This window comes from Amia ocellicauda, chromosome 10 (assembly GCF_036373705.1).
Source record: "Amia ocellicauda isolate fAmiCal2 chromosome 10, fAmiCal2.hap1, whole genome shotgun sequence".
Classification (NCBI taxonomy): Eukaryota; Metazoa; Chordata; class Actinopteri; order Amiiformes; family Amiidae; genus Amia; species Amia ocellicauda.
In genome coordinates this window covers 16,846,573-16,918,087 of record NC_089859.1, presented here as the reverse complement: position 1 = coordinate 16,918,087, position 71,515 = coordinate 16,846,573, and the positions used below count along the sequence as shown (strand labels likewise).

At 44.8% G+C, this 71,515-nt stretch overlaps 3 protein-coding genes across 4 annotated transcripts; 2 read left to right on the top strand and 1 right to left on the bottom strand.

Annotated features, from left to right (window-relative positions):
- The first annotated feature begins 7,373 nt into the window (after positions 1-7,373).
- Positions 7,374-17,864, top strand: cysltr1 (cysteinyl leukotriene receptor 1). Of its 2 annotated transcripts, XM_066715299.1 has the most exons (3): positions 7,375-7,532; positions 12,564-12,825; positions 15,558-17,864. In XM_066715299.1, exon 3 carries the CDS (start codon positions 15,574-15,576, stop codon positions 16,618-16,620), a length of 1,047 nt encoding a protein of 348 aa, XP_066571396.1. In that variant the 5' UTR covers positions 7,375-7,532; positions 12,564-12,825; positions 15,558-15,573; the 3' UTR covers positions 16,621-17,864. The 2 variants fall into 2 exon arrangements, with proteins under 2 accessions (XP_066571395.1, XP_066571396.1); XM_066715298.1 differs by lacking the exon at positions 12,564-12,825 and having other exon boundaries at positions 7,374-7,532; positions 15,558-17,863.
- Positions 17,865-39,368: 21,504 nt separating this feature from the next.
- Positions 39,369-68,207, top strand: LOC136760057 (fibronectin type-III domain-containing protein 3A). The gene is made up of 26 exons (XM_066715297.1): positions 39,369-39,610; positions 46,266-46,392; positions 51,051-51,126; positions 51,366-51,442; positions 51,946-52,174; positions 52,420-52,662; positions 54,083-54,141; positions 54,811-54,965; positions 55,337-55,396; positions 55,662-55,800; positions 56,305-56,358; positions 57,103-57,224; positions 57,736-57,910; positions 58,354-58,440; positions 58,550-58,688; positions 58,908-58,976; positions 59,296-59,414; positions 59,813-59,918; positions 60,041-60,216; positions 60,506-60,619; positions 60,848-60,997; positions 61,196-61,479; positions 62,041-62,256; positions 62,502-62,668; positions 63,033-63,154; positions 63,589-68,207. Exons 2-26 carry the CDS (start codon positions 46,282-46,284, stop codon positions 63,934-63,936), a joined length of 3,597 nt encoding a protein of 1,198 aa, XP_066571394.1. The 5' UTR covers positions 39,369-39,610; positions 46,266-46,281; the 3' UTR covers positions 63,937-68,207.
- Positions 68,208-68,965: 758 nt separating this feature from the next.
- On the bottom strand, positions 68,966-70,760 carry LOC136759675 (growth hormone secretagogue receptor type 1-like). Its single transcript, XM_066714638.1, has 2 exons — positions 70,028-70,760; positions 68,966-69,282 (listed from the first exon to the last, which is right to left on the bottom strand). Exons 1-2 carry the CDS (start codon positions 70,758-70,760, stop codon positions 68,966-68,968), a joined length of 1,050 nt encoding a protein of 349 aa, XP_066570735.1.
- Between the last annotated feature and the right edge of the window lie 755 nt (positions 70,761-71,515).

The following is a 71,515-nucleotide window of genomic DNA, read 5'->3' as shown; positions in this document are numbered from 1 at the left end:
TGGTTTGAGTATGAAAACTATGTGAATTGAAGAAACTTTTAAATTGACAAAATGGCAGCACAGAAGTTGTGTTGCAAATGGAAAATAAGTCTTTATTCAGGCCGGCCTGAAAGAATAACGGAGCAAACTCGAGACAGCTTTCTTACAGTTCTCTTCTGGGTTTTGCATTTTATACAGTTGTAAACATAAGGTGAAAAATGTCCAATCAGCAGAGGGCAGTGTCCCGGATGTGCACGTGGATTGGCTTAGCCCTCGCTTCTCTACTTCCTCTTCAATGCCCTCCTCATGCAGACTCCTTGACTTGAGGGGGACAGACTGGGAGGCAGAGACAGTGGAGGTAGATCGGGAAGTGAGGGACTTTGTAGCACAAATTATTACACATTTCAGGCATATCAGCAAAGCATAGATTACTATTATCATTAAAATTGACAAATTCCCTTGAAACAGCACATATCCCCAATGTCCCATTATCCCTTTTAACAACCAAAACACCCTCCAATCCTCCCCATGGTTCTGACGCTTTGTGGCTTCACTGCGGATGTGAGCTGCAGGATGTGCTCTGGTATATAGGTGCAGCAATCTTTGCCTATGAAAGCACATATCCCTCCTTGCACTGCCAGCAGGTAGTCCAGAGCCATTCGGTTCTTGGAGGGTTACAGTTCGGATGGCAATCAATTCAGTGGTGATATTGGATAAGGCCTCGGCGGTATGATTTCCTGTGGCTTCTAGAATGGGTGCGACTGTTCTGATTAGGCAGCACTGTGGAGTAGTGGTTAGGGTTCTGGACTCATAACTGGATGATTGTGGGTCCAAATCCTGGGTGGGGCAGTGCTGTTGTACCCTTGAGCAAGGTACTTCACTGAGATTGCTCCAGTAAAATGCCCAGCTGTATAAATGGGTACAAATGTAAGTCACCCTGGATAAGAGCATCTGCTAAATGACAAATAATGTAATAATGTAAATGTAATGATTTCTTGAGTGTTTCGAGCAACTCTAAAGTTAGGAATCCGAATCATAAAGAATTGAGTGGTCATGTATATTTCCCTTGTGTGTACGTTTCCCAGTTTTAATAATGTCTAATGCTGGCAGGAATGAGATATTCAGTATAGCATTTTCCTGTGATTTCCCAATATGCATGTGTGCCACAAATCCAGTTTCCCTAATTTCACAATCTCCTTGCATTATACCTCTTATGTTTGAAAGTGACCGTGACGTTACACAAGTTGTTTCCTGTGAAAGAGTAATCTCTACCTCACTGTGTGACGCAAATACTAACTGTAGGAAGGGCATTTTAAACCCTTTCTCCTTTTGCTTCATGCACGGCGAGTCCACCAACCTGTCAACCCAGGATTCTGGTCCCCACCCTGGGCATGTTGATATGCTAACCACCCCTTAAAGGCATCGGTAACGTCCTTAGTGTCACACATTATTACGACCGGGATCAAAGGGATCCCATGTTGGGCGTTAATGGGTGAGTATGCACAAACCCAACATGAAGTGAGTTTTAGAAAGTTTGCGTATGTGTGTGTGAGTTCATGATATTTGTTTCCGTGGGCCTGGGCTGTGTGTCGTCTGTTATGCTGCAGTCTTGTTTATGTGTGGCCCAGACTTCAGAGACTATGGTGCAGACGCGGCCTAAGAGGCTGTCTTGCCATTCATGTTTGCTGCTGGGTTCCAAAAGCCCAATGCTGGCACAGTGGACGAGATGGCTAGAAAAAGCTTTTTGATTACCATGAGCATTAGTCCAGATTCCCTTTTTATTACCAGCGTCCACTATTGCTCATGCTTCACAGAGAATATCTATGCCAAGAATAGTACCCTCTGGGTTAGGGCAAACCCAGAAGGTTACTGGGATTAAAATTTCAATTTTTGCAGTTAGTGTGTTCCCCCCAATTTTAAGGGCTCAAAAGTATTTGGACAATTGGCTGCTCAGCTGTCTCGGCTGTTCCATGACCAGGTGTGTGTTATTCCCTCATTAGTTCAATTACAGGTAAGCAGATAAATGGTCTAGATTTGATTTCAAGTGTGGCATTTGCATTTGGAATCTGTTTCAGTTAACCCTAAATATAAAGACATAAGAGATGCCAGTGAAGCAAGCCATCATTAGGCTGAGAAATCAAAACAAAGGCCTGCAGTACAGGCCTGACAGAACATCACCAGGGAAAAAAACAGAATCTGTTGATTTTATTCATGATTATGATTGTCCAATTACTTTTGAGCCCCTAAAATTGGGGGAACCACATATAAAAATGGATGTAATTCCTACACCGTTTACCCAGTTTGGATGTAATTACCCTCAAATTAAAGACGCTTAACTCTTAATTCTTGATAGTTTTCTTTCAAATCCATTGTGGTGGCATATAGAGACAAAATGATGACAATTGTGTCACTCCAAATATTTATGGACCTCACCTTGTATATACACTCGGCAAAAAAAGAAATGTCCCTTTTTCAGGACCATGAAAATTTTGATAAAATAATTTTGTAAAAATCCAAATAACTTTACAGATCTTTATTGAGAAGGGTTTAAACAATGTTTTTCCATGCTTGTTCAATGAACCATTAACAATTAATGAACATTCACCTGTGGAATGGTCATTAAGACACTAACAGCTTATAGACAGTAGGCAATTAAGGTCACCGTTATAAAAACTTAGGACACTAATGAGACCTTTCTACTGACTCTGAAAAACACCAAAAGAAAGATGCACAGGATCCCTGCTCATCTGCGTGAACGTGCCTTATGCTGCAAGGAGGCATGAGGACTGCAGATGTGGTCAGGGCAATAAACTGCAATGTCAGTACTGTGAGACGCCTAAGACAGCACTACAGGGAGACGGGAAGGACAGCTGATCATCCTCGCAGTGGTAGACCACGTTTAACAACCAGAAGATGAGAAATTGGCATATCTCATCAACCATCGGCTAGCTTTTAAACCTCTTTGATCTGCAACCTTTATGCACGCTTGCTGGATCTCGCTATCAGTGAGCATCTACCCTGCTTATTTTAATTAACATAGTGACCACACTGTACTACAGAAGCCTAATCTCCTGGGCTGGTTAGTATTCTTGCTGTTATGCACTTTATAAACCACGCTCTCTCATGCTACTGCTTATTTATGCATTGTGAGCACTTCTATCAGTATCAGCCTTGTATTTTGTCTGCACTTGTTAGCTCATTTTACTAGGGTGTGTGCTAATTGTATTTTGTACTGATTGTATATTGGATTTTTATAATGTTTGCGTAAGATGTAAGTCTCTCTGGATAAGGGTGTCTGTATAATAAATAATAATAGCCTAATAATAATAGGGGCCTGTTGACACACCTTTCACTGAATCTCGCATTCCTTTAGCATTTAAACTGGTTACTGAGCCAAAAATTAAAAGGTACTCGGTTTATTTAACCCAACAGGGTGGTGCACACTCTTTTTTAATAAATTAATATTTACACAATTTTTCACCGATTTAATCTTTTAGCAATATGAGAACCACAACAGTGATTTAATGACAGAGTGCATGTGCCACACCCGAGATGCCCTCAATGTAATGCAATAGCTGCTCAGAACTGTTTCCTGCACTGGGACTTGTGCGTTTGAGTGGTTCATTGCTTGCACACCAGCTCAACACCCTGGCAACAGACCGGCCTCATGTAGGGCCAGCACTGCAAAAAACCTAAGATCTATTGTTCAAATGTGACCCTGCATCCTGATAGAATAACAAGTTCAGCCTGTTCTGTGCATGGAACAGGTAAATGGTACATAGTATATCACTAGACAGATATGATACCATAATTGCCTACATCCGTCTTTTATTCAAACAATCAGGGTTGTGTTAGAAAACGGGTAGTACTCGCAGTCAACGAACTCTGTCACTGGTGCATGACACCTGTGTGTAATTATGAGTATGTTTTGGATGTGTACAGTATACTATAAATTAGAGGATGGCTTTCCCAGGTCCTGTTCAGGCAATAATGTTCAGGAATAAAAACATGCAAAATATCAGCCAGGTAATTTACAACACGATGGGTACCTAGAATTTGGGGGACTCATGCCTAAACTTTTGTGCATTATGTGCAATAACATAAGTCTGTGTCACTGTAAGTACTGAGAGACAATGACCGCAATGAGATCCCTCGCTCCAGCAGTGACCTCATCTGCTGCTCTTCTGGGGAAGACTGCCCTGGAGCCAAAGAGACCAAAACAAATGACTGGGTCAATGGGCAGAGATCAGAAGCGAGGTGAACGAGAGGAGGTGAAGACGGATGTTTGAGCAATAATCTTGGGGAGGCCGTCAGCCAGGGGTTGGTCGGAAAAGATGATGCATGAGGCTGAAGATGAAATATATATAGGAAGCATAAATGCATCCAACCATTTTCAAAATCGTTTATCCATGTGGGTCACGGGGGATGCCGGAGCCAATCCCGGCAAGCATAGGGCACAAGGCAGGAATACACCCAGGATGGGACGCCAGTCCATTGCTGGGCACACACACAGGACAATTTAGCGTGGCCAATCAACCTAACCAGCATGTCTGTGGATGGTGGGAGGAAACTGAAGTACCTGGAGGAAACTCGCACAGACACGGGGAGAACACGCAAACTCCACACAGACGGACACCCTGAGCCAAGACTCAAACGCAGGACCCCTGGAGCTGTGAGGCAGCAGCACTAACCACCGCACCACTGTGCCACCCACCATAAATACACATACACCAAATTTGGTACCAAGCAGATGGAATGAGGGTTCACTATTAAAGAAGACATCTTCAAACCACTGTGGCTCCACAGGCTGTATCAATTAGCGCAGACACTCACGTTCACATTTAATAGTGAAGGAATCCTCACCACAGGATGACTTTTTCTTCTTCTCCTGAAAGTGCTTTACATTTTGTTAATCGATTCCCCTCACCCTCCCAGGAGGTGGGTGTACTCTTCCTGTTTAGACATACAGGACGGCTGTATTTTCCCCAACACTTTAATTTAGTTTGAATGTATTGTAACTTTCCTTTTATTTTATTTTTGTACCAGTCACCAATAAAAAGACCAATTCCTGTATTTGCTCCCAAAGACTCTTATGACATCATGTGTGTTATGTGTCCTATTAGTGTTGCCACTGTAATAGTACAGTTGCTGTGCTGTAGCTGTGACTGTGACACAGCCATCTGTTTGTCATTATTGTCAGTCTCATTGTTTAATCTTAGTTTAGTCTGTGCCTGCAGAGGCCCTGGGTTCAACACCCACCCCAACCCATACCAGCAGGCTGACTCACATCGTTCTATAAACCCTGCCTTCTGTCTTGCATTTTTCTTTTACACCCTAAGCAAAAGCCTCTTTGTGCCCTATCACAGAGCTCTGCAGTCAAAGCCTTATTTGCTATAATACAAAATATCCAAATGCGGTAGATTTATAATAGCTGTATTTATTTAGCTCTTTTCATTTCACCTGGTGGTGGAGTTAAATAAACCTCTGATAATCCCTTGCAGAGTTTGTTATGCTGTATGAAATTATTAATGGTCATCACTCTGTGGCTGGTTTTTCCCTGCAACAGGCACTGTTGACTGATGAGTGCTCTTCACACTGTGCAACGTCTGTTGCACGCAGTTTGACAGTGTTTAAAATGAGTGAATGTCCAGCTTCACAGCAGACTCACACACTGACACACAGAGTGCCTTTCATTCCAGTGCAGGGCTACATGTTAGTGTCGGGACTGCAGACACTAAAGGTTAAATTAAAACCTACCAGGACTAATGCATCTACTGCAGTGTGTGCGTATTGTAGTCTCTGACACTTGTGTGAAGTTCATAGCCACAGTAGGAAAAGTCACAAGGGTGTGGAACTAAAGAATCATGTTTTAAGACATCAGGCTGTTGTTTTTAAAACACTCATTGGCAAAGCATTAAGGTGTCAGTAAATACGCATTATAACATAAAATTAACTGAAAATGCTGAACTACATAATTCAGGAAGGACTTATGACTTACAGGAATTTACCAAAATGTACCAACGTCTGTTATGATGATTATGATAATGGTTATTATTATTATTATTATTATTATTATTATTATTATTATTATTATATGGGCTACTTAACAATTTTGACTTAAATAAAAGTTTGAAAGCCGATGTGTAATATGCTCAACGCATACCGGGTTGGAAAGGAGAACCAGCCTCTGCATTCCCAGGACAGAGCAGGCCGGGTGGACAACCGCCTTGCCGGACCAGTTCAGCAGCCAAATCAAACCAGGAAGCCAATTGACTCGATTTGCATCCACTTTTCCACAAGTGCACACGCAAATGAGCTCCCTTTGTGGCGGACAGCCCCGTCTCGGTGATTCTCCCCAGCTCCTTCCTCATTCCTACTGTTAATCATAGACCAGCAGCGCCCTGACATCCAGAAGACGAGCAGTTACAACCAAGGCGCTATTTTTCAGTGGCAAGCAATCTGTGTGCAGAAAATGCCATTTTACTGTAATAAAATAAAATCTATCCATTCCCGCCAGCTTTTTATTGTTTGTTTTCTGTTGTTGTTTGTTTCTAAAGCAATCTCGCGGGAGCAGGATGTTTAAATATTTGTAAAGATTAAAGATTATTTCTACCCCCTCGCATCTATGTGGCTGATGTCTGAGGTGAGCTGTGCGCTGATCAGCAGATTACAAAGCGCACAGTGCTGCTCTCACGGCGCAATGTGTTTGCATGTTTGCATGATTTCAACTCAAATGCTCAGTGCTCTGCTGCAGGCGACACTAGGCTTACAATGACTTTAAAAATAGTTAATTTCCAAAGTTCTGTAGATTTCATCTCAGAAGTGCTGCCTAGATTATCTACCGTCAAAAGCCGCCTCTCTGCGTCAAAATTGGCACGACCTGGTTACTGGCAACGTCTGCAATCTGTGGTGGCTTTTGAATACTGGAAGTAACATTTTTTCATCAGATTTAGATTTATTTTATGGTTATAGTAGCATTGCATTTCAAATCATTTCTGAAGTATGAATCCACTTTAATCTTGACAATCTCGTCTATGAACAGAAACTAGAATATCTATGCAGGCTTCCTCTGTTATTCTGAGCAGATCTCTGAACCTACTGTAGCTCTTCTTGTTCTGCTGTGAGATGTAGGCTGTAGCAAACCCCAAGTGCAGTTAAAAAAAAAAAAAAGCAATTCTGCTACAGCTGCTCATGCTCAGCTCACAACTAGTAGAACTGTGCCACAAAACTAACACAAAATGATTACCATTATTGTTAGTAGAAAGTCCATCTATGGTAAACTATTATCAGCCATTTTATGCCAGAGTGCAATATTCGTTATAACAATATCAGCTTCAACTTCCAGTGCAGCTGCTCGCTCGATTCATATTCAGGAGGTGGGCGTGTCTGCTGCGTCCCTCGCCAGTGGATCGCCGGGGTTCGAGGATCCTGCACAAGCAGCACCGCAGCGCCTTTGATTCACGGCTGATCATTTCCCTGGGCGACTCCTGTGTGAGAGCACTTGATCCTCGCTGTCCTTTCCCAGACTGACCAAACCCTATACTGAGTTGGAGGTGAGTGTCTTAACTTTTGTCCCCCTCCTTTGACGCGGAGCTTTTTAAAACGCCGGTCTCTCTTTGAAATGCATACAAATGCACTGCTGGATACCAGAGAGGGACCCAAGTGGTTTTGGAACAATCATTAATTTTTGCGCTCTTGGTGACAGCACCCTCTTAGGAGCACAGTAACTGTTTATACACCACACACACATCTGTAACGCCACGGCTGCAAGACATTCAAAACGATGTTTATTTTTGTAAGAATTATAAGTTTGGCAATTTTTTTTAAGAAAGTAGTCTGATGTAACTTTTTTGTCTTATTTTGCAAAACTTGGTGACCACTGCTTTAATCATTTTCATATGCAGTGCCTCGAAGCCCAATAACGCACGGAGACAATAATTGTGAATCGCTCTGCAGGAATTTATTACCGTAGGGATGATATTACACTTACCACTGGAGTCGGGGTCCATGCCAGTGGCACTGTATTAATTAGTCATGGATTAATTAACTAAGAACAGGTAAACACTATGTTTTAGTCTTAGTTGTAGGTTGCGAAATTATCCAAATACATGGCATTGTGAAAACCACCACGTGTACTCGCTGTGTGGCGCAATAATAAACCTTAACACTCTCGAAGGATGAATTCGGTCGCGCTCTTCTAGCGCAGAGTTCCGCAGTTCTGCACAGATCCGCACACAACTGCGGGAAACTGCACTGCACCAATGCGACCTACATTCTGTCCGCATATTCCTACCCGTGCCCATGAGAAATCAGCAACTCTCAGAGAAAGAAATGTACTACGATCGTGAAGCATGTTTTACTTTGCAGGAGAAACACTTACTATTCTGTATCGCCTCCATGCGTGTTTTAATGTATTGTTGCTAGTCGTCAAGGTGGTGGCGGTAATAGCATGCAAGCATAATAGAAACATAACTGAGATATGCGTAAAACCATTCTCTGTCTCAGTACGAACCGCGCACCTAGGTATGACTGCCTTGAAGTGTGTAACCAATTTTCGTATTTACTGGATTGGATTGGGACGGTTCTGCTCTGCCACATGTTTCCAGTTTCGAGTACGATATTATTGTATATATTATTTTGATGTTTTCGAATACTATCACTTATACACTGCAAAAATACAAGTCTTATCAAGTATATTTATCTTGTTTCCAGGCTAAAAAATCTAACCATCCTTAAAATAAGATACATTTCCTTAACAAGCAAGATAACACTTGTTTCTAAGAAAATATGCCTTGAATATGTTGTATTTTGTCTTGTTCCACTGGCAGATTTTTTCACTTATTTCAAGCAGATTTCAAGCAAAAATTGCTAAAAATAAGTGAAAAAATCTGCCAGTGGAACAAGACAAAATACAACATATTCAAGGCATATTTTCTTAGAAACAAGTGTTATCTTGCTTGTTAAGGAAATTTATCTTATTTTAAGGATGGTTAGATTTTTTAGCCTGGAAACAAGATAAATATACTTGATAAGACTTGTATTTTTGCAGTGTACAGCCAGAAGACAGAAGCAGTCTTGGTACGGTATGAGGAGGTCATCGGGTCCCTTGCAGAATAAAGGAATTTGTGACCTTTGTTACTTAGACAAAAAATCTTTAGGTGAATGATTTACATTTCTTAATAACTAAACAATTACAAATCACGAGACAGGCGATCAGGTGACGACAACACAATTAATAAACACATCCTAACACATTCATATATGTAGACGTCCTGCTCTTTGTGGTGTCGCTTATATATTTTCGAGGGTTACATTTCATTTTGGGTTGTGCTTCTAATTTATAGTCTGTGTTGGGTAGAAGTTGACTAGAAGTGTTTTTCTTTTGTTATTTATTACTTTGCACTGCCATACGAAGTCAGTCTTTTCTTCACAAACCTCAACCACAGATATTCCCAGTCTGGAGGGAGCAGTGGAGCATGATGGGGCATAGCATCTTCTTATCCTGCTCACCCAGTTCCCCTACGCCAGTGGACACAAGACCATCACTATAGGCTCTTCTTTGGGCAGACGTCTCTCTCATTTTCAGTATTCAGTGATCTTGTGTCTAATTTTAGGTCATGCTTGTCCTGTCTTTGCTAATCCTTTATTGCACTACAGGTTGCGTTGCATTGGGGGGGGGGGGGAGCTCTTGCTTACTTTCCAGGCTGGGCAGTTTCTTTGGAAAGCCATCCAGATGGTGTATCATTCCAGTCATACTGTAGTCACGTATTTAAGGTCATTCTCCCAAGCTGATGTCCCAGACCACATGCCTCAAAAGACAAGGAACAGGAAACTTGGTTAAACACTGTGATTTTTTTTTAAGGCCTGATGCCAGTAATTGAATTCTAGGGATAGTGATATATTAAGAACTGGACTGGGACTATGTCTCAAACATCTGAGCTTTTTATAGATTTTATAGAGCGTTACTTATTCTATATTCTTTAACAAAATGTCTGCTATGTTTTGATCGCCTGTCTTAAGAGGCTACACTCTGACGTCAAAGCGGTGCTACAATGATCACACTAGGGCCAGAGCCAGTCTCTGAGTCTGTTGCAAGCAGCTTGTGATCATTCACAGTATGTCTGTCAACACTCTTAATAATCAGAATGATTATTGATCTTAATCATTTTGTGCCCATTTTTCTCTTTGATAGTCTACTCCTGTTTTATCTTGTGGGTCATTATTAATAAGAAAAGCCATGAGCTCTCACTCAAAATGACACAGAGGTGCTGTATTCTGAACGATGAATGCAGCCTGTAATAGAAACACAAGGAAGTGTTTAGAAATTGGAGACCTAAATAAATAAATATCAGTACAAGTGGGTGTCCCATATGATTCATGCACATAAAAAAAAGTCTCTGCTGTAACCACTAAAGCCAGAAATGGTCTCTTCTAACTTAAACTCACAAAGCACCTCCATTGCAAACTGTAACACATCAGACAGTGATGTTTATACACAGCTGGTTTTTCAAGTTACCACAAGCTTATTTTGGTCTCCTGTTTGCTCTGTGGAGCTAGGACAAGATTTAGATTCTCTTTTGTTTTCCAACTAAGGTCTATAGAAAATGTATGTTTCATCACACACTTTTCCAGTCATGGGTGATGGGCTGATGAAAGCGGTTATCGGCAGACCTGTCTCCAGAATCACTGCTGTTTGACCTCATAGTGATGGAACCAGAGAAGCACTCGATTACAGCTGTTTCTGTGCCGTAAACACACAGGGAGGTTGACATTGTTGGAAGGTTTATAACATTTCTACATAAATCTTCAAGAGAATCAGTGTGAAAACGCCCTGCAAAGTCACTGTATCTCTCTTATACCACATATTGCTACAACTAATAAATGCCTTATCAGGGAATTGAAAACTGAAATCCTCTTATCTTTATGATGTGTAAATGATATATTTTGTATTTAATTGCTTAGGTTTGCAAAAAAACTACTTTTTGTTTTGTTTATTGTTCATTGCATTTTGATAGGGTCTGTTGTTTTCTGCTTAGCATGCTTGCTAAATTGCCAGCACTAAGATGATGATGAGATATAATTGTCCGTAAAGCCAATACATTTGATATGGTTTCCTTTTAAGGTAAAATGTTTCTCAGTTTGTATTTTGTTTCTATTTTGGATTTTGAAAGTGCTTCCATTATCAGTTTGCATTTAATCAAGTTAGATGAAGACAGTACTGCAAATAATGTCTTCCAGGGCTTAATTTTATTATGATTTTTTGTAGCACACACCCTTATCTATGGTGACTTACAGTATATCACATAGGCCCTAATTGTTTTACATACAATTTCTCATTATTTTGTGGGGGATTTAAGTGCTCAAGGATACAACAGCAGTGTCCCCCACCTGAGATTGAACCCAAGACCCTCCACTCAGGAGTCCAGAGTCCTGACGCTGCCCTTTTTCCAGCCTAACTTTGCTTATGCAGTTATCTTTTCACTGGAGCAATTGGCGCTTTTACACTGCAATTTCTGATCCAGATCAAATTAATCTGTAGAATTTTCCTTCTCAGAAATGGCATTGTAAACACTCAGTGATCAGATCAAATCTCAGGGAGATGGTTTTACTTGTTAGAATCATTTGCAATGAGATAAAATGACAGTTTTTGATAAGCTCTGTGTTCTAAAAGAATATGTTTATATATGAATATAATTAAGTTTGGACTTAAGTTGATCCTGATCAAATGGCAGTGTAGATGCCACCTGATCAAATGTACTGATGGATTTGATCCATATCAGAAATGGCAATGTAAACATGCCTAATGTGTCTCAGATACCTTGATCCAGGGCTGCTTCCTCAGGAAAATGAAGAAATGAGCTGAATCAAATAAAATCACCCAAATTACAAATGTACTGTATTGTTTACTTTCTCTTCTAATACAAATTCAAGTTCTGTTTTAATTTGCAATTAGCAGATGTGTCAAAGTTTTACATAGCAAACCATTTACTGGAGTGCTTCGCCTGGAGTCAAAGTGAGATGACAATGCCCCCTTTTTTAAGCTTTCTTGTTGCTGAGTGACCATCCCCTAGCTGGGCTCTGGGAGCATGCACTGATAGGTTTGGTATGTTGTCTAACTGAACAGAATGACATGGCTAGTGTATTGAAGAGGACATTGGATATTCTGTGTTTAGAGAATGGACTGTATATCTTCCCCATACCTGGGACAGTGCAGATGGGACAGCTCAGAGCATGAATCACTGTGGAATGGTCATGTGCTGCTGCTGTGCAGTCCTGTTTGTTTGTATATGAGCTTGCACACCTTAACTTGCCAGGATCCGTTTTGTGCATTCATTGGTTTGTCTGTTATGCCAGTTGACTTTGCTTTTCTTCCCCATATTTCTGTCTCCTTCATCAGCTGCTCTCTTATCATCTACATACATCTGTTATTTCTGTCTGGGCTGGATGTCAGGGCAGGATGTTGCCGTATCTTGCAGCCCATATTTTGTGATTTACTTTTGGTTCCTTAAAATATAGTTTGTCATGTGAGTCCTTGCTTTCGACGACCTCTTTCACGACAGAATATATGTTTTTTGCCGGTACAGCTTTAACTCAAAAAGCAACAGTCCTGGACCAACTGCTCTGGCCCTAGCACAAATCAGGGAGTAGTGCCTTTTGGGAAGAGAGCAGTTTCCACTTCCAGAGAAGATTTAACAGCAGACTGGGCCACCATGGGGATCAGCCTGCAGTTCCCCAAAGCTGGGCTGACTGGCAATACACACTACAACCAATGACGGACTGCTGCTCCTTCTCACGAAAGCAGGCTCTGGCTTGAAGTGACTTCACAGAGTGATGTCACAGATCCAGGTGAGGATCCAGCCTTGTGGGCTGACCGGTTCAATTGATCCTGCAGTCCACTTTCACACAGCACCCTCCTTTCTGGGTCACATCACATTCAGCTTCTTCTACTTCCTTCAAATCTTCTGAATACAAACATTCTGATTGTTGATGGATTTAAATGTAATTGAAACACATCACAATAACCAGATCTATATATTTGCCTGTTCACTTTCAATTTTAATTGATAGTATTAGATCTGCCTCTCTCAGTGGTGTGAGCTGTTAGGCCGTTGGGCCTGAGGTTTACAAGGAGGCTCCATGGGCTTTAGCAAACTTCGGAGCCTTCCTGTCTGATACACAGCAGCTGTGGAAGCTTGTCGTGGCAGCCTGCAGTCTTGGTGGAACTGAGAAAGGGGCTGCTGACAGACAGACGGTTAACACTTCTGTGTGTGAAAATTGCCTTAGAGCAATGCAATGTCAAGGGTGAATTCAACATGATGAAACTACAGAGTCCAACTATCATTGTTTATATGCATGCTTGTTTTTTGTATTTATTTATTTATTTAGTTATTTTTAAAGCAGTTAGGGAAAGCACACTTTGTCCTTACCCCTCCAGGCTGCATTAAGCTGAACTCATGTTAGTGTCATTGTTCCAAGAAGAGGGTGCCGTAGCTGAAAAGCCCCTGGCAGCTGTGTGTGATTGAGAGTTGGGGAGTGTGAGAGTAAGAACTGAGCTTCGCATGGCCTGAAAATGTAACTGCTGCGGTGTTAGCAGGTGCCCGGATCCTCTCGGGCAGAGCGTGGGTAATTCCCTGCTGCACAGTAGATTGGCACAATGGGTTTGTTAATCGCATTTTTGCTTATCATAGGTAGCAGAGTTGGTGTTTGCGTATGATTTTGCATAGAATTTTAATTTTGAAATGAAGGAGGGTTCACCTTTATGGTGAGCTAAACATAGCTGTCATTTAACACCCAGTCTCGTGTCGATGCGAGTGTATGCCCATCTCAAATTGTTTTTTTTTTTAAACACAAATAGGATCTCATCACTTGGTCCTGTGAGCACGTACAAGGTCTTCACAGTCCTTTCATTCTACCTCATGTCTGCAGAGCTGACATCACATGACAGAACATCCTGTTTGTGGCACGTCAAAAGCAGACCATGACCGAGTATTGAAGCCGCCCCAGCCATCGGCTCCATGGAAGAGCAAACGCACAGATGTATTATTGAAATCAGTTGCTCAGTACCTTATGTTTCTGTAATCACATATGCGGGGGTGGGGGGGGCTCTGCAGCTCATGCTGTGGCTACTGGCCAAGGTCCTGCCATTCTGGGTCTGGGTAGGTACTTGAGGGACAAGGTGAGAGTGGAGGGTGGAGTGCTACCTATTCCTGTCCAGCAGTCCCTGGTCCAGTGTGAGTTTCTGTTCCCAACAGCACAGGCTCAGCTGATTTAAAAAACTTGCACTGCTTTACACAACAGCACTTCTCGAGGTCTCAGTTCCATATAAAAAATCTCTGTCTCTCTGTGTGATTCGTACTCTGTGTGTGTGAGTCTCGGTTGCCCCTCACACGGACACCAGGACTCCGTGAGCTTTTCCACCCTGTTAAATAAATGTTGCATAATTTATTCATGCAGCAGGGCAGGTTTTGGCGCCTACAATATGATTCATGTTGGCGATGCTGTTTTTACAACATTATGTTGTAAACCCATGTGAACGTGTGACTGCCATTGTGCAAACTCTTCACTCATCACCAGCTACTGCTGCAAAAGGGCCTGTGTTTTTCAAATGTTAGTGCAGATATGAGCTCTCCATCGAGAGTGTGTCCTGCCCAGCAGCAGGACAGATTCCCAGATCTCTTGAGGCAGGAGGCAACAAGCAGTGGCTGACCGATCTGAACGTGGAGGCTTTAAAAAAGCAAAACCACACGAAAGGAAGTTTGGCTGTGCAGCAGATAGCAGATACATTACTCAAGTTTCCTTCTGCTTAATAATTCCTGTGAATTGTGATCTTTCAGAATATCTACCCGAGAAGAGAGCAGAATTTCAAAGTCAAACGTATCTGATGATACGAACATTGTGAGGGCTATATGAAAGGGCCCAGAGATTTGTTCAGGATTCCAGGCAAACATGGCCAGTGTATGTTCAGATGAAGAAGCTTTTCCATGCTTGCAAGTGTTGCTTTCTTGTTTGCATTCTTCTGCAGAATCCACATTTTGTTTAGCTTCCAGCTGGATTGACTGCAGAGGTTAATAAGTGAATGAATTGAATCGCCTGAGGTGTGATCTCTGTGGGGGGTCTGCTAGTCCTGTGTATGCTGCAGTGCAACTGTTCTGACAAGATGACTTTTGAAGATTAGGGCAGAAAACCATTTGTTTATAAAAGGATCTGCAATTAATATACCCAGGAATACACTATAATCTAGGCCATCGCTAACCATAATGTGTGGTGTTGCTGTTATCCTTCTGTGTCCCTTTCATTTTGACTGCACTGTTTTGCCATTTTGTATAATGTTGTAAATATCATATTGTTGTTGTTTGTGTTGTTGTTGCTGTTGTTGTTTGTATTTTATTCTTGTAAACCTTTTAAGTCAGATGGACCTTTCTGGGCCTTCCATGGGGGAGACTTTCTGGAGTCAAGACACTTGTTTCCAATAACCTCTCTCTCTCTCTCTCTTTTTCTCTCTCCTCTTCTTCTCTATCCCTCTCTCTCCTCTCCACTTCACCTTTCTCTTCCTCTCTCTCTCCTTTCTCTCCATCCCAGGGTGGGAGGCTCCAAGATGGTTAACGAAACCAATAACGGCAACAGCACAGAGTGCGAGAACATCGATGAGTTCCGCAACCAGGTGTACTCCACGGCATACTCCCTGATCACTGTCTTCGGCTTAGTAGGGAATGGCTTTGCTCTGTTCGTGCTGATCAGGACCTTCCGGCAGCGTTCGGCCTTCCACATCTACATGCTGAACTTGGCTGCGTCGGACCTGCTGTGTGTCAGCACCCTGCCCCTGCGTGTCATCTACTACGTCAACAAAGGCCAGTGGAACTATGGGGACTTCCTGTGTCGGGTGAGCTCCTACGCACTCTACGTCAACCTCTACTGCAGCATCTTCTTCATGATGGCCATGAGCTGCACACGCTTCATCGCCATCGTCTTCCCTGTGCAGAACCTCAAGTTAGTCAACGAGAAGAAAGCCAAGATCGTCTGCATCTGCATCTGGGTCTTTATCTGCACCACCAGCTCCCCTTTCCTCATGTCAGGCACCTCCATCGACAGCAAGACCAACAAGACCAAGTGCTTCGAGCCCCCAGAGAAGCGGACGGGTGGCCTGCACAAGCTCATCACCCTCAACTACTTTTCCCTGGTGGTGGGCTTCGCTATCCCTTTCCTGGTCATCGTGGTATGCTACATCGGCATCATCCGCACCCTGTTGACGGGCTCCAACAGCATGCAAAAGCAGAAAAACACGCGCACCAAGGCCATCCGCATGATCGTCATCGTCATGCTGGCCTTCCTGCTCAGCTTCATGCCCTACCACATCCAGCGCACCGTGCACCTGCACTTCCTGAACAGGAAAGGCCAGCCCTGCAGCGACGTCATCTACATGCAGAAGTCTGTTGTCATCACACTCTGTCTGGCGGCGGCCAACTCCTGCTTCGACCCCATGCTCTACTTCTTCTCAGGGGAAAACTTCCGCCGCCGCCTCTCCACCTTCCGCAAGACGTCTGTTAGTGTGGGGCCCATGCAGCGCTGCCACAAGGTGACCACAGCCCTGGGCAAAGACCAGCTGGAGGAAGACGTCAGCCTGCAGGGAGCCAACAGTAACTAGTCGGGGCGGCCTCCCATCCTCCTCCAACCCCCTCTTCTGAAGGACACTTAGGAGGCCCCTGGGAGAGACAGGCCCCTGCTACCCCTGCATGGGGGTACAGGATGGGAGCTGTGGCTGTGGACTGTTTTCTGTGTCTGTGTCTTGGAACCCTTTAAGAGCTAAGGGTTTAGGTGTGGCAAACAGACGCCTTTGTGTTTTGGTCTTGTCCTTATTTAAAGTGTTGCCGTTCATCTTCTGCGGGGGTGGAGGAGTCAGGTGGAGAAGCTCACAGGCAGACCTTGAGTTACTTGAGGTGAGGTATAGGGAAGCAATGTGAAATCCTGATAAAGCATAGAGGGTTGCAGATACGGTAAACCATGATACAAACTATGTTGTATACACCTTAGGGGTTAGAAGTTATACATCAGGGTAGATTGGGCTAGAGGTTATAGGTCAAGGTAGGAAGTATTTGAGGTTATAGGTCAGGATATGTTGTAACGACTTATGTTGTAAGTCGCCCTGGATAAGGGCGTCTGCCAAGAAATAAAAATAATAATAATAATAATAATAATAATAATAATAATAATAATAGTAGGAGTTAGAAGACGTGAGGTTTAGTGAAAGGAGTTACTGTCACTCAGGGACTGTCACTCTCCATTATGCTGGAGAGAAGGAAACAACAGGCAAAGGTGCTGACTGCAGAGAAGGGGACGTTATATCTTCTGGTGATGCAGTGTGTTTGTCACCAGGCATTGGAGTCGGTGCTGTAGTCAGGTCGAGTAGAGATGACTGCAAGGGGTGACCAGAAGCATGAAGACTGTGCAGACGAGGCAGTATTTTCCCCCGGTGGGGGGGGGGGGCTCTTCGCTGGCCCCCTCAGGAAGGTCCAGTTGGGCACCGAGGGAGCCAACCTCACATATTGGCTTTCACTGATTCTGTTACAGTACGCAGTGTACATACATATATCTACATATATACAGTGAGGGAAAAAAGTATTTGATACCCTGCTGATTTTTAAATGATCCCCTGCTCTCTTAAAGGGAGTGCTCCTAATCTCAGCTCGTTACCTGTATAAAAGACACCTGTCCACAGAAGCAATCAATCAATCAGATTCCAAACTCTCCACCATGGCCAAGACCAAAGAGCTGTCCAAGGATGTCAGGGACAAGATTGTAGACCTACACAAGGCTGGAATGGGCTACAAGACCATCGCCAAGCAGCTTGGTGAGAAGGTGACAACAGTTGGTGCGATTATTCGCAAATGGAAGAAACACAAAATAACTGTCAGTCTCCCTCGGTCTGGTGCTCCATGCAAGATCTCACCTCGTGGAGTTTCAATGATCATGAGAACGGTGAGGAATCAGCCCAGAACTACACGGGAGGATCTTGTTAATGATCTCAAGGCAGCTGGGACCATAGTCACCAAGAAAACAATTGGTAACACACTACGCCGTGAAGGACTGAAATCCTGCAGCTCCCGCAAGGTCCCCCTGCTCAAGAAAGCACATGTACAGGCCTGTCTGAAGTTTGCCAATGAACATCTGAATGATTCAGAGGAGAACTGGGTGAAAGTGTTGTGGTCAGATGAGACCAAAATCGAGCTCTTTGGCATCAACTCAACTCGCCGTGTTTGGAGGAGGAGGAATAACCCCAAGAACACCATCCCCACCGTCAAACATGGAGGTGGAAACATTATGCTTTGGGGGTGTTTTTCTGCTAAGGGGACAGGACAACTGCACCGCATCAAAGGGACGATGGACGGGGCCATGTACCATCAAATCTTGGGTGAGAACCTCCTTCCCTCAGCCAGGGCATTGAAAATGGGCCGTGGATGGGTATTCCAGCATGATAATGACCCAAAACACACAGCCAAGGCAACAAAGGAGTGGCTCAAGAAGAAGCACATTAAGGTCCTGGAGTGGCCTAGCCAGTCTCCAGACCTTAATCCCATAGAAAATCTGTGGAGGGAGCTGAAGGTTCGAGTTGCCAAACGTCAGCCTCGAAACCTTAATGACTTGGAGAGGATCTGCAAAGAGGAGTGGGACAAAATCCCTCCTGAGATGTGTGCAAACCTGGTGGCCAACTACAAGAAACGTCTGACCTCTGTGATTGCCAGCAAGGGTTTTGCCACCAAGTACTAAGTCGAAGGGGTCAAATACTTATTTCCCTCATTAACATGCAAATCAATTTATAACCTTTTTGAAATGCGTTTTTCTGGATTTGTTTGTTGTTATTCTGTCTCTCACTGTTAAAATACACCTACCATTAAAATTATAGACTGATCATTTCTTTGTCAGTGGGCAAACGTACAAAATCAGCAGGGGATCAAATACTTTTTTCCCTCACTGTATATATATATATATATATATATATATATATATATATATATATATATATATCCATGCCTGCTATATGGGCTTTTTTGTAAACTTGACAAGATCAGAAGGAACAGCCTGCTGAAGCACCACTCTGTCATCAGTGACACCTTTTGACGGACCAGTTGACAGGGCACCAAGCGGTCCCTGGGGGCCCCTAGATGGGTTGCACACTGGACCTTGTTGCTATCAGTATGAAACACAAAACGCACCCTCAATACTACACACTGGTACTCCAAAGACAGCCACTGAGGCCTGTTCTTTGAGCTGCCTACACTGTACATATTCATTTATTTCTTTATGCAATTTGTTTTGTTGTTGGTTTTTTCTTCACCCCTTGACTTAACCCAGATCCTCTCTAGATGATCTGTCCAGAGATTAGCACTGAGTGGAAAAGCGGCTTTGTTTTGATGTATCCTGATGGTAAATTAATTTAAACTATTTTTTCCCAGTTGTATGATTCGTTTTTGTGTGTATGTGTGTGTTTTTGTTTGTTGTTGTAATAAATATAGTATCTTTTTTTAAAGGAGTAGCATGAGAGATGCAAGAAGTTGTTATTGTAACTAGAAGATATTGAAGTCATATTATCATAGGGCAGCTGTGTGGGGTAGGGGTTATTGCTCTGGACTCTGGGGCAGACTGTTGTGGGTTCAAAACCCTGTTGTATAAATGGGTAATATTATGTAAAAATTGTAACAATTGTAAGTTGCACTGTATAAAGCCATCTGCTAAGAAATGTGCTTATCATCGTACTGTGTTTTATTCAGGAGAGGTATTGTGTAATAATATATAGATATTACTCATTTCAAAAGTCACTCACATTTTACATGCACTTGGTTGAAAAACTAGAAGATTTTATAAACCCATCTGTATCAAACATTTATTTTTACTGTACACTAGACATTCATGATGATCCTATTTTTCACGTCAAAATTGTCCCCTTTTTGAATATTGAATATACATATATATAATATGTATGTATACATTTTAGTCAATAATCCATGTAGAAATGTATCTCACCTTATATTTTGAACTATAATATAAATATATAGTTTACAGGCTTAAATATCCCATACAAAACGGGGACAATTTTATTAATATATAACTATGAAGATCATTAATATCTGGCATAAGTGGGTAAACATAAGCTCCTGTGTGACTTGAATATGTTGAGTACGTATGTGCATGTGTGTGCATGAATGCTTGCAGACAGTCGAGTGTGAGCATGTGCGTGAGTGTGTATGTGTATGTTCACTATATTACCAAAACGACTTGGACATGCTCCGAGAGAGAGAGAGACACTTATTTTGATTTTCCTTCTTTGACATTCGCTTTGTCACGGACACAACCCCGGAGATCCAACCCACAACCCAGACCTGGCGACTTGGACTGGCGCTGGAGGGTCGGATTTCATGGTTCTTTTCTGTAAATGTTTCAACAATTAATTAGTGACACCTGACAGTATTAAGTTAAGCAAACTTTCAATTGTCTTGTATGCTCATGTTTTTATTTTGTTTTGTCTTTATTGTTTAAGCACCCACAGAACTTGTATAGCAGTAGAGAGAAATTTCATGTGAAATTTCAATCTCTGCATTTTCTGTGCATCTGTCTTTGGATTTTTTGTTTGTTTGTTTGTTGTTTTCCTTACTTTTCATATTTAGGAAAACAACAGGAAGCTCTTGGCATCTGATAGAATAGCCAGGGGAGCTGTACAGTTGTTACTATCAGCATGTGTTTTTTTGTTTGGAAAGCAAAAAAGATTTTTTTTTTATTTGACTCCCACTGAAGCTCACATAATGTGGTGATTGAGATCTAGGAGGGCTGTGTGTAAGTGTACTGTGTTGCCTTATATGGTTAGCTGGAGGTCCTCACTGCCTTGGCTCACATCCCTCAGATTATATGGGTCAACTCTCCCTCTCTGGGGTGACCTTAAGGAAGCAAGAATATAAACTGCAGCATCCCCATTACCACTGCTTTTATTGATTTGTTTATTCTTGCCTATTCTTCCTGTTTTGGTGGTGGTGGCAGTTTGGCATGCTTTAATTTTCTATTTTTATCTGCACTTCCTCAAACCCTAAACCCTGCGTGTATCGGAGTGGCGCAGACTGCACTTGCAGAAATGCTGAGGGCTGTGTGCTTACAATTCAATTCTGCATTAGGAGAAACCAGTGCCAAATCAATCAGAAGTTTGATAATGTGTATGTATACGTGTTTGTGTATGTGTGTGTGTGTATATATATTCAGCTCTGGAGAAAATTAAGAGAGCACTCCAAGTTCAGAAATCAATGTTAAGTGGTCTATTTTTTTTTTTTCCAGAGCTGTGTATATATATATATATATATATATATATATATATTGCCTAGGCTTTGGCATAACTGAAATTAAGATTACAAAGCCACATCTAGCAAATCACAAAGCTTCCTATACAGAGGTCAAAAGGTCTGGAATCTCCAATGTTTGTTGATAAAAAGACAAATTAACTTGGATATCTACGCTACACTCACACACACCTACTTCTCCCTTTCTCTCTCCTTATCTCTTTCTTTCTGTCTCTTATTCTGTTGTGTTCCCTGTCTCTTTCTCTTGGTCTCTTTTTCTCTTTCCCTCTCTCTTATTCTCTCGTTTTGTCTCTCCTCTCCCTCTCTCTTGTTCGGTCTCTCTCGCTCCCCCCCCCCCCTCTGTCTAAATATTCCTACCTTCTCTCTCACTGTCCATATCTTGCAATCTCTTCTATCTCCCTCCAAAATCAGCCAGGCCAAGGTTCTGTTGTATTCAATCTTCATTTAATATAGCACTCTTCACAAAGGAATCACCACAGAGAGTACATTCTGGTCTGTAAGTGTTCAGGACAATGTTGTGACTTTGTTGACACCACCCCTTTTCTGCAAGAATATTTTTCCTTGTAAGAAATTTGTATGTGTAATAACATTGATATCCACATTCCAGGAAATAGCTCCAGCATTTACAGACTGCTCACATACACAGTTCCTCATGATACTGGGCCGAACTGCCGCCATTACTAGGATACTAGGATGTCAGTGGTGGGCATACTGGGACTGCCATAGTACAGTACAGAGTTTAATGTTTTGTATTTTACATTGAACCATAAATTCGCTCAATTGAAGCAGGCCAGCACTGTCCCCAGGGTGTGAGAAGCCGGGGGGGTTCTCCAGGACTGTGGCTTTCCTGGAACGGGCTCAAATACGCCACTGCTCTTCGCCCACACATATTCTAGAAAGTACTTGCTAAAGGTTTTCAAAGATATACATTCTGTGCAAAAGTATTTCGGTCCTGTAAACATTTCCAAGTCTGTTGGGTGTTTCTTGCAGCATGAGTGAATGATTCCCTGTTTTACTCTTAAGTTCACAGCAGTAAACCCAAATATTTACACAACCAGGCTTCTGTGTGTGCTCATTTCGGGCCGTGATTGATCGATTTATTTTAACATCAAATGTTTTTTGTTTTGTCTACATGATACTAATTTATTGTGGTTTTGTGCGTTTTACTTATTTAATTAATTACAGATCTGGGAACTCTCAAGTAAGATAGAGAGGTCTGTGGCCACAGTATCAGCCATCCTCAGTTCATGACATGCATTTCATTTCAAGGCCCCAGGGCTCTGTAGAAGAAAGAAAACAATTAATATATTAGTCATGGGAAGCTATGTCCATTACTGCATTTTATCGTAATTTATCATTCAATTATAACTAATTAACTAGCTTAATTACTCTAGATTCACTTGTTAACCCTCACTGATAACAACAGTGAAAAGGCCTGAGATACTGGCACTCTCTGAGTCTTCACTGTTTGTTGTCAAAGGTTTTCTTTCTGTAAATTTAGTGCACCCCTTTTCTAGATTTTCACTTTTTTTTGGCTTATTGGAATGGATATGGATTTTTGCAATATATGGAATTAATTGTATTCATTAATGTATTTATTTACTCAACCTGACACATATTCCAAGTGATTATTTTTTTCTAGAAAATATATTAAAAATAAAAACTGAAATAGCTTGGTTGGATAAGTGCCCACTTCCCTAATTCTAAATTAGCTCAGGTGTAATCACCTTCAAAATCTACCTGTGTTAAATTGTAGTGATTTATATGATTTCAGGATCAATTCAGCAGTTCCTATAGATTCCCTCTGCTGCGTTGTACATTTCAAAGCAAAGACTCAACAATGAGCACCAAGGAGCTTTTAAAAGAACTCTGGGACAAATTTCTTGAAAGGCATAGATCAGGGGATGGGAATACAAATACTACAGTTCATATAAGGAAATCAGTCAACTGAAATAAATTAATGAGGCCCTTATCTATGGATTTCACATAACTGGGAGTACAGATATACATCTGCTGGTCACAGATACCCTAAAAAAAAAGAAAAAGAGGGGCGTGGATCAGAAAACCACTCAGTATCTGGTGTGACCACCATTTCCCTCATGCAGCACGACACATTTCCTTCGCATAGAGTTGATAAGGCTGTTGATTATGGAATATTGTCCCTCTCCTCTTCAATGGCTGTGCGAAGATGCTGGATATTGGCAGGAACTGGAACATGCGGTCATACATGTGGTCTGCTGTTGTGAGGCCGGATGTACAGCTGAATTCTTTAAAACAACGTTGGAGGTGGCTTATGGTAGAGAAATAAATAAATTCTCTGGCATCAGCTTTGGTGGACATTCCTGCAGTCAGTATGTCAATTGCACACTCCGTCAAAACTTGAGACACATGTAGCATTAAGTTACAAAACTGCACATTTTATTGTGGCCTTCAGCACAAGTTGCACCTGTGTAATGATTATCCTGTTTCATCGGCTTCTTGATCCACACCTGTTGGGTGGATATATTATCTTGGCAAAAGAGAAATGCTCACTAACAAACACATCTGTGCACAAAAGTTTAGAGAAATAAGCTTTCTGTGCATATGGAAAATGTCTGGGATCTTTTATTTCAGATCATGAAACAATTTACATGAGTTGAGTTGTTAAATACATATACCTATAACTAATCTATCAATCTCTCTATCTCTCGCTCTCTCTCTCTATATATATATATATATATATATATATATATATATATATATATATATATATATATAAAATATTGAAAGGGCTGCCTGCTTTATTTATTTCGCAGTGAAATCACTCTTAATCTGATGACAAATCAAGCATTTATGGATAGTTGCTTTACATCAAAAGGACAGTCTGCAGATGAAGGTTGCTGGCACATAATAAGCACAACGTAAATTGACTTAGGTCTGGTTTAGTTATTAAAGGTCTCATATATGCACATGTATTTTTTATTTTTTTCATTAATTAGCCTTCATCCAATCCAATTTAGAATTGACGTTGGTCAAGGGAGGTAAAACAGGAAGTTGGGGAAAACGTCAGTTTGAGATAAAGTGATCCCTTGAGAAACTCAACTCCATTCCTATAGCACCCCCGTTTGACAGGGTTTACAGGCCTCTCAAAAGTAGTTCGGGAGCCCATCTGGTTTAGGTTCCACTTATTTCGTAGTTGAATCCTTGCCTGAACTACCTGCAGTTTTAATAACTGCTATTTAGCAATTATGAGTGTATAATTAAGCAATTAACACAGCCATTGTTTATCATTGAAATTAGTGAGACAAATTAAAAATATAAATGAAGATAAACTGCACCACAAAACATGAATTGGAAAATATATTTTCTTAGGTGGCAGAGAAACCAAATTTCACTGATGATTTTTGGTGTTGTTTGTTTGTTTATTTCAGTATTATGGTATCATACAGCAGAGCTGGGGGGCCTGGTCCTGAGGGACCATGGTCAGTCCTGCAGTGTCTGTGGGTCTCTTCCTACACCCCCACACTGCTGCACTGCTCACAGGACTTAATTGTGTTAGTTTAGCCTATCAGAGGTGCAGTTGAGAGTCAAGGTAGGATAAAAACCAGAATACATTGCGGGCCCTCCTGCTCCCGGGCTCCCTACCACTTTGGCAGACTGTCGTGACCCTGTGACATTGGACTGCCATCCCTGCAAGAATCAATACCTCTTCTTGCCCGTAGAGGTCAGTGGTGCATTAATTAAGCACAGACCCACAAAGCTGGGGGTACCTCATAGAACAACATAGCTTTAAAATTGATCTTGGGTCTAACGAAGAGTCAGAAAGGAGATGGATACTTACCTCCAAACACAGTCAGCAGGATTCCTACTGGAGACAGGAGGAAGTCACATGCCTTTTTAAACCAGTAGAGACCACCCAAAGACCATGTTAAATACATTAATGACTACAAAAGAATAGGGCACTGGAATAAATTTAGTGAAACTCACATTTAGCATAAAGGTCATTTATAACTCTGTAACATCACAGGTCTCCAGCTCCAATCTCACAGGCAGGTTCTTTTTGTTCTGAACTCAATAACTAATTGACCTGTATTTGCTTAAATTAAACAATTTAAAGTATTTTCCCAGCCCTTAACCAAGTGATGATTTGAAGAGATCTGTAAACATAGGAGAAGGAGACCCAGCGTGTAGGGCCAGGGTGTAGACTGAATTCTACACAATTCCTACAAGTTAATTTAGAAGTGAGTAGTTTTTTGAGATTTACGGTTATACTGTAAATACAGTATAATCGTAAAACTTGAAAAACTACTCACTTCTAAATTAACTTGCAATTAGGAACAAAAACTGTGTTACTGTTATCCAGATTAGTCTTAATTTGCATTCATGCTCCTCTATATGGGGTGACTGGTCCACTGTGTTTTCTAAAACCTCTTTGTAATCCCTATATCACCAGGAAGGACTCTTGACTTTCTTTTTTATTTTTAAGTATCAGTGTGTGTGGAACACAGTTACTACTTGGAAAGGTACGATACATAACTTCAGATATATTGTGCAAACAATCACCAGGACAGAGTGGAAAGGTTAATTAACAGGCATTATTACAATGTTTACTGTTGGTTGATGACAAAAAATCCATGCTTCACAAGTCCTCCGTGGGATGGGTGAAACGTCACTGGCTCTAGGAGAGAAAGCAAAGGAATAATGTCAGTATATGAATCTGTTCCCCTGCAGCATTGATCTGAGTTACAGGGCATTCTGGGTGTCCCATTGCACTGTAGGCAGTGGTCCTTCCTTGTGTAGTTCAAACACAGACAGGCTTTAACATCGCTCTGCATGTGTGCTTTGATGCATGAATCTGCATGACTAGAACTGTAAATAAGGCTGTTTCCATTTGATTAAAAACACTGAAGTCTCTATTGACAGTGGGGCTTGCTGTGCCCGCTGCCCTGGCCTGACCCAGTCTGCCCTGCCTTTGAGCTGCTGGTCCCTGTGAGCAGGAACTAGAGCTCAGCCCATCCCCAGAGTGTGCTGGTTTCCTGATATTTCTCAGGGTTTATTTTGTGACTACAGTAAGTCTCCTAAGTTCAGTGTGTGTGATAAGACATTTATATTAACTAATTAACGGGAATGTGGTATTCCAAAGGAGACGAGACTGGCCAGAGTGCTTGAACACATTCCTCACAGCAGAACGTCACTGTGATATCTATATCTCAAGTCCCTCACTGTGGCCACCTACCTCTACCCTCTGGCTCTGTCTTCTCCTCCTGCGCCTCCACAGGGCCACAAGACAGCAGCCTCTGCACTGCTCCTGTTCCCTCTCTCTCCCAGGGTCGGGGTCACAGAGTAGTAACAGCTGATACAGGGGGGAGTTGACAGACATGAGGGGCTCCCATATGTCCCCCTCGAGGTCCACTAGGCCAAGGGAGGGGTTCACAGGAGGGGGGGGAGCTGCATGCAGAGGGTGGGAAGGCAGAGCTCATCTCTACACTGGGGAAGGTGTAGGGAGGGGGGCGGTGCTGAGATCCAGAGGGTGGTCAGAGGGGTGGAAGCGTGGGTAATTAATCCAAAGATCAGCCTTCTGAAGCACTGTTGCCTGATATAAAAAATCAGACAAAAAACTTACTCGCAAATAAGGCTATCGCCATGTACACAAAGGTTACATGTTGAATACAACACGGTGCAGTTACATGGTGAAAAATAGAGCAGATTAATCTAAAGCACAGTTAATGTATTGATTTATGTTTTGCTTGCAGCTGCAGAGTATGAAATAAAAATTGATAAAAAAAACATATTTGAAATAAGAGATGGATTTGAGAATGTGACCCAGCTGAATTCATCACATTTCACCCCGTCACCAGCTGGAACCAGGGAAGAGTTGACATTTCCAGTGGAAGACATGGATACAATGAACAATTTACATGGCCATCTGTGCTCTGGATGGTTCTGGACTTAAGTCAGAAATGTCCAACATAGCCCAGATAGTAATAACAGAAGTGCTTGTCCCACCGCAACTAAAGTGTTCCCAGGCATCAGTAAGGAAAACCAACTTGGTAATCTGATGGCTATTGGAATAGCTGTGAGGGCTTTAGGATTGTGTTCAATTTTAGTTCTTGCTTCACTCATTATACAGAACAGGAAACGTGTGAATTACGCGGTTCCCAGATAACGCATAAACTGATGTACAGTTACAGTGAGGGGAAAAAAGTATTTGATCCCCTGCTGATTTTGTACGTTTGCCCACTGACAAAGAAATGATCAGTCTATAATTTTAATGGTAGGTGTATTTTAACAGTGAGAGACAGAATAACAACAAACAAATCCAGAAAAATGCATTTCAAAAAAGTTATAAATTGATTTGCATGTTAATGAGGGAAATAAGTATTTGACCCCTTCGACTTAGTACTTGGTGGCAAAACCCTTGTTGGCAATCACAGAGGTCAGACGTTTGTGGTAGTTGGCCACCAGGTTTGCACACATCTCAGGAGGGATTTTGTCCCACTCCTCTTTGCAGATCCTCTCCAAGTCATTAAGGTTTCGAGGCTGACGTTTGGCAACTCGAACCTTCAGCTCCCTCCACAGATTTTCTATGGGACTAAGGTCTGGAGACTGGCTAGGCCACTCCAGGACCTTAATGTGCTTCTTCTTGAGCCACTCCTTTGTTGCCTTGGCTGTGTGTTTTGGGTCATTGTCATGCTGGAATACCCATCCACGGCCCATTTTCAATGCCCTGGCTGAGGGAAGGAGGTTCTCACCCAAGATTTGACGGTACATGGCCCCGTCCATCGTCCCTTTGATGCGGTTCAGTTGTCCTGTCCCCTTAGCAGAAAAACACCCCCAAAGCATAATGTTTCCACCTCCATGTTTGACGGTGGGGATGGTGTTCTTGGGGTCATTCCTCCTCCTCCAAACACGGCGAGCTGAGTTGATGCCAAAGAGCTCGATTTTGGTCTCATCTGACCACAACACTTTCACCCAGTTCTGCTCTGAATCATTCATATGTTCATTGGCAAACTTCAGACGGGCCTGTACATGTGATTTCTTGAGCAGGGGGACCTTGCGGGCGCTGCAGGATTTCAGTACTTCACGGCGTAGTGTGTTACCAATTGTTTTCTTGGTGACTATGGTCCCAGCTGCCTTGAGATCATTAACAAGATCCTCCCGTGTAGTTCTGGGCTGATTCCTCACCGTTCTCATGATCATTGAAACTCCACGAGGTGAGATCTTGCATGGAGCACCAGACCGAGGGAGACTGACAGTTATTTTGTGTTTCTTCCATTTGCGAATAATCGCACCAACTGTTGTCACCTTCTCACCAAGCTGCTTGGCGATGGTCTTGTAGCCCATTCCAGCCTTGTGTAGGTCTACAGTCTTGTCCCTGACATCCTTGGACAGCTCTTTGGTCTTGGCCATGGTGGAGAGTTTGGAATCTGATTGATTGATTGCTTCTGTGGACAGGTGTCGTTTATACAGGTAACGAGCTGAGATTAGGAGCACTCCCTTTAAGAGACTGCTCCTAATCTCAGCTCGTTACCTGTATAAAAGACACCTGGGAGCCAGAAATCTTGCTGATTGATAGGGGATCAAATACTTATTTCCCTCATTAACATGCAAATCAATTTATAACTTTTTTGAAATGCGTTTTTCTGGATTGTTTTGTTGTTATTCTGTCTCTCACTGTTAAAATACACCTACCATTAAAATTATAGACTGATAATTTCTTTGTCAGTGGGCAAACGTACAAAATCAGCAGGGGATCAAATACTTTTTTCCCTCACTGTAGGTCCATAAATATTAGGACAGTGACACAATTGTCATCATTTTGGCTCTGTACACCACCACAATTGATTTGGAAGGAAACAATCAAGATGTGCTTTAAGTGTAGACTTCCATCTTTAATTTGAGGGTAGTTACATCCAAATTAGGTGAACGGTGTAGGAATTACACCCATTTGTATATGTGGTCCCCACAATTTTAAGAGCTCAATGTTCATAAGTTGCTATAGGTAAATTGTTAGTGTTAATGCAATGTTATCACTGTGTATCACAATAATGAATATTGACTGTTTGATTATTTTATCACACTGCATCGTTACTACCTTTTTGTAGTCTGAGAGGGTATAGTTTAAATAGTAAAATAATAGCTCTTTATCCTGTCATGCATACACATGAATATGCCTCAAGGACTTCCAGGAGTATTCAGTATTACCAATTATCACAAAATATGCAGGACTGTCAGAACTGTATCAGTCTTAGGTGAATAAAACTGTACAAACAGCACCATCTAGTGATTTTCTTAATTTTTCTTTATAGGACTCTCCAAGCAACCAGTGAATGAAATTCTGACACTTAATCACCTAGGTAGAATAATTACCTGAATCATATTCCTAGCAGATCGAAAACGTTAATTTAAAAATAAAAATAATATTAATCAGAAATTGTATTTCCATTTCTCCCTGTCTTTTCAAAGCAGCATCTTAGAAGTATGGAGGTATTATTTTTCTTCATGAGAAATGTAAGCCTTATACAATATTACTTTACCACATAAAAAATGGGGAAACTGCCCAGATATTAGGTTTAAATAGTTTAACAAGTGAAAAACGTAAATATAAATCATGACCTGGCTTTACTTTTTAGTTATAGACTAAGACAATAATATAAAAATACTTTTTAATGTTAATTCTAAAGACTTTAAATGTAACCGAATAAAATAAATCATGATTGTTATGAAACCACAAATTCTCACCTCCGTGCTGGATGATTTATTATGTATGTAGCGTAAGGTACACTTATAAATTTCAGTTCAAAGAAGTGATTTTAAGTATCACCTTATCAAGAATCCTAGAATCTTGTAGAACTCAATTTCTGCAATAATTGGACGCAGACACCAATTCCAAAGATATAAATTCTCAAATTTATTAAAAACAAAGATAAAATGTAGCACTACACTAGTTATACAAAAAGGGAAAAATTAAAATTCACTCAAGATCAACAAATCAAAGACAAATCACTTCCGTGACCAAATCAAAGACCATGGAATTGCATATGATGACACACAAAACGTTACACAAAATTACAAACACGTTGACTACAATACCGGTTAGTAAGACGAAGGTGAGTCTCTCTTTAGTATTGTTAGTCAGACATTAAATAACTAATGCAAATTAGTATTTAAACAAATAACTAACTGAAAATGGGTCACTTCACGCCTGGTACAGCAAGAACGCTGCTGGTTGTTGGGGTTTACCAGTGCTGTGCCCCCTGGTGATGGCATCGCTGCTGGATGCTGGCCTGGCTACCATCTGCTTCTGCGGTAGTGAGCATGGTGCCCCCAGTCATGGTTCCGGGCATGGAGGTACAGCTGGTGGACTAGGCCTGGGTTTTCGCCTGCTGACAACAGTCCACCCCCATTCTCCTCAACAGCAGGTGGCAATGGAGAGACATTATGGGCTGCTGCCTGTGGAAGGTGAAGAGGGGTGAAGGAAGGGAGATGGCAATGAAAATGAAGAGGAAGAGGATGTTGATTATGGTGGGGGTGGAGAGCTCACTGTGGCATGTCCCCAAAGTGGGGGTCCAGAGCCCCCCGGTTTGCTCCTGGTCCCCCCTATATTACATATTTCTTTAATATCTGCCAGCCAGAGGTAATGTTTCAAGGTCTGTGAGCCTATTTTAATCAGTAGTTAATTTTTGCCCCACATGGTGGAACGCTGTCCTGTTACAGACCTAGGGGCTAGAGTAGTGGCCACCAAACCAGGAGGGGGAATGACGGTGGTCTCCGGCAGCACTCCCGATTGAAGCAGCTCTACGCCACTGTCAATTAAAGCTTTTCACAGTGTCCCTTTCTATTTCACAGGTAATGTATATGCTGTGGCCATGACCCACTTGACCTACTCTGGCTTCTCCCGGACCAGAAGTGGTAATGGTGGCGGTGGTGATAGTGAGGTTTCCTGTCGGTTGCTGATGTAAGCGTGGGAATCTCTAGCTACATGACCACGCCTTCCACAGTGGCAGCACATCATTATTATAGTCAACTACAAGTACCGCCCAGTCTTCCCGGGTGGCGTAGACATCAGGCCTGGTCTCTCTGTTGTGACCCGCTGGTGTTCGGCCATCTGCCTGCAGAAGAAGCGTTCCCCATGGAAGGGACTCAGTCTCCCGCGGGTGGTAGGTGGGAGGGGCAACAGCGAAGTTGGCTGCAGTCTGAGGCGGGTTCTCATATGTGTCCCTGTCAGATTCCAGAAGGGATAACTTCCGACTTCTTCTCCCCCATGTCTTCCTGCTGCGTCGTGACGTTCCCCAAAGCGATGATGGAGGCGCTCCCTTAACTCATCGGCTTCAATCATCGTCGATGCTACTCGCCATTGCTTCGCTGGGTCAGTTTTCTCTTGCCAGAAGTGCTCCATACATCCCACTTCTGACACCAGTGTAACAGTTCTGGGGTTTTTATGGGCACGGGGAAGTGGAGACTCAAACCCGGACCTCTCCCATCTACTTGTGTTGAGTATCTTACTGGGTTCCTCCTGTATACTGTACTAGGGTTGGCAGTGCTCTGGCTTTGCTGGCTCTAGCTCTGGCTCTGGAGTGGCTCCAGAGGTTCAGCTCCAGCTCCAGGCTGACTCCGGAGCAGATGGAGACCCCCTGCTCTACTCCCGGAGCGGCTCCAGTGCAGTTCCACACAGCTGCTCCAGCTCTAGATGGAGAAGTCAAGGTGATAGTGTATCCCCTATTGTGGACAGTGGAACAGAGAAAGGTCAGCACTGATCTGCTCATTTGAACCGATCTAGACCAAATCAGAAATGAACAGCAGCACCAGCACTATACCTTCACAACTCTGAAACAGTGTAGTGGAATAAACTACAGAGACAAGAAGACCCTACACACAGGGGGATAATGTAGACAAAGCTTTTTAATGTTGCCTCCAGTTGAAAAGATGAGCATGAAACCTGTCCTGCTGAAGTGAAATGTAAAATATCTACTGTATGCCACAGTATAATGCGATTTCTTTCACTTTGAAGATCACTTTAAAAAGCTTTATCTAAAACACACAGTGTAAGAATGTGAAACTGGTCTATGCAAGCATTGCAGTAGATGTAGTTTTAATTGATTTTGAGTGCTACCATCATACCTATGGTCTCTAAGGAACTACACAGTTTGCCTTTGAAATGAAGGAGGACTCAAAGGACACAAACAAGGACCTTTTTCCACAGAGTATACACTTGTTGATAAATGTGTTCCATCATGCTCATATCTGCAAACTGCAACTGCAACTTAAAATCCCATGAAAATATAAGGCTAAAATAATGTAAGCATTGAACATTAATGGTTTCATAGACATATGCTCGCTCATATACCTTGGTCTTATCTGCACCCTATAAGACCATGTAAGATCCCAAGCTCTGTATGCTTTCTGTAAATAATTATTATTATAGTCAATTATTATTATTAGCCAGCTTTGCATTTCACCTAAAAGAGAGATCACATATCACAAGTCATCTTTTCTGACAGATTATACATGGGTTCCTATACATTCTCCTTTGTAAACCTGCAATCACCAAAACACACCATCATTAATATTGTTCAGCCTTTAAGATGTCAAAGGTGAAAGTTATTTCCTAAGGAAACCCATGATGCTCTTTAAGAATCAGTAGTCAGTTGATCCCTGCTTCTAGGTGAAATCAGCAGTTTGATCTTAGAAGAAAGGTCAAAATTACATTTTTGAATTAATCACATTTGGTTTCCTATACAGTGAGGGAAAAAAGTATTTGATCCCCTGCTGATTTTGTACGTTTGCCCACTGACAAAGAAATGATCAGTCTATAATTTTAATGGTAGGTGTATTTTAACAGTGAGAGACAGAATAACAACAACAAAATCCAGAAAAACGCATTTCAAAAAAGTTATACATTGATTTGCATGTTAATGAGGGAAATAAGTATTTGACCCCTTCGACTTAGTACTTGGTGGCAAAACCCTTGTTGGCAATCACAGAGGTCAGACGTTTGTGGTAGTTGGCCACCAGGTTTGCACACATCTCAGGAGGGATTTTGTCCCACTCCTCTTTGCAGATCCTCTCCAAGTCATTAAGGTTTCGAGGCCGATGTTTGGCAACTCGAACCTTCAGCTCCCTCCACAGATTTTCTATGGGATTAAGGTCTGGAGACTGGCTAGGCCACTCCAGGACCTTAATGTGCTTCTTCTTGAGCCACTCCTTTGTTGCCTTGGCTGTGTGTTTTGGGTCATTGTCATGCTGGAATACCCATCCCATGTTAAAACTCCAATGATGTAGCTCCATGTCACGTTACCTCGGGGGCTCGGGAACAGGGAACCCAAATGCAGTGCTGGATCGCGGGATGGTCGGACAGGCGTGGGTCGGGTACCGGCAGATCAGGACAATAGAGGCTAAGCAGAGTCGTGGTCGTGGTCGTGGTCGTGGTCGTGGTCGTGGTCGTGGTCGTGGTCGTGGTCGTGGTCGTGGTCGATGCTCGGAGGAACAGGGCTCACAAAACTTCGCCCCGACTGAGGGAAGTGAGGGGCTTATAAAGAGGAACAGAAACCAGGTAGGGAGGTGCAGGGCGAATGGGAACCGAGGGTGGAACAGGAGTGCACATGGGTGACCAGAATGTTAATAGACAGAGTGATGAGAGCAGGGAGAAGGCAGGGAAATGGTGACCCCTAGTGGGGATAGAGGGGGAGCGCTAAGGGACCATGACACTCCAACAATTGCAAAGGTGAAGAGGGTGCATTGGGCCTCAAACTCTACAAAATGCCTCAAATAACAGATCTAAGAATCTACTTTAATTGTGTTTAGTAATAAGGAGATCTTGGCAATGTTATTATTATTATTATTATTATTATTATTATTATTATTTATTTCTTGGCAGACGTCCTTATCTAGGGCGACTTACAAAACATAAGCACAATACAAAGTGCAAAAAGGTGTTATTATGAGTTGCAGAACTTTGAAGAGAGTTTGCCGGAGAAACAGTAGGTCAAGGTCAAGTGATGTTTATACAAAATGAAAGTGAGAAATCTGGACAGATCCAGGGTTATCGGTGGTTGTGCAATTCAAAGAGGGTTATTGTGACACAGGATAAGGTAATCAGGCAGATTCTAAATGTAATTGATCCACAAGGTGTACAGCTCAGGTGAGGTCGCCATTTACAAGCAATACCACAGTAGTGTCAACATTTTGAAAGGTTCAAAGTTTAAATTTAGTTTTAAAGTCAAATTTCGAGTTCAAAATTCGAAAAGTCAAGTTTTAAAGTCAAAATTCAGATTTGTTTTTTCATTCACATGGCCCCAAGGCTCTTCTGTAGAATTCCCCCTCCTAAAAACAAAGGTCTGCTTTCCATTTTCTGATAGTAAACTGTAATGTATTTGTCTTCCTAGCCAGGTACAAGACCATTGGGCAGCACCAGTGGTTTTAGTTCGAAAACAATATGGGAAATTGTGGTTTTGTGTTGATTACAGATGGTTCAATTATGTCACTATAAAGGATGCTTACCCCCTCCCTCGGATGATACACTGGATAATTTGACTGCAGCTCAGTGGTTTTCAACTTTAGTCCTGGCCAGTGGTTACTGGTAGGTTGAGGTGGCTCCCCACGATTGGTAGAAGACTGCCTTTGTCACCAGGGAGGGGCTATATGAGTTTAATGTGCTCCCTTTTGGCTTATGTAATGCACATAGCACATTCCAGCATTTGATGCAGTTGGTATTGGCAGATTTACAGTGGACCAAATGTCTTGTTTACGTAGATGACAATCGTATTTGGTCGAACTTTTGAGGAACATCCATTTCATTTGGGCGAGGTGTTGGAAAGTTTGGGTCAAGCAAATTTAAAGGTTAAGCCTAGTAAGTGCATCTGACACACTCAAAATGTACAATATGGTTACATTTTAATGTTTATTTGTGGTTTTCTTTTATTTGAAAGTAATATTTTAAAGCTCGTCTCATTCAAGGGTTTAGTACTTGAGTCATCCAACGAACTTCCCATTGAAACTCACATACCTATTGTCAGTAGGGACTGTGACACATTTGGCTTCACTCACAAACACTCTCATGCGGAAGCAGTTTGAACTTCCTCATCCTGCTGAGTAACATGTAACTGCAAAGAAGCCAGCGCTGACATATTTAATCTTTTCTCCTGTTTCACAGGCTGATCTTTTTACGCTGTCCTATGCCTGGGACTTGTAACATGCATTGTTCTCCACACAAGTACTTGGGCCACATTGTTACCCAGGAGGGAGTAGCTACGGATCCAACAAAGGTGGAGGCTGTGAAACCAGTGCCTAAGACTAACTGAAGTGAGAAGTTTTGTAGGTTTGGTCTCTAACTGGCACTTTGTAATACATTTTTCTGACATTGCTCGGCCACTTCATAGATTGGGTGTCAAATGTAAATGGACAGAAGAATGCCATTTTAGCCTACCTTGACCCAAAGTGTGAGTTTGTTAGTGATACTGATGCCTGTGATGAAGGCATTGGAGCAGTTTTGTCACAAGTGCATGGGCCCAGGGAGAGAGTGGTTGTATATGCCAGCTGGGGACTGACTAAACAGGAGAAGAATTACACAACTACTAAAAAGGAGTTGTTGGCAGTAGTTGTGTTTTGTGAGCATTTTCGTTACTATATATTAGGCCATGAATTTACATTGGTTGCATAATTTCAGTCAACCTGAAGGTCGGTGTTTAGAACGGCTTGCCCCATTTCAATATAAACGTATTAATCATCCAGAGCAGCTTCATGACAATGCGGATCACAACGTCCTTCAGCTCTGCACAACAACTCAGATGAAGCTCTGGCTGTGAAGGTGGGGTCATAGGGGAAGAAAGGGCTTGGAATTTAGAACAAGAACGGCAGAGGAACACTGAGGTGCAGGAATTTATGAGATGGAAGGTAAAAGGGCAGGAATGGAGGTTAGAGTTGGGAGAACATCCTTACTTAAGGAAGTATCTGACTGTTTGGGGGGGAAATGTTTATAGAGGATGGGCTGTTAAAGAGGAGAGTGAATCCAAATTCAATGCACCCGAACAACATGGGAGGCGTACTGCCACGAAACCTGCATTTGTATTATGTCATGTATTTTATTGGTTTTAGATTGCCTGAAAGCATGGTTTTCACTGCAGTTCTTATGTCTATATTTATTGCGTGTTAGCTTGGGAGCTCCTCCCTCATTGAATGTGAATAGGTAAGCACCGTAAGGAGTAAAGAAATAAAAATAGTTTGGATGTTTATTTGGTTGTTGTGTGTATGTTTTAACTGCTTCCAGAATAACTAAACCAGACCTCCCTGGTACATAAAAGGTGGTGGCAGCTTTACACTACTTAAACCCTAGACCCCAACATAAAGACAATTAGGTTTCTTTACAAAAACAAAGAGCTACAAATTGCACATGATTTACACAATCATGCTGTAACAGTAATGGAAATAGAATATATTTGCCATCTAGACAGGGCACTGTCCTGCATCAAAACCATCAAAAATTGTCAGTTTTGGTAGGGGGTGAATTGAAACGCAAAATATATAGACACATTCATACAGTGTCTTGCAAAAATATTCACCCCCTACCAAAAATGTCTCATTAAGGGGCAGGTTAACCCACTGGGCTACATGGGCTGCAGTTCAGGGCCTTGGTCTCCAGGGGGGGCCACAAGTCTGGCTCAATGGAAACTTGACATTGTCTAATAAAATATTTTTTGCATTTCTCAAGTGTGTCATTCAGTGTGCACCGTGCGGTTAATGCTTGCCAGCTATTGGATACAGGTTAAATAATTCTTCCCTCTACTGACATTATTAGCTATCTAGCTACCAAGTCAATCTGAGTTTACATCAGCAAAGTAATGCAGGGCAGTGACACTGGGCTGACCTGCACGGACGCAAGACATGGATAGACTGAAGGATCTGTCTCAGGACTGGTAGTAGCGGGGAACTCCTCCCAACACCTCGCCCCACCACACCCCTGCCACCTCTCCCCCACGCAACTTTGCCCCACTACGCCCCTGCTGCCTCACCCCACCATGCCACCTCACTCTCGCTCGCCCCACCACGCTCCCGCTGCCTCGTGCCCCAGCTGCCTCGCCCCACCACGTCACCTTGCCCCACCACGCCCCCGCCGCCTCATCCCACCAAGCCCCCGCTGTCTCGCCCCACCACCCCACCTCGTCCCACCATGCCATCACACCCCCACCACCTTGCCCCACCACGCCCCCGCTGCCTCCCCACTCCACACCCCCGGTGCCTCACCCTTCCTGGCCACTTCTATCAATGTTTAAATTTAGGGGGAATACAAACATCCTGATCCAGCAGTAATAAGAACTGGAATTTTACTGTAGGAGGTAGTGTTTATCAGAACAGTAATAATAATAGAATAATAATGATTAAGATCTTGCATGAGATGAAGACTGCATGTTCTCATGTGCAGACTGATAATACTGGGACCTACCTGAATATTTCCCTATGGTTTCCACAGTCTGCAGTTCCATGGTTGTGACACTAGGCGGCAGTGCTCACAGTGTCAAGACAGGCAGGGTGGAGAACAGGCCTGTGATTGTGAGGCTCCTTCAAGTAACACACGGGCTGCTGTCACTGTCCCACCTGCCTGTGGGCTCTCTGCACAGACTGGGTCACCTGCACTGTAATCGGGTGTGAGTGTGTTGTGTGACTGTGTGTGTGTTGTGTGTATGCTGTGCTTTTGAGTCCCACAAGTCCCCACTCTCCGTAATCACAGCTCCCTCGGGCAGTGCTGCACTGTGTATCAGTACTGCCCTGGGTGCAATGAGGACCTGTGTCAATCAATAAAGCTCTGATAATCAATACAGATGCATTTCCACTGCTGCATAAGTATGTATCACTTTAATAATTGGTGTCTCCACATCTTCATATGACAATGCCTTCTCCACTCTATCATGAGTACTCACCTGAACCATGCTTCATGAAAGACTTTATTTTGCCACACAAAAAAGTCATCACTATAAGCCTAAATGTGGAGGACTTTTTGAAGGAGTTCTCAAGTCCAAAAATAGGAAACTTATGCTCTCGCTTTACGACGGAGCACTCAATTGTATTCCAATGCTTAACTTATTTATTTTTTATTACTTTTGTTAAGTGCAAAGGAAGTTTGTATAGATCTGTATAATTGTTTAAATAAAATGAATGGAAAGGCAGTTTAAGTGTAAAGGAATGAAAAGTAGATCAGGAAAAAACATAAAAGATTAAAAAAAAAAAACTCCATCCCAAATTATGTGCATATGTAGAACACAGGAACATGGAATGTAGACATACCTGAGTACATATTAAAATTTGTTTTTGATCTACCTATACGTCTAGTTTAATACAATACAAATTGTACAAAGGTGGTTAATTGGTAGCCCCTCCAATAGGTCTATTACCCCCCCTCCCAACCACAAGGAGCTGGAAACGGGCCATAAAAATAATACATAACCAATAATACATCAAGCAAAAAGTACGTCACATGTAGACAAAGTATCTACACATACTTAAATTCTAGTTATTATCATTTTATAAGGTCATTGTTTTGTCCATCCACATTAAACATGCACCAGACTGTTGGTCACGTAAGCAAAAGCAGTAATAGATGTTTATCTATCTATCTATCACCAAAACCAACCTGTCACACTGTGTTGCAGCCATAGCTGGGCCTGGCACTGTGACCGTCTGGATAGGCAACTGCTGTTAGTTACCACACCGTGAGATTACTGCCTCTGCTTTCTACATAAATAGCAATACAGATGCACCTGTCATTACAGCGGCTTGCTATGACTGTAAAATAGCACCCTGGTAATGATCCGAATGATGCAGTTACTAAATCCACAATCATCATCATCATCATAATGTCTATACTGAAAATGTGATATAGCTGGACTTGGTACAGTACTGTGGTACTGCTTCCCACATTGAATATAAACAGCAAAGCAGGGCCACAGTCGGGGTATTTCATATGGTTTATCCCTGGCGTGGAAGAGTCACTCCTCTGGCAGCCTCTCATTGCAGACTTGCATGAGAGAGACTGAGTGTGCGTGTGCGTGTTGGTGGTAGTGGTTACTGCGCATGTGCTGTTGGTACGCTGATGGCGGTGCGGTTGGGCAGTCTGAGTCTCAGTCCGGCGTAGGATCAGGAACTGGGGAGGCAGCGGACGAAGGCGACATAACCAGCAACACACACACATAATGAAATAAAATCATCATCAGTATTAATAACCATTTCAAACCAGGATTACGCGACGCCCGGCCAGCATCGAGACTGAGCGCCGCTACCCCTGAACTGCAGCGGGTCAGGTCGTCCACTCCGGCGGGAGAGACTGCGGTAATCACTGATTTACTCATGGTTTGATTATTGTTGATATAATCAGATTGATCTGATGTGGGTTGATGTCCCGTGTGTGCTGTGTGGGAGCGGCGTGGTTACGTCCCCTGCAGTGGGATGGAGATGGTCGTGAATAGTGGTGTCGTGGTGCTGATCGATGAGCCTGGGATACACGTTTCGTATTTGACAAATGCGTGCTTTATACGGTATATGGATATATTCATTTTGATTCGTTTGTTGGTTTGTTTAGACTTCTCAGCATTTTCTGAGTGTAATAAATAGTGTTACTGTCTCGTATTGCTGGCACGGTGGGCACAGGGGCAAGTATTTGATCTAGACTTCGAGGAAACGAGATTATAAATACCATGATGATGATGATGATGATGATGATGATGGTTATTATGAATAATACACAGTGTAGTCGTGGCTATATTTATACTGCACTGAAAACTTTCTCTCGTTAGTAAGCAGTAATATACAAAAATCTCGACACAAACTTTTTCCAGATGCTGTCAGTGCAGTATAGTTTCATAAGGGTCGACCATTGTTCAGGTCATGGATAAGAATAACGCGAGGAATAGTTTTAAAAGTAAGCAGTATTTGTGCACACATGATTCAGTCATGTTTGGGGCTGCTCTTGTGCATGCCACGTCTACTCCATCCCCACCGTTGTACGCCGCACTGACGTCGCCTAGAGGAGAGGGATGTCATTTGCGCAGGGAAAAGTAGGAAGAAGGGAAAAAAAGAGAGAATGCACAATTTGAAGCTGATATCATATCCTGTCATTTGTGCGGCTTTGAACGCACAGCAATCGAAGTGCAGGACATTTTGTAACAGCGAGTGTCTTGTGGTGAACAATCCGAAGGACTGTGCATTCGTGTTACCTCATGGTGACGTCACCGTGCGTGTGCTGCCCCTTTGGTGGGGAAGTCTGCGTTCCTTTTGATGACGCAACCTTAAGATTAGCTATTGGAGTTCGCCTCCGTGCGGCATTAGTCACTGTTTGTCCCACTTGGTAAAGTTGTGTAGAGGTTTTGTTGTCTGGGGCTGAAAGTGCTGTAGAGTCTGTGTGTCTGTCCCTCTGTGCATCTCTCTGTCTCTGGCTGTGCCCCTGAAAGACCACACACACTGCCCATTGTCCCTTAATAGCAGGTGACCAGGGCATTGTAAACAGAACCTTCCCCTGACCCCTTAGTGTCTCCTAGGTCTTAGGCAGCCATCCCACCAGGAGCGTTAGCGAGATGGGGGTGGCAACAAACGCTGCTGTGATTCTTCACATTTCGTCTATATTTACAGCCAGACCAAGTGCAAAAATAAAATTAAAAAATCATACTATTAATCTGCCTACATTGTTAAACATGAGGCATTTCTGAGCATTTTAGATCAGAAGAACCCGCACAAGATTGTGAAACGAACCATTCTCACTCGTTTTGGTTTCCCAGGACCTAATGCACTGCCAGCACTTAATTCAGCGCTGTCTTGAAGGAATCCAAATAATAGTCATTACCTCTGCAGCTTTTCCCCACAATACTACTAATAATAATGATGAAGGGAACTTCTAGGAACACTGATTCATGTACCTGTTACCTCCCTTGTAATGCATAACTGTGGTTTCAAAATACGGTTTCTCAATTGAAGAAAGAGGGTGACAAATGAAACGGGAAAGAATGCAAATTCATACAGTGTTACCATAGTTACAGTCAACAGTCAAACAGCACTTGCTTTTTATCTTACACAGTGATGTGTGTGAGAGTATTTTTGGGACATTGTTGGGACACTTTGCCCAGTGCCCTGTGTAAACTCTTTTTTTTCCAGTCCCCACTTAACACACACAGACACATTCTCACACACAGACAGACCTACACACACACACACACACACACACACATTCTCTCTCGGACACACACAAACACTCCTAGTGAAGTTGCCAGTGTGACTGTGTAGTGTACTAAAGGGGGGAGCAATTTTTTTCTCTTAAACACATACACATATTTACACATTTACTGTGTTCACAACTGGCAGGAACCTGACTAGCCTAGTCCCTGCAGACAGGCTCTTTGATTGGCTGTATAGTCGTGTAACCGATGTAACACAGGTTACTATTAGAAAGCACAAAGGAGGACTGGGGGGTTTAAAAAAACGTATAATTTAATGTTATTTATTCATTTATTTTTATTGGTGTTATTATTATGGAGATATTTTCCGACCAAGGCCCTCTGGCTGCCTCTGAACTCTCCGTTTGCTCGGCACTGTGCTCACAAAGCCGCCAGTGTGCTGTGTGGTGCTGAGTCAGCAGGAGAATTTTCTCCACAAGGAACAAGGAGATCGCTCAGTCATATCTCCTCCAGCAAAAATGAAGAATGCCTCCATTTGTGTGTTTCCCTGCTGCTTCACAGAGGTGTGTTAAACTGAGATGGAAATGCTTCACTGGACTGCACTGCTGCAGTACAGACACAAAGCCGTGGTACTGCCCGACTGTGTGAACAGGCCTTCCCTGATGTCCTGTATCAAGGAACAGCAATTAAAATTTTGATTTGTGCTTTTGGTAGCTGAACAGTGACGGCAGCCCTCTTTGTGGCTTGCAGTGCACAGCTCTTAAGAAAACGCTCAGTAAGAGGAAATCCTGTGAGTGCATTGATAAGGTGTGTTAAAAATAGAAGGACCAGCATTCAAGATTAAGGTGTAGGAACTGTGTGTTGACCTAAGGGAACCAGGCAACTGCTGTGCCTGGCAGCGGGGTAACAATACAAAGTAGTGGGTGCCGGGCAGAGCTTTCTCAGGACCCTGTTGCAGGGCGCTGACCCCCTGCATATCCTTCTCAGGTGGTGTAAGCAGGTGTGCCACAGAGGGGTTCATAGAGTGATTGAAACAGCCCTGTGAAAGGAAGCTGTGGTTTTGCCTTCAGGAGGGGCCAGAGAAGCCACAGAGAGAGACTGTTTGTGTATTTACTACTTATCTATTGATTTTATTTCCTTGTTTGGTTTCATTTCATTTATTTGTTTTTAGTTTTTTTGCTCTTGGCCTGTAGGGTGGAAGTTGGTGTTCTGTGGTGGCAGAAGGTCAGTGTAGTCAAAGTCCTACAGTACAGGGATGGCAGGCAGGATTCAGCAAATCCAACTCGCATTCGCAACCAGTGACCTTCCTGGTGGCGTCATCTGCACAGTTTCGTACAGCAGCCTGACAGCCTGTTGAGTCACACACTCAATTGATAACGAGTCTGATTTTTCAATTTTTCAATACATTTTTTTTAGTTTTGTTTGCTTTTGTTGAAGTTGTTCCATGCAATCAGGAAAACAGACCCATGTTTTTAAACAAGGGGCAGACTGGCATGTAGTGGTGGGTGGGGGGAGGCGTGAGCTATGCTGGCATCAGTTCAGGAACAGACTTGCTGGCTGGCTCGGACACACTAGCAGAATTGCTATCCGTCTCCGGCTTTCCGCTATGAGAGACTTCCCCTGGCAGACAGGGTAGACTCAGGCCCACCAGCTGTGTGAAGCCTGGGCCCATTCAGATGTAGGGCATGGTTGGCCCGCAGCAGCTACCCTTAGTGCCAGTCACCGTGCCAGCCTAGATACAGTCCTATTTCCCCACTGTGTGTATACGGAACCGCTAGCACCAACACCGCGCATGCTCAAATTTGAATATTTGAATACTCAAAAACAATTAAGGATATTATTTGAATATGGAAAACATTTCAGTGTGTGTGTTGGTCTGTATGTGTGTAGTGCACTGTGCATGAGTGTGTGTGCAGGACAGTACGTTCAAGACCTCTTAGCTCTAAGCTAACAAATGACAAGAGCTGCCCAAACGCAGGACAGAGAGAGAGAGAGAGAGAGAGAGAGAGAGAGAGAGAGTGAGTGTGAGTGTGAGTGCAGGGTGGGTTTACATTGAAAGCTTCATGTCATTTTCACATCCTTTGCTGTTGTGTGTTTTCCACCACAGGAGGGTGTTTGAGGGTAGGTGGGGGCTGTTGCTGTTAATACTGCAGTGGCCTCACAGGCAGAGTGACATGCATCCTTCTCCTTTCTTTTCTTTCCTCTCCTTTTTCTCTCCCTTTTTTGGATCTTTCATTTCGTGACTGTGTCATGAGAACTTGATGTCATGTTCCTAATAAGAGACTACCTTACTTTTCCCTTCCTAGGCGGAAGCCCTGCTTAGTCACGTCCTCTCTGCACTCCCTCCCTGGCAAAATAGACGCAGGGCTTCCTCTGTGTGTTTAAATAAAGACCTGCCTGTTCATTTGTTTTTGTTTGTAGTTGGTATCCTCTCTGTGCCATGGACGTAGGAGGCAGAATTTGAAATTCTTTATTTAATTTAGTATTTTCATTATTATGTAATTGTTTGTATTCAATAGGGAGGACATTTAACCTTTCTGTTGATTTTCAGCAGTGCAGCCTTACTACACTAACCTGGTTCACCAAGACTGAAATCTTTTGAATAATGATAATTATAATAATTAAAGTTTACCATTATTTAGACATGTAGCACTCCTGTCTTACTGCGTGCCTGTGCAATTTATTTTGTCTGCTATTTTGTCATCTCTGCAGCTCAAACTGGACCCAAGGGGTTCTGATTGAACAGCAGACAGAGAGATTGGTTGTAGAGAGTTTTCCTTGCCCTCCCCCCAGCCCCTCTAGTTTCATGACACTAATGATTCCACCACCTGACATTTCACCCTGATGAGCATCTCTTTGCTTGTCTTCATGTGGTCAGATGCTAAAGCACTGTTCTGTGGGCACCGTGCGTGTTTGTGTGTGTGTGTGTGTGTGTGTGTTTGTGTGTTTGTGTGTGTGTTTGTGTGTTTGTGTGTGTGTGTGTGTGAGTGTGTGCGCGCGCGCACATGTCAGATCCTTCACCAGCCTGGAGACTAGCCTCAGAACTGTTCTGTAGGGGGTGCTTTTTCTCCCTTGAGCTACACTGTCATTGTTAGCTTATACAGTAGGGCGGTCAGTGTGAGAGGAGCAGTCAGTGTTCAGTAGCCCAGCATCAGCACTGTGTGGGTGTGGACACTAGTGAGGTCAGTACAGAGAGCAGACTCAGAGAGAAGCTGGGAGAGGGGGAGGGGGAGGGAAAAGGGGAAAGTGATGCATGGAGTCCATAGGACCTCTCCTTGTGTTTTATTCTTAAATTGTGTTAATTTCTCAGATTATTTTTTCAGTCTTTTTCTTTGTTTTTTTTGTGTATTCTGCACTGGTCTTCCTTCCCCTTTGCCCTGGGCAGAAGAGGTGTTGCGCTGGCACAGTGGAAGGAAAGTGGAGTGGTCTGCCAGGGCTGTGTGTGGCATGGTATGTGTGCAGTTTAGTGTGCAGGGCAGCGTGTGGAGTTCTGTGTATGTGTGTGTGCAGGGCTGTACATGTACAGGGCTAAGTGTGCAATGGCTATGTGTGTAGTTTAGTGTGCAGGGCTGTGTGAGGCATGCTGTGTGTGGAGTATCATGCCACCGATTGAGAATGAGAATCTGTGTGAGTTGCAGCCCCTCACTGTGCTGGCTGCCGGCAGCTTGTGCTTTGGCCTATGCCAAAGAGCCATTGTATGAGAGTGTTGGGGAGTGGAGGTGGGGTCTGGGAGTGACTGATTGTGAAGATGTTTTCCATAGTGTGCAGCATAGGGGGTATGCACACACACCCAGGTACAGTCTCACTCCTCCTTTTATGGACAAACTACACCAGTGACAAGAGGACAAGTTTAGGCAGCAGTTATTTTTGGTTTCTTTTCTTTCACTCAGGCACCACAGGGCAGCCCCTGGCCCTCTCCCATCAACCATCTGAATAAGCAGTGTGCATTATTCCAAATCGCAGCAATCGATCAGTGCATAGGCTTCTGCTCAGTTATGCAGGAGCACGCTGACAGCGCCATCCTTCCCTTCCTCCTTGGATCACATGTTTCTCGGCCCTGCTTTATCTGGGAAATTAATCTGAGAGACGAACAGGTGCACAAGGAGAAAGGCGTGGATGTGCACACAGGCAAACAGGCAACTGGACACACATACACCCGGATTGACAAATAGACAGACAGTCACGCACAAACGCACGCACACACGCACGCACGCACGCACACACACACACACACACACACACACAATGCAAACAGGTAGAGAAATGCATGCAGAAAAAAACAAGGATGGACACAGCTGACAGAGGAAGCAGGAGAGAAGGTTCTGTGATGGTTGTGCTAATGTGTGCTTGTGTGTGTGTGTGTGGGCGTGCATGTGTGGACAGGGAGACAAATGCGTATTTCCTGTTTACTGAGCAGGGTGGTATGTCGGGTGGAGCAATGGGCCTCATTTAATCCAGATGGGGAGAGAGCAGAGCTGCCAGCTGATCTGCCCTGGTGATGCTGAAATCTTGGAACACAGAAACAGCCCACTAATGCCCCCCAGCCCCCCAGCCCCTCAGTGCCAGGTGCTCCCTTTTGTGCTTAGAGCTGTGTTGCGTTGCAGACATACATATATGTCATGGGGGTGCTTGTTTTAATATAATCGGTGGGGGGCCCTAAGTCACAGACTCGCTTTCCCCGCCTCCCCCTCAATCTTGTCACCTATATGTCTCTGCCCGTCTCTTACACTGCTTCCTGATGCATTCCTCTCTCGCTCAGGTTCTCTCCCTCTGTCCTCTTTCTCCTCTCTCATTAGTTCTCTCTCTCACTCTCTCCACAGGAACTGCTGTAGATGAATGCTCTCTCCAGTCATGATGGCAGACCAGCCCCACTGTGTGGAGGCTCCACCCATGCTGACTGAACACCCGCTTCTCCCACACATGCTCAGTAGGGAGAGTGTGCAGCAGGTGAGGGGAGGGGGATCGAGGGCTGTAAGAGACAGATGTGTGTTTGTGTTGAGGGAGGTGAGGCTGGTAGCACGATGGGAGAAAGGAAGAATGGGCCAACATGCATATGTTTGCCAGGCAGGTTGTGAAATGTACGCAGTTACACCTGAAACAATAGGTGCGTTTACACTGCCAGGATCAAATGCTACCGATGCAAGGAAAGAGGAGAGAGATGGAGACAGAGAGGGGGAGCAAAGATGTGCTTAAGGGGGTTCACATTTTTTGTGTGCCAGGGAGCAGCCTTCTGCGCCCCAGCCAAGGGACGTCCAGAGTTCACTGGCAAGGACAAGTTACCCAGTGTCACTCTGTGTGTAAATGCTAGGCTTGCAACTGTGGGGATTTAAGATAGTTTTCAGATCTTAAAAATGACACTGGTTGTTTTTTTGGTTAGTTCGATGAGTTGTCGTTTTTTTAAATGTATTTCTCAGTAAGCAGCTGTGATTATATTACTTGCCTCACATGCAACAGAGCCTAGAAAGAGAGGAGGGGGGCAGGAGAGCTTTATCGAAATCAATCGGGGTCTCCCAGGCAAATAGAGGAAAGTCCTGTTCTATAGAACTAACACAGCTGGGAGCAGAGAGAGTGAGAGAGAGAAAAGGAAAAAAGGAGGATAAACAAGCTGCGCAGTTAAGCACTGTGTATCCCATCCTTCTCCGGCTGATCCTCCTTTCCAGAAAAAGAAAAAAAAAAGTCAACAGTGATGGTTCTGGTAACAGCACCTCCTCTCATGTCCTGCTGGAGCACTTCCATCCTGTATTGCAAAATCCTGGAAATAAAACAAGCACACACACAGTCTCTCTCTCTCTCACACACACACACACACACACACACACACACACACACACACACACATATACACACACACACACACCTCTCTCTCTCACACACACACCTTCTCTCTCTCTCTCACACACACACACACACACACTCACACAACTACTCCCTCTCTCTCACACACACACTCTCTCGCTCTCACACTCTCTCACTCATGCACACACATACACGCTATGACATGCGCACGCATACGCACGCACACACACGCTCACGCATGCACACACACTCTCCCTTAGTGCTCCCTTGGTTTGTTCCCTGTGTGCTTCCACAGTGCAGATCTTGGCTGCTGGGAAACTTCTGCTCCCCCCCTGTCCAGTGGGGCTCCTTTTGGGAAGGGGGTTGGTGGTGGGGAGGGGGAAAGGCTAATTCACAAAGTTGTTGAAGCTTCACAAACTACACCCCCCCCCCCCTAGCCTGGCCTCCTCTGCTGAGTTCACTGTGAACATTCCTGACAGACACTGCCTGCGACACTTCCAGTAACAGCAACAGCAGGAGGGGGGGGGGACTGGAAGTGTACACATCCGGAATAACAGTGAGATATAGAGAGAGATAGGGGGAGGGAGAGACTGAGAGAGGGAGGGACAGAGGGAGAAGCCCGATGAAGGGAGAATGTATGAGAACCTAAAAGAGTGAATGAAGAGAGGGGGAGAGAGGGAGAGGCAGAAAGCGAGGGGGGCAAAGAAAAAACAAATAAGAGCAAAACAGGGAGAGAAAGACCAGAAGAGACAATAAATACAGGGAGGAGAGAGAAAAGGAGAGGTGGAAGGGGAAGGAAGGAGAGAAGCTATGACTACATGGGGAGAGGGAGAGAGCGTATGAGTGGCAAGGCTGTGCCAGTGTGCTGGGGCAGGGTGCTGCTCTGTGATGGCTGCCAGACGGCCGGCTGCCAATGCCCTTGGCTCCCAGTGTCCTGACATAGACACACTCACACACACTAATTCCACTCACAGAGCAGCGTGTCCCCTCAGGAATGAGCACAAGGTTATTGTCCTGGTGGGCAGCAGTGGCGGCTGTGCTGTGCCTCTCTCCAGGGAACTGGCTCCGCTGGCTTTCCGGTCCCAGCAGCTGAGCTCCATTGATTTCCTTACGCTGGGTCTGGGAAACCATCTAGAGCTCGCGCTGTTCTGTATGGAGGACAGCCAGGCCATGGAAGTGGGATCGGACATGAACGTGATCATGGCATGCATAGTTCAGAGTGCCATCTCTTTCCTGTCCGTGTCGTCTTTCACCCGTTCAGGTGCACAAGGGTGAGGGAGAGAAGAAAAAGGTTGTAGACCTTGTTATTAAGTGTGAGTTCTGATTTAGGGGGACCATCCTGACAGAGTCCCGACAGAGTCCTAAAACCCCTGCTGTCTGCTGGCTTGTTTTGTGTTTCCTGTCTGGGTTTTTTCTATTTCCCACATCTAACACAGTCGCACACACAAATACACTGACCTTTTCTCTCTAACACACACACACACACCTATAAACCCCCTGCTCCTCCCCCCAACCGCATAGCAATTCTCTTCATCCCAGATCTCAACCCCTTCCCTAAATTTCATACACAATCTTTTGTTGGTTAATATTTGTATCTTCAAGCATATGTACACATTCATATAGAGTGAGACATGCAGAAATGCACACATTACCACGCTGCTGCAGGCACATGCTAACCGATTAATTCTGCTGGCCTAATTGAATCCGCTATTGACATAATGGGTGGAAATGTACTAGTCTGCCCAGGTTTTTTAGATACTAAAGACTGGGAGTTATCTCTGAATCCCTCCCAGGCAGGGAGTGTGACTGACAGAGCGGCTACACATTGTCTGAGGGGTTACCTAGGTAATGACTAGGAGAGAGGGAGGGAGGGAGAGAGAGGGAGAGAGGGAGAAGCCGAGCCGGAGGTGAGCAGGAGGGGTTGACTGTGCTGTAGTGTGGGAAGGGGTGACGGTCAGTACCGGGTGGGAGGGGCAGGTAAGCTGTGTCCCCTAATCTCCTTAATGAACCTAAAAATAAAAATCCAGAGCTGCATAATAGCCCCACTCAGGCTTCGGGTCGAGGTCAAAGGTCAAGGGTCAGGGTACCGAGTTGTTGCGGCCGTGACCTTCTCGACAGAACTGTTGTTGGCGACTGCGGACGCTTGCTGCTTAGTTTCCCAGAAAGCGTCGGATACTCTGCACCCTGTGTGTTCTCTGCTGCTGTTTTAGGCCAGAGGAGGAAAGTGTGAGTGCGAGAGTGCTAGTGTCTGTGTGTATGTGCTGGTCAGTGAGGCTTTTTCCATGTGTGTCACAGCCACAGCGAGGGGAGGGGGTATGAGGAGGCGGAGGTGGCGGTTTTTGTCCAACAGTGTTTAAAAAAAAAAACGTATGACTGTGGCCTCCAAACACACCCTGCAGCCGAGACAAAATATTTACAGAATCATAGTTAAACTGTTCCCTTGCCCTGAACACGCCAGGGGCCGAGCTGCTGTCTGTGTTGCGTAACAATTAGCCGGACTAGCTGCAGGCGGAGTAAGAGCCCAGAAGCATGTATATAGTCTCTCTGTACACCTGTACTGGTAGGGGCTGTGCGGTTCAGTGCAACCCCTTGCCTCTCCGACAGTGGGTAGTGTCCCGAAATGAACATTAAGATATGACAAGCAGGCTGCAGGGGGGAGAACCTTGCATTGTTTTCACTCTGCCTGTGTGAGAAGGATTAATACATCTGGAACAGGCTAAAACGCCAACAGGGGGGTTGGTGGTTGGAGGGCGGGAAACAAGAACTGTGATTAAAAAAAAAAAGGAAATAAAACCCACATCCACCACAATCCCCCCCCCCCCTACATGTCTCGCTCCCAGAAATTGGCTGGCAGTGGGGGCCTGAATAGACATTCCTGGCATAGCTCTGTCCCTATCTGGCTGTCTGTCTCCCAGCATTCCTCACATACTGCTGCCCTGCCCCCACTCATCCACACACACACACACACACACACACACACACTCTCACAATCAATCACACAGACAGTCGCATTCACTCTCACAAGTCACACTTGCACTCTCTTACTCTTGCACACTAACACAAACAAACATATACTCCCTAACACACAGTCGCACACTCACACTGACAGCGCGCGTGTGTGTGTGTGTGCGTGTGTGTGTGTGCGTGTGTGTGTGTGTGTGTGTGTGTGTGTGTGTGTGTGTGTGTGTGTTGTTTGGGCTTCCCTAAGGGAGCTGTACTGTAACTTACAGTCCCTCGCTCCCCTTGCCTTAGACTCCACAGAAGTTGAATACAAAAGGATGTAACTTCCCTTAGAAAACATTTTGAAATAAGAACGTGTAGTTTCGGGAGATAACATTTAGTCTCTTAAACTGTTGCGTGTAATCATCTAAGAACAAATATATATCTGACACCAATTCAAGCTGTGCAGTTGCTGTTTAATCCAGTTGCCCCCCCACTTCTGCCCCTGTTCCCCTGTGTGCTTTGCGGATGTTGGAGGTGTGAGGCAGGTCGTGACCTCGAGGGGGAGGGGGGGAAGCGTGTTGTGTGTGTTTTCCAGCTTGACCCTGAAGCTCACAGACAGGCGGTGTGGGGGGCTAGATCAGAGGAGTGTGCACGTGTTTGATTGTGTCTTTTGCTGTAAAATGTATTTATTTATTTAGGTATGTATTTATTTAAAAACAAATTATATATAGATATATAGCCTGCTGGTGCTGAGTAATGCAGTGACTGTTGAGACAGATTAACTGACTGCCTGGTTTGCTTAAAAATTGGAGTTTGTCCTCAGTCTTGTAACCGGCTCCTCCTCCCTCCTGCTCTGCTCTCTGCAGGTGATCCTGGTGCAGGTGAACCCTGGTGAGACATTCACTATCCGGACCGAGGACGGACACATCCAGTGCATCCCAGGTGAGCTCTGTCTGTTCCCTCCCTCTTCTTTCCTCCCTCCCTACCAGAGCTCTGCTTGCCGAGTGTATGGGGTCAGTGGGCTTCTGTTTGTCTCCTGTTATTTATGTATTTTGCAAAGAATTTGAATTAAAAAAATACCAGACATGAGGAGTAAAAGAATATATATAATATTTTCACAAATATGTACAATAACATAACATACCTCCGCCTCTCCCTCTCTCCATCTCTGTTTCCTTTAGGTCCTGCCCATGTGCCCATGGTGTCTCCCAATGGCTCTATGCCCCCCATCTTCGTGCCCCCTGGATACATGTCTCAGGTAAGGGTCTGTCCCCAGCCCTGGCATTTGTGTGTCTTAAATGTCTTTTCCTGTCTGGTCTCCGCAGTAAGTTGTCTGGTATATTTCCGTGCTCTGTGATGTGTCAGGTGTGTATATGTGTCATCCTGACATGCATGTACCTGTGAGATTCTGGAAGTCATCCTGGGTTCAGGCGTCTGCTGTGAAAGAAATATTGATAATATTCATCAGCTATCACTATGAAAAGTGCATAAGTTCTTGAAGGATCAGTGTTTCAGGGGATGGGAGACTCTCTCTGTGGCTGTTTGAGAATCAGAGGAATCGAATTCCATTGAGCCCCCCAAAACTAGACTAAACAATCAGAATGGAAAAAACACAATCAAATTTCATCACCATGTGAGACCCCCCCGTGGTGATTTTACGGTGAAGCTGCTTTATAGGGGACTGGACAAGGGAGGGAACTGGCCTCAGCTGGTCTCTGCCCTCCCTGCCCCTGACTCTGCTCCTGTCTACCCCCCATGCAGGTGGTGGAGGAAAACGGCATGAGAAAAGTGGTGGTGCTGCCCCACTCTGCAGAGTTTCACCACTCCATGGGCCCCCCACCCTCCCATGTGCCGCCACCCTACCTGCACCCCCACCCAGCCATGCTGCACCATCACCATGTGTACCGCCCCCCCGTGCCCACCACTGGAGAGCTGCCCTCCCACTTCATCATGCCACCCCGCCACCTGCCGCAGATCTACAGAGAGCAGGGTGAGTCTGCACTGCAGTCATCCCTCGAACCCCGTCTCTGTCCTCTCTGTGTCTCTGTCTGTCAGTCTTTCAATTCAGTTTCAAAATTAGCTTTATTGATATGACAAGTTTACACAAGTGTTGCCAAAACCTTTACAGATGCAGTAAAGAGAACAGAATAAATACAATAATGGTTGGTTGTGGTGTTCTCTGGTCTGGTCTTTCCCTCCCTCCTCTCTCTCTCTCTCTCTCTCGCTCTCTCTCAGAGGCAGTGCTGGCAGGTCATGTAGCTGTACTCCTGCGGGATGAGCACAGCGGGACGGTACCAGAGCACCTGCGCAAGCGGCTGAAGGAGCGGGCCCACCTCTCCCCCTCCTCCTCCCCCGCCCCCTCGCCACACAATGGCCATTCCAAGACACCCACACACCACCCCCCACCCTCCCACATGGGGTCTGGAAAAGACAAACACACAGCTGCGGCATCCCCCCCAAGACCGGCAGAACGCACAGGTGAGGTGCTATTTGTGTGAACGGCCAGTTCCTAGAAAAAAACATTTTTTGTTTAATTAACTTGAGAAATTTTACTAGAACTAATACCCCTATGGTAACATGGAATCTTCTGTGTATCAGGGTTCCCACGGGTCCTTAAAATCCTTGAAAGTTTGTGAATTTGAGAGAAAAAAATCAAGGCCTTGAACATTTTTGAAAATAGACATAAATAGACATGGGTCATTGAAAGTGCTTGAATTTATATATTTTCTGCAAGAATAGAAATTTAAATTCTTTTGAATTTTTTTTTTACTTACACGTTCAAGCCTCTCTCTTTTTAATTGTTGTCTGTGAGCTGTAAAGCCTGCTAGTTCTCAATATAAAAAATGTAATGTGTCTCAAACTATGCCGTGTTGAGTCCTTGAATTTGAGGGAATTGGGCATGGAAAGTCCTTGAAAAGTCCTTGAATTTGATGTTTAAGAAGGTGTGGGAACCCTGATGTATACAATGTATCAATTTCCAGAACATCAAATCATTGTCCCCAGCACCATAAAAATAACTAGATATTCGATTGGTCATACAGATTAAGCTACATGTGCACATAACATCTACATAACTATCATACAAACATACAGCTCTGGGAAAAATTGAGACCACTGCACAATTATCAGTTTGTCTGGTTTTACTATTTATAGGTATGCGTTTGGGTAAAATGAACATTTTTGTTTTATTCTATAAACTACTGTCAACATTTCTCCCAAATTCCAAATAGAAATATGAATGGAATGGAAGGACTGCCATACATGTAGAGATGCTGATTTAAGAAAAATCTGCAGTGGTCTCTTAATTTTTTCCAGAGCTGTATATCAAACGTATGCAAAATGTACCATTTTAACAGCTGTTATTACAAACTCAGGCTAGTGGAACTCTCAAAAGAAGCGCATTGTTTCCTGCTTCCAGAAAAATGTCTGCGCCCATAGAAACGTGAAGTGTACACATTTTCAGTTGCTTTTCAAGATTGATATTAGGGTTGTAATAAACTATCTTCGCCACGCGGCAATTGCATATTTTATTTTATTCATGTATCTAGTCACTTGTGGCTACACAGGCTCACCATTTTATCTCCTGCTTCTAAATGTGCTTTGGATGATTTATATAGACTTGCTTATTCTAAAGAATATTTTTTTACAAAAATAATGTGTAAGTATTAATGAGTATTAATTTCCTCCAAGGTTTTTGTTGTTGTTGTGTAGGAGGTCCCTCTGCAGGTTGTTTTTTGAATTGCTGCCACCCATTTGAGAATTTACCTGGCCTTGACATTTTTTATTTTCCTTTTCCTTATTACTTATTTATTTTAAGAAATCCACCTGCTGCTAAATTCCCTGTGCATACCAGTATAAATGTGTATTATTATTATTCTTCCATACTTCTGTTTACCAGATTCCGAGGTGGAAGTTAAGACTCTCCAGGAAGTGTTGTCTGGTGTCAGTCCACCCACGGTGAGCTTCTCTCTGTCTCACTGTTGTGTTACACTGCACATGGCTCAGCTGCATCGGTGCAATCGATTAGTTTTCGTTCGGTAAAGCACCCAACGCAACAAGTTGTCACAGAGCTCAGATTCAAGACAAACAAGTCACTGTGATTATTATGTATTTATTAGTAGACACCCTTATCCAGGTCGAAGTGTTTTAATCATTACAAAAGTGCAAAAGTAGGACAATCAATACTACAATAAGCATACCTACTACAAATGAGCTAACAAGTGCAAACATAGTACAGTTAAATTGCAAGTATGTGCTAAAGGTTGGGGTTGGCATAGGAGAAGTGCTAACAATACATAAGCAATTAGGAGCATGAGGGAGCAGAGTGTATTAAGAAAGTGTGTAAGAGCAAGAGAGCTGAGCAGCCCAGGAGATTAGGCTGCTGTATTACAGGTATAGTCTGAACAGTCTTAAGTGATTGCGGGAAGGTGGTCAGGGACTCTGCAGTCCTGACCTCAGTGGGAAGGTTGTGCACTACACACACACTGCACTACTAACTCACACACACACACACACACACACACACACACACACGTGAAGTTATGTGGTGTCAACATAGTAGTCTGTCTGTCTGTGACTTCCCAGGTGTAAAGTAAGCTGTGTGTGACTGTCTGTCTCTCTGTGCAGGTGTGCAGTGTGTCCCCACGCTCAGCTGTGCTGTCCTGGCTCTCTCCACTTGATTTGTACAACGGAGACACCAGTGAGACACCCCCCCAGTCCCCCCTATCCTATGAGCTCGCTCTGTCTTCTGGCCGTGGCTCTGACTTCAAGCCAGTCTATGTGTGAGTGACAATCCTCTCTCTCTCTCCCAAATCTCTGTTTTTCCTTATACTCTCTCTCTCTCCTTTTCTCTCCTCACTCTCTCTCCCTCATTCTTTCCTCCCCCTCTCTCTCTTGTCTTTATTGTCTTTGAAAAAAAAAGAGACAAAATATATTCCATAAAGCAGGTTGTTTATCAGTTTTTGCAGCTATAAAACCCTTGATGGTCTTTGTCAGAAAACAAGTGGCCAGTTTTGTATTTACACTAAATAAACCCCACAGCTTACACCACTTCAGAGACATGGTGGCAGGGGGTAGGTTAGGGGTGGATGTCCAGTGGGGTAGCAGATCATAAGTGCTTCAAGAACTGAATGTTGACCTTTGACCTCTGCAGGGGGGAAGAGATGACCTTCACAGTGTCCGAGCTGCGGCCGGCCACGAGTTACCACATTAGGTGAGCTTTCTTTTCATTACTTTAAACCGTCTGGACAGGCATCTCTTCATCCTACTTTATCTGTGTACATCTGTTAGGAGTTAAACAGCTCAGCCTGATTTGCCAGCTCAGTGTGTGACTGTGTGAGTCTGAGAGTCTGTGAATGTGTGTCTTATGGTTTTTATATCACCATGTGTATGTGACGCCAGGTGTTGCAGTGTGTATGTGTGTTGCAGGGTGTATCACCGTGTGTGTTCTAATGTGACTCACTCGGTGTGTGTTGCAGGGTATGTGCATCATGTGGCTCTGTGAAGGGGTGCCCCTCGGAGCCTGCCAGTTTCACCACAGAGTGCAGTGTGCCTGACACCCCCGCGCCCCCCCGGCTGCTAACACGGACCAAGAGCTCCCTAGCTCTGCAGTGGAAGGTAGGCTAGCAAGTCATCAACACCCTGAGTAGACAAGGTCACAGGGTCAGGGGCCGCCAACACTGGTCCTGGACAGCCCGATGACGCAGTCATACCTCAACCCTAAATCATCAATGTCATAAATAACATGTTGGTTACCGATCACTGCCTGATCTACTGTATAACTGTTAGACACCCATTCAGGGAAGCTGTCAAAATCACTGTGCAAACGCACAGTGGGTAGTAAACATTCACCAGGACACACGGATGAAGGCACTGCGTTTTCTCTGGCCTTCCTGTGTCTCTCGTCCTCCTCTGTACTACCCCGTATCTGTGTCTGTGTATGTGTGTATGTGTGTCTGTGTGTGTGGCTATAACCCTCCCTGCTCCCAGCCGGAGGGGGCCCCAGCTGTGGATTCTGGTCCCCAGCTGGCTGAAACTGGCAGATCAGCAGCATCTGATTGGCTGTCTGCAGGACAAGGATGGGAGGCCTTTGCAAACCAACGTCTCCTTCCTCCTCTCTAGGCTCCCAACGACAATGGATGCAAAATTACTGGCTATCTCCTGGAGTTTGACGAGGTAAGACCTGAGCCTGTTAAAACTGCATTGAGTTCCTAAGGTGAACATACATGCTATTATTATTATTATTTTCAGTTAGTAAGCCATCATTAAATTGCATAATGACCGAGATGGATCATATCATTTTGCACTGCTAATTGTTCAATACTAATCAAACCTTTCAGTTGTCTGTCAAAAGCATGTGTCCATAACAGGGGAATGCCAGCTGAAGCCACATCTCCAGGAGTCTTGAGTTTGCTTGTGACTAATAAAATGAACCAGTAAAATATGTAGGTAATTTACAATAGGAAAGTAAAAGACAGCTGTAATTGCTCAGTACCTCTTCCCGGTTAACCAATCTCCTTCCCAGAATACAGCTTCAAACCCGCCTCTTAGCCGCATCATTCCAGTTCCTGTGGTGTCCAGTCAGTGTAGTGTTGGCCAGACGAAAAATGTTCGAGCCGTATGGGGAAACAGCCACATAGCCTTTCTCTCTCTCTGCTCCTCTTCAGGGGACTGCAAACGAAAAGTCCTCAACAGGCTTCCTCCCAGAGCCATCAGAGACACATTCAGGGTGTAGCTGGGCCCATATCTAGTGACTCTGCGTCCAGTCCAGTGTGCGTCTGTGTGTGTCCCTGCCGCCTTGCCCAGTGTGTCATGGCTGCTGCGTGTTTCCCTGCACTCTGCTCCTGTATTAATGTGGGTTTTGGTTTTGTTTCCGTTTGTCTGTTTGTGTTTTTTGTCCAAATTGTCTCGTCCTACCAGGGAAAGCCAAGTGCCTTCAAGGAGATATACTTCGGGCATATGAAACAGTACAAAGTCATCAGGCTTGCCCCTTCCACCAAATACGCCTTCAGATTAGCTGCTAAAAATGATATAGGAATGAGGTAGGTGTCCACTCAGTCACCACAATTTTATTTCATTTATCTATTTTACTTTCCAGCATAACGTGTGATAATATCCCAAGCTGTATCTCTGAAGCTCGGCAGTTCCAGATGCTTCTGGGGGAGATTTCTCCCGGTGGGCTGCAGTTTTCTTTTAAGGGCGCACACAATGGACTCTCATCCTGCAGTGCACAGGTGTCATCCCACCCTGAGTCCCCAGCTCCCTGGCCCAATTTAAAGGATGTCCTCTCTGTTATGGACTGGGCCGCACCGGACTGGATGGTGCCCACTGCAGGACCCAGCTCCAGTCCTTCTGGGGAGGGGGGGGGTCAGGTTCTGGCAGGTTTTACAGGTGCTGGAGTATCCTAATAATTTATCCTAATTACTCCTTTAATTCATTCAGTAATTGAGGTGCGTGGGAACCAGAAGCCCCTCTGGCCCCACAGTGCTGACTGTGCATCATGTGGTTTGAGGGGTGTTGTGTGACACCATGTGTCTGCGCCTGTTCCCGCAGCGCCTTCAGCGAGGTGTTGACGTGCTGCACCTCCGGCTGTGCCCCCCCACCCCCTGCCCCTCCTCGGCTGGCCACGGCAGGGGTGTCCTGGCTGGCCCTGGAGTGGAGCGCCCCTGGCAGGCCCCAAGGGGAAGAGTCGCTCTCCTATACGCTGGAGATGGAGGAGGAGGGCTCGGTGAGTCGCCCGTCTGCGCCCAACATTGCCGGGACGTCTCTCACAGGGGTCCCTTGCCCCTCCCCCTCCCTTTTCCCATTCAGCTGAATCCAGCTGTCAGGATCAGCTCAACACCAACAGAAACATCATTATTACAGGTTTCCCCCAGTGTTTAGTTAGTGTGTGTGTTGTTTTGTTTGCCTGAGATTGTAATGACAATTCCATTGGTTTCATATTATTAATATTATCCTCATGCACTTGGCCTTATTCATGTTAAATTCTATTGCAAGCTGCCATGTCAGACCAGTGAAGTCTCTCAGTCTGAATTGGCCTGGGCTGGGTAACTCTCAGGGCAAAAGGGCCTTCAGTCTCTACAGGCGTACATTGACAGATACCTGTGTGCTGACCCGCCCCCTTCACCCCTGCCCCAGCTGAGCTGTCCCCTCATCTCCCCTCTCCCACAGGGCTACGGCTTCAAACCAAGGCACAATGGGGAGGAACTGGGCTGCACTGTGAGGAACCTCCGGAGGAGCAGCTCCTACAGATTCAGAGTGAGTTGGGACTCCGCCAGACTGAAAAATAGAGGGACACAGTCGAGTACGGGGGACACAGTGTAGAAAGCTTTCTCTTTTTTTTCCCCCCTGTGTGTCCATGTGGCAGGTGTTGGCTGCGAATGCAGAGGGTCGCAGTCAGCCCAGCGCAGCGGTGGAGTTCAGCACCAGCCCGGACAGACCCAGCCCCCCCGGCCAGCCAGCCATCAAGGGCAGGGTCCTCCCCCATTCACTGCATATCACCTGGGGTAATTGTCAACACCGTCGATTCATCGTCACATTGTCAGCACTCCTCCTCTGTATGCTGTGTGAGGTGAACCCTGAAAGACACTCCCGCGCTTCAGTATTTAATGTATACTGTGTGAGTGTGAGTGTGTTTGTGTGTATCTTTGCTCTGTGTAAGTCAGAATGTGAGAATGCATCTGAAATGTAATGTACCTCTTTCCCTCCCTCCTCTCTGCTCCTAGATGCTCCCAGGGACAGCGGCGGCTCCGAGGTCACCGAGTACTGGCTGGAAATGTGCCTGGGGCTAGAGGGTAAGACTCGCTCGGGTCTGATCAAAGCTATCGATCTGGGAGAGGAAGCCAGTGAGCTGCAGCCAGGTAGACAGTAGGGCAGGACTTAGGGAGCATGTGTGTCTGAAGGGAGGGAGGAATCTAGGGATATCAATTGACCTGCCAGGCACACCACTACTGCCACCCGTATCGGTTTTATTTTAATTGTTTTAAATTAGTTTGTGTTCAATAATTTCCTTTTACATTTAAACCATCAAAGTGTGTGTGTGTGTGTGTGTGTGTGTGTGTAGTAATGGGCAGTACGTAGTAACAGCACTGTTTCTGTGGGTGTTTCCTGCAGGTAGCCACTGGGAAATGGTATACAGTGGTGCAGAGACAGAGCACATCTGTGATCAGCTCACCCCGGGGACCTGGTACAGGCTGAGGGTGTACTGCCAGAGCTTGGGGGGCCAGAGCCAGGTATGTAGCTATCTTCTGGTCTGCCCAGCTGTCATTTCTGTGTTGCAAAGAATTAACCTTATTATACTAGACTGAACATTAATGTACTAGACTGAACATTATTATATAGACTGAATATCAAACATGCAAAAAACTAAACAAAAATAACACAGAAATCAATGGAGAGCTCCTTGGAAAACCTTGGAACAGTGGAAGGCATATATACATTTTCTTAAATATGCATGCATCTTCAGTACGTGTTCTTATATTTTAAGAGCGAGAAAAGAACAATATTTATCTTGCTATACAAGCCTCAAACCTATTCAGAACTTGAAGGCAGGTGTATGAATGGCTTTACACAGTGCGGTCGGTCAAGGCAGTGTAGCAGTGGTCAGTCAATGCTCTGTGTGTCCCTCCAGCCCTCCGACTCCCTCACTGTGCAGACCGCCGCCGTGCCTCCCGGACCATGCCAACTGCTCAGCCTGGCAGGGAGGGCCAGGCCATGGGAGATACCATTGAGATGGGGTGAGCCACCACTGAGATTACTGTTAAATCAAACCCATTCACCCTCCAGCCTGAAGATGGCCCGGGTCTCCGGGGGCTGGGTGATTTTGTAACATGGCCTTTGTTTCCATCTGTGCCCTCAGGTCCCCCCACCCATGACGGCGGCGCCCTGGTCTCGCAGTTCGCAGTCGAGATGTCTGACTTGGCGAAGGGGCCTCGGCGCTCGCTGTACCAGGGCTCAGAGACAGAGTGCACCGCCTCTCGCTTGTTGCCCGGGCATGTTTACTGCTTCTGGGTGAAGGCTGCTAACCAGGCGGGGGTGAGTAATCCATAAAGACATCCAGGCCTATGCTTTGAGTAGTTCCTCAGTGATGAGGTCTGTGTAGCCATGTTTGTGTAGTAGTCTTGTGAAAAACTAGGTTTCTTCTGGGGACCCCCAGGTCTTCCTCTGAGAAGCTTGTAATGAGTCTCCGAATTCAGTATGAGACCTCATCTCGGCAGGGCTGCTCTACGTCTGCATCTCAATCTCAGTCTTAGCCTCAGTCTCTTTGGGTATGCTTGTGTTTCTTTGCGTCTCCCTGTGTTTGACCGACTGTGTTGTGTTTCAGTGGGGTCCTCTCTCGGACATGTTTGAGGCCTCCACGGCTCCCGCCCCCCCCGAGCCCTGTGCCCCCATCCAGCTCACGATCAGGACTGCCACGTCAGTGCAGGCTAGCTGGGAGGTGAGTGATTTAACTTTGTGGTTCTGTGCTGTCACAATTTATCATTCTCAACAGAAAAAGATAAACACCCCCCTTGTCCCAGTTCCACTCCCTTCTCCCATCTCTCTGTGCTCCTCTCTCCCTCTCCCTCTACTTTTCTTTCCTTCTTTCCCTCCTTCTCTCTTTCTCTCCTTCTCTATCCCTGTCTGTCCCTCTCTCACCATGTCTCCTGTCCGGTCCTGTCCTCAGATCCCAGAGTCTAATGGAGCCGAGGTGTCTGAGTTCCGCCTGGAGTGGGGGGCGGCGCAGGGCTCCCTGCAGCTGGTGTACAGCGGCCCAGCCCTGAGCCACGAGGTCCGGGGACTGGTTCCTGCCACCTCTTACTACTGCAGGGTGCAGGTAAGGCCCAGCACCTGGGCTATCGCAATAGAGTGCATCTGACCTGAAGCTGCTGCACTTTAGGGATGCATCAGTCCTGCCTGTCTGGGCGAAAGCAGCATGTTCCAGTAACCTTTACAGCTTCGATTATTTTATTTATTTATTTTATAATTTTTTGATTGGTTGAAGGATTTAATTATTTATTCCCCCCCCACGCAGGCGGTTAACGTCGCCGGGGCGGGGCTCTTCGGGGAGGTGGCCATGGTGACGACCCCTGCCTCTGTGCCTGCCGCCGTGCCGCTGGTGCAGGAGATGGGGGAGGAAGCTCTCCCCGCCCCACTGCCTTGCCCTTCCACCTGCCTAGCTGTGCATTGGGAGGAGCCCTGTAGCCACGGTGCCGAAATCACTGGCTACAATGTGGACTTTGGGGAACGGCACCCCCTCTCTGTGGGGAGGACCAACTACTGTGTGCTAGAGAACCTTCAGCCAGACACCACGTACAGGTGAGACAGTCCCTGCACAGAGGGATATTGCCTGGCTGTGCTCTTGCTGTGGGGCTTGTCCCATTGATTCCCAAAATGTGTTAAGTCACAGTTCCTGATTTTTAACAGATTATAATCCACACAGGGGGCAAAAAGTGTTACTAAAGATCAATATTTGTCCTTTTTATTGTATGTTTGTATATGAAGCCCAGTTTATTGATTTTATAGTCACATTCTTTTGCAGGAGTTTCTATCATTGTTGGGAAATTTTCCTCCAATCTTAAGATTTCAATATCAGTACTTGCACTTACAGACACACACAGGAGCTAGTCAGTGTTTGCTCTACAAATCCACACTGTGCACACACAGACACTATGATAGACAAACACAAGGAGCCAGATGTACTATTGGGTTGTCAGTACAGTAAAACGCACACATAGCCCCCCCACCATGCTGCTTATACTCAGACCCTATTGATTTGAATCTGTTGATTGTTCATAATTAAATTTGAGTGAACATGCTCAGACTATGCTCTCTCTCTCTCTCTCTCTCTCTATTATCTTTCTTCTCTCTCCCCCCCAGGATCAGGGTGCAGGCAGTGAATAGTGTGGGAGCTGGGCCGTTCAGCTCCTCGCTTAAGGCCCAGACCCGGCCCCTGCCCCCAGCCCCCCCAACCCTAGAGTGCTCAGTCTCTGGCCCCCAGAGCCTGAAGCTCAAGTGGGGGGAGGGCCTGAGCCGGCCCTCAGCACTGAGCAGCACCACACAGTACTGCCTGCAGATTCAGGACGCCCAGGGCAGGTAGGCATGGGATGGAGTGGGGCAGGAGTCGGGTAGAGTCCAGTTAGAATGTAGTGGAGTGACCCTCCAGGGAACAACACCCATGTTTTACTTAATCTCTTTGTTTGATTGCTTTTTAGTTTATTTTTGCGTGTTTTTGTTTATAGGTTTTTAAAGATTCACAGCAGTCGTTTGCTCAAATCCTGGTGCATTAATCACAGTGTAGCTTGTTCTAAACACTGTCCCTCTGTGTCTCTGTTTCTCAGGTTTGTGTGTATCTACAGCGGGCCGTGCCACAAGTATAAAGTGCAGCGTCTGAGTGAAGCCACTGTCTATCACTTCTGCATTCAGGCCCACAATGAGGCAGGAGCCGGGCCACTCTCTCCTGTCTACAGCTTCAGCACCACCAAGTCCCCCCCAACACAGCTCAAGGGTGAGGCTCTCTCTCTCTCAAATTTAAATTCAAATTCAGAACAAGCTTTATTGCTATGACAAGTTTCCACAGGTGTTGGTCTTTCAACCCCCGCTGGCCACACAGGAAATGGCACAGCATGCGCAAGTCAATCAGTATTGATCAACTCCTAGCGCTCTGCGCTGCACGTTCTATATATATAGTCTCTCTCCCCCCTCAGAGGTGTGAGTTCACTGTGTTCATTCCTCTTAGCTGAGCCCCATGGTCAATAAGGCAGGCAAAAAGTGAATGTGAGTGACGACCCCCCACCCCATTCTCTGCCCTTCTGCTTTCCTCCACCACAACGCCTGACAATTGATTTATTACTTTTTTGCCTTCCCTGCAGCACCCAAAATTCAACAGCTGGAACCGAATGTGTGTGAAGTCACATGGGAGGGGTTGCAGCCAATGAGAGGAGACCCCATTGTGTACACGTTGCAGTTGGTGCGGGGCAGGGAGTCTGAGCAGGTATGGGCTATGCTATCTGTGCTTTTTTTTTTCATTTCCTTTTACTACTTCTTCCAGTTAATTTTCCCAAACAATGTTTAAAATAAATATGACTTATGATAATGTTGTATTGTGTTATTTTAATCTCTCTCTTCCATTCAAACATTTTCCCTTTTCTAGATTTGCAATTTCTGAAAAGAGGCAGCAATATTCTTGCCATCTGCAGCTCTAGAAACCCCTAGGGTTGTGCCGTATCTCTGGAGATGAGTTGTGTTGTTGATTTATCTTCTGTTAAATAGGACTGGTACAGTAAGTGTGTGTGGCGCCATGCTAACCCTGTCATCTCTCTCCTCCTGTCTCCCACTGTCCCCACTCTCCTCCCTCTCTTTTCTCCACCATCTCTCCTACTGCCCTCTCTCCCACTGTACCTTCTCTCCCTCTCTCTCCCCACACAGTTGTACCGAGGCAAGGAGACGTGGTTCGTGCTGCGTGGGGCAGTGGCCACAAGCGAGAGGCGAGTGCGGGTGTGCGCAGGGCGGCAGTGCCAAGAGGGCAGCGGGGGCACCGGGGCAGGAGGGGGTGGTGTGAAAGAGCTGTGGGGACAGTACAGTCCCAGCACTGCCCTGCCCAGCCCTGAGCCACAGGGGCCCACTGAGGGGGGCACGGGAGCCATGGCCAGGCAGGAGGGCCCAGCCAGGGGAGGCTCCAGCAAGGATGAACATTTAATTCTGCTCCTGCTGCTGGGCTTTGCCGTGTTGGCCTTCCTCTTTGCCGTGCTCATCCAGTACTTTGTCATCAAGTAGGTCAGCTCCTGCACTAACTGCCCTGGCTTGTTTACATGCCACACACAGACACTCAGCCTCCAGCACAGCCACAGTAACACAGTAATAGAATCCCAAACAGGAGCCTCTTCACCTGTTCGCTTTCTGTTTTTATTATTTTAAAATATTATTATTATTATTATTATTAAGATTATTTCATATTTTTTAATAGCAAAAGGTACTTGTTTGTATTATTATAATTATAATTATTATTTTTGTGTTTTATTTTGTATTCCTTCCCTCAGTCGCACCGATCGTGGCGGTATTTTGAGTGTTCTCTGTGCTCTGTGGGAGGTGTGTTGAGCTGCCTTAGAAACACAGTGTTGGAGTGGGTCTCAGCTGGCCTGTGTGCAGGGCAGTGTGGCAGGCTGGCTGTGTGATCCAGAACACTCTACACGCACACACGCACGCACACACACACACAAACATGCACGCACACACACACACACACACACACACATACATACATACATACATACACTCCCTAAAAAGCTTACTGTCAAATAATATGAAATTAAACATATATGTATGTGCACAAATGTGTTTGTGTGTGTGCATATAGATATAGATATATAAATATATATATTTTTTTAATATATAGTGAGGGAAAGGCATTCCAAATTGAGAGCTTTATATACTGTACTTGGTCTGACATGGTGTCTGTGAATTACACATCTCCTATCTATAATATATATTATCTATATTTACTAGACAGTGCCAAAGTTTTTCTACAGGAGATTCTTATGTTCTGAGAGGAATGTTGTGAATGGGAGGTTGGAGGGGTGGGGGGTTAGTCTCTATTCATTTTTTAAGGTGTGTTAAGGTGCTTGTAAAGACCCAGAACACTACAGTTTCACTGTGGTTGTACTATTTCTAAGGAGAAAACAGGAATCTGCCTGAGGATCTCCACCTCTCTGTGCAGAATCCAGTTCTACTAACTGCCTGACATATATCAACATCCACAGAAGTAGATTTTACCTTTTTAATTTAGTATTTGCTTTGCTATTGCCTGTATGTATGTATGTATGTATGTATGTATGTAGATGTCAGTGTGTGTGTGTGTGTATATATATATGTATATAGATGTATACACAAACACATATGCGAAATATGACAGAATGCATTTCTTATAAATGTTTCACAATTTGGCTCAAACTGAGCAACACAATATGTTGGTGTGTATGTGTGTTTGTTTGGCAGTTTTGGGCTTTACACAGGCGCTCGTATCCAAGCCCCATAAGGCTTCTCAATGTTGAATGTCAATTTGCTCTGTTCGTTCCTCAGTGCAGTTGGTGCAGAAGCCTGCAGGATGTGAAAATGTTTTTCCTTGACTTCTAAAATACAAATCCATGGCAGGTTTTTTGTGTTCCTGAAGGCCTCAGCCTAAACGGTGCTTGCCCACTGTGCAGGTGCTCGATAGGCAACATGTGAACTTCATTTCATGGGCTTCAGACTTGTTAATTTACTTTCTGCAGTTTTGTTTGTTACTTCTAGACAGTTATTGTGTGTGCGCACATGCCTGTGTGTGTGCCCGTGCACAGGAGTATGTGCAGTTGTGTTGGATAAGTTGTGTATTTTTTCATTTTTATATTCAGAATAGTTCACATTTGCAGTAACTGTTTCTATGGGTTTTGTCATCTTGGTCTTTTGCTGTTCACTAATAATGCGTGTATGTGGCATGTGCCTGCCCTGGGGCATGGGTGTTGCTAGTGGCACCTTCTGTGCAATATCATGTGGGTAAACACTGCGATTGGCTGCTCTCCAGGCAGGGCCCAACAGCAGGTCAGTCCCTTGTTTATGAAGCTGACAGTGTGAGCGAGAGAACCCGCTCCGAAATATTTAAACCAAAGAAATGTGCACAGGGTCCTGAGCAGCGTCTGTCGTTCTGTACGCCTCACTCTTTCAAGACGTTACTTCAAAGATTTTTGTGCAAAATTGAGCATGACTCACTGTCCCACAACCCCAAGACCACCCCCCCCCAAGCTGGTTTTACAATTTTATTTATTCATGAAGGAAAAAATAATTTTCCCAAAATGCTCTTTTCACACACACTAGTTATATCTTGCTGCAGGAACACCTTACATTTGTAATTGCCAAGTTGTGAGTGTCAGTTTCTCAGCACTTAATACCTGCCTGGCTTCCAGTCCTGTACCCCCAGCCCCCCCTGTCACTGTACTGGGCTGGATCTGTGTTTCTGTCAGTGGTTCGCTGTATTTATGCCAGTGGGAGTTTGGTGCCAGCCCTAATTTATCTTGGACCCTTATTTATGTAATTGGATTATCAATCTTCAACCACTGTCAAGACAGGACAAATGAATAAAGAGAGACAGACATAGAGAAACGGGTGCCAAGACAAGAGAGAGTGTGTAAAAAGGCCTGGTTAGTTTTTTTGAGACGCCTAAAAAATCTTCTCCTTTCAAATTGAGAGCAAGCACATGACTTTATCCTTCAAGACATTGAAACCTTTTTAATTCTTATATTTTAATATCTGGTTGTCTTTTTGTTTTTGTTCAGTTTGTTTTTTTAAAACACATTTTAAATAAACAGCCAACCCCCAGGCCCCTGTTGTATGGTAGGACTCAGTAATGTCACTTTGTTCTTAATATTTATGTTTGCCATTAAGAAGTCTGTTCTGTTATTCTTTTTACAGGAGGTCTGAGTGTGTAATCTGTAATCTAATCTGTGGCTTTATAATCATGCTGATTAATTGTGATTTGAGCTTGTTCCAGTAAACTAGTCAGGGCAACAAAAAAAGACTGTTTAATGCACTAACTTTATCTTCATGGCATTCTCACTGTTTACATGCCCTTGTCTGGTGATGCGTCTGCTTTCTTACGCCACGTTGCCGTTTGATTCCACACTGCAGAGGTTGGTGCGGCTGGATAATGACGACATTGAATCATTCCAAATATATATTTTCAGCAGTTTTCTATATGTTATTTAAAATCAAACATGAAGCTTTTATTATGATTTTTATGATGATGATGATGATGATTATGATTAGTATTATTATATTACTTTGTACTTTTTTTTTTTTTTTACTCTTGGAGTTGCAAAAGTATACCTATTGAATGTGCACACGCAGGCTGACAAATCCATACTGGTCTCACTCATTGAATGTGAAGCAGGAACACGCACACGTGCACTGCTTAGACACACGACACTGGTAGCTCAAGGAAGATGATTGTGCAGCATTCCATGATTAGGGTGACTGTCTGTTTAAGCTGGTCCTTAAGGTCAGGCTCACCTTGGTATGATGGAGCTCAAGCCCACCCACAATGCACTGCTTTCCAACAGATAATTCAAGCTGCTAACGAGAATGTTAACAAAGATCTTTAATCCATAATTGGTAACACTTTACAATGATGGCCACCAATCTGTAATTAATTAATGTATGAATTACACAGGAATAACATCACTAAGACCAAATGCATTTCCACCGAGTTCTGATGTTTTGTGGATCACATGTAGAAGCCCCTAACCCCGAACCTCGTCTGTCACCCCATTCCCATTCCCTAACCCTGACCATCACCTTGTTATACATGCAGGAAGGGCATGAGGTATTGATGTGTTATTCCTGTGGAAGACAGGATCTGTGTAATACTCCTGAGCTTCCAAGTCAGGATACACCTCTTCCCACCGCAACACCATCGCCACAGCCACAACGCACTTTTCCTCCTAGCCCGTGCCAGAGCAATACCTTTGCGAAACTGGGAGACCCCTTCAGCACACAGCCACACACGCAGGGCAGGGGGGAGTTCCACAGGCCTGTCTCTCGGCCTGTGCTGGACGTTTTGAGAACGGCAAACTACATCATGGTTGTGTGCAGGCAATGCTGGGTCCTTTCTGTAGATCTTCAGAGACTGTTGCCTTTTTATCATAAGCCTGCTATCTTGCCTTCTCAGTAGCTAACAGTTTTTTTTTCCCAAATACACAGTTCATCTGTTCTGTTTCCTTTTTTTTTTTAAGAGTTGTCTTTTGTGTTTGTTTGTTTGTTTGTTTGTTGGACTGGTTTTAAAAAAAGGTGTGATACATTCCAAAACCAATGTACTTTATTGGTATTAATTGTCATTTGTGGCTTTGTGTTTCTGTTCTTTTTTTAATTTTTCATGTCATTAAGCGTTCTGTCGAAGCGTGTCATTAACTCGTGACAAAAAACAAACAAAAAACTGCCATGCATCATGTATTACTAAATTGTAACTATCATAAATAATATATTTAATATGGCAAATAAATTATAGTCCTTATATATTAGTCTGGTTGCACTGTCCTTCTTTCCCCAGGTGGAATAATTTAAGTTTTCCAAGAATTCACACATTTACAAGAAATTAAACCGAATTAAAATACGATTAGGACTTCTAAAATGTTCATACTATCAGTGTGTTGCAGATGTGACCGTCACTTTGTTTGTAATTAATCTGCAGTGTCCTCATTTTTCTAAGAATATGCGACACGGAGTTATCTGTAACTCAGTTACCAGGAAGTGGTGCAGATGTCTGAAGGGCTCTACACAGGCATTTGGGTTTCTCTCCCTCTGCTCAACCAGACTGAAATCTTTTCCTGGAAAAACTGCTGTTGATTTTTTTAGTTGGTTAGTTGGGTGGTTGATTGCTGTCCTCACCAGTGGAGTCTGTGTCCAGCCGTTTTAGTGTTGTTTCACAAGGGCAATTTCATGGGAAGGTCCTGGACTGTGGTGCTCCGTGGGGAGTGGCAAGGGGTGGACTCCACAATGCTCAGATCTGCGGTGTCTCCTGGAGCCCCTGTCCCTGGCAGCTGCCGCTCATGTCCTGCACACACTGACTGCTGTCTGCGTCATGGCACCATGGCCTGGAGCAGGAGGTGTAGCGGATGGACGGAGGATAACAGTCCTTACCTCTGCCCTCTTTCCTCTCTCCTCCACTCCTTTGCACCCATGTTTCCTTGTCCTTTCTCTGCTTTTGTCTCTCACTCCCTGCTTTCATCCCTCACTCTAGATCTACTTCTCTCTCTCGCTCTCTCTGTCCATGGCCGTTTCACACGCTGGTGCTGGCTTCCGTGGCCCTAAGCGTTGTGCCCGTGCTGTGGTGGGTGGAGCCTCGGGGGGTGTGGGGGCGGGGCGGTGGGAGCAGCAGGCAGCGCAGTGCGGAGCGGTGACGGGCAGACAGCAGTGTGTAGAGGACCGGGTTGATGGAGGCGCTCAGGTAGAACAGCAGCATAGCCGCCAGGTTGAAGTTCTGAGAGGCGGCATACAGAGACCCGGCCTCCTGCCCCGCCCACGCCGCACTGGAGAAAAGTATCCGCCCCACGTGGAATGGCAGCCAGCACAGTGCAAATGACAGCACCACCATGCCTAGAGAGACAGAGGGGAGGGGGGTGTTAATACACACACAACTTAACACTCCTACAGAGAGATGGGAGTGGGGTCAGTACAAACACAACACAACACTACTACAGAGAGAGAGAGTGTCAGTGCAGAAAACACATTACTACTGTGAGAGAGTATACACACAACAGCACTGCTACCAAGAGAGAGGGTCAATACACACAACACTGACTCTGAGAGAGAGAGAGAGAGAGAGAGAGAGAGAGAGAGAGAGTCAATACACACACAACACAACACTACTACCAAGAGAGAGGGTCAATACACACAACAACACTGCTACCAAGAGAGAGGGTCAATACACACAACACTGACTCTGAGAGAGAGAGAGAGAGAGAGAGAGAGTCAATACACACACAACACAACACTACTACCAAGAGAGAGGGTCAATACACACAACAACACTGCTACCAAGAGAGAGGGTCAATACACACAACACTGACTCTGAGAGAGAGAGAGAGAGAGAGTCAATACACACACAACACAACACTACTACCAAGAGAGAGGGTCAATACACACAACACTGACTCTGAGAGAGAGAGAGAGTCAATACACACACAACACAACACTACTACCAAGAGAGAGGGTCAATACACACAACACTGACTCTAAGAGGAAGAGTCAATACACACACAACACTGCTACAGAGAGGGTGGGAAAGGGTTCAATATATACAACACTATCCCCTTCTTCCACTGCACACACTCTCTCTCACCCAGGATCTTGACAGAGTGCCGGTGGTGCCTTTCGCGTTGCCGGGCACTGGGGCCTTGGACCTGCCTCCGTGTGCTCCACAGCTTCCGGCCGATGAGGCCATAGAGCAGCGAGAGACAGACAAGTGGCAGGAAAAAGTACAGCGTGGAAACCCAGGTCATGGCACGCAGCAGCCCTGTTCGCACCGCCGCTTCCGCCTGCCGGCACTCCCGCCCCTCCACGCCGAACAGGAAGAACACAGGCCCGGCTGTAGCCATGGCCACCGCCCAGAGCCCGGGGATGACCAGACGCACGCGCCCCCTGGTGACCAGCAGCTTGGCGTGCAGGGGGAAGCAGATGGCCAGGTAGCGTTCCACACTGAGGGCGGTGATGTGCAGGATGGTGGCGTAGGTGCAGGTCTCGCTCAGGTAGAACTGGAAGCGGCAAAGGAAGTCCCCGAAAGGGAAGGGGTGGTACCTCCACAAGCGGTAGAGGTCAAGGGGCAGCCCGGCGAAGATGAGGATGTCGGAAAGCGCCATGCTGGAGAGATACAGGTTGGTGGTAGTGCGCAGGTCCCTGCGGAGCCGGAAGACCAGCAGTGTGGCCACGTTGCCACCAACCCCCAGCAGGAAGAGCAGCAGACAAGCCGCGGTGACGGGCGCCAGGGTGCACAGCTCAAACAGCGGCCCGGCCGGCGGTGGAGACGGGGTGGCCGTTGCGTTCACTGTGAGGCTGAGGTTCCAGACAGCATCCATGGGAGGCCGGGCTCAGCGCAGTGCATGCTCTGCCATGGGTGAAGGGCAGGAGAAGATAGACCCCAGCTGTTTGTTGTGTATTTTCTCCCTCTGTGGGGCGCCACTGAGGGAGTGATTGTGTGGAAAGTGGACAAAAGGCTTGACCCCTTTAGGCCCTGCCCGTTCTGTACCACTGCAGACACAGACCAGCTGTGGTTTTCAAGTCAGATTTAGCTAACCAGTAGTGACCAAAAACCACCCACAAAGGGGCAAACACTAATCTTTCCATCAACCAAGCTGACAGATCCTCAGCCACTGAAAGGGGAGCTCGTATATGAGTTGTATATCTCAACCCCCACCACCACACCCTGACCTTTCCCTCCACTTTCCGCTCCAATTTAGCTTTAGTGTAAAAAATTAAAAGTTTAAAGATATATCAAACAAACACAGAAGCCAGCAGTGTGAGAGTGTCAGACACCATACACACCTCTGGGCTGCAGGAGGCTCCCTGTGCCCAGCCCACCACTGTCTGCGTCTCTTCACAGGCTTCCCGAGCACAATCTATCTGCAAGTCTGGCCACTGATCAGCAGCAGCTTCGCTCGATGTAACAATCCTCCTCAGCGAGTCCACAGTCTTTCACGAGCCAGCTTCCCAATAATTCCACTGAGGGGGGTCTGGTATTGGTTTTCCGTTTTGTTTGGTTTCACGTCTTCTTTCACATTAATCTCTGGTCCGTCCCTCTGGAGGCTGCTTCCAGAGTGTCCCCCAGTGTCCA

Excerpts from the sequence above, each read along its gene's own strand:
- cysltr1 (XM_066715299.1), top strand. The coding sequence starts at position 15,574 with ATGGTTAACGAAACCAATAACGGCAACAGCACAGAGTGCGAGAACATC.
- LOC136760057 (XM_066715297.1), top strand. The coding sequence starts at position 46,282 with ATGCTCTCTCCAGTCATGATGGCAGACCAGCCCCACTGTGTGGAGGCT. Across the intron at positions 54,142-54,810 it reads CTGGTGTCAGTCCACCCACG|GTGTGCAGTGTGTCCCCACG; the intron begins GTGAGCTTCTCT and ends CTCTCTGTGCAG. Across the intron at positions 55,801-56,304 it reads CCCTAGCTCTGCAGTGGAAG|GCTCCCAACGACAATGGATG; the intron begins GTAGGCTAGCAA and ends CCTCCTCTCTAG.
- LOC136759675 (XM_066714638.1), bottom strand. The coding sequence starts at position 70,760 with ATGGATGCTGTCTGGAACCTCAGCCTCACAGTGAACGCAACGGCCACC. Across the intron at positions 69,283-70,027 it reads GCACTCTGTCAAGATCCTGG|GCATGGTGGTGCTGTCATTT; the intron begins GTGAGAGAGAGT and ends CTGTCTCTCTAG.